Raw genomic sequence first — 72,089 nt, 5'->3', positions numbered from 1 at the left:
GGGGGCACAGGGCCGTGTCTAACGGAGGGGCCTAGCCTGCAGAATGCGCCCTGGCCTGGAGATAGCCACAGCCCTCCTCCCCCACCCAGACACCTTCACTGCGCGCAAAGATAGCAGAATGTGCTGATACTCACCCCCTTGTGTCTGCTGTGATGTCCTCACGCGCCCATCCAAATCGGGGTAGGCCACCGCCAGGATCCGGGACATCAGGGGGGTCAATTGGCGGCTGGCACCCCTCCTACATTGAGAGGCCATCCCCAGCAGAGACTCAGCGGTCTTTCTGGTCCCGCGGCGGATGTCCTCCCACCTCTTTCGGCAGTGGGTGCCCCGTCTGTTGTGGACCCCCAGGGCCCGGACGTCATTGGCGATGGCACGCCAAATGTCGATCTTCTGATGGGTTCTGACCTATGTGACATGTACAGGGTGGTAAAGGAAATCGCATCAGTTTTCTGGCTGGACAATGTGAGTGCCCCCCAACCTTGCCATGTGGCACATGCTCTCATCTTTCATGCGTTGCACTCCTCATTCGCTCCCCTCCCCACCATCTTACATACACCCCACTCAACACAGGCATAGCCCATTCAACGTGCACCCTGTGTACTAACCTGTTGGTCTGGAGGACCGTAGAGTAGCGCATGCTAGTGGAGGACCCCATCAACAAGTCTCTCCAATTCTTCGGAAGTGAAGGCAGGGGCCCTTTCCCCAGTCGCAGCAGCCATTGTATCTCCCAGACTGAGGTCACAGCAGCACTTGCAGTATAGGTCCTCTCCTGTGGATGATCAGGTCTCGAGTGATTAATCAGATAGAAAATGGCGGGCACACCCGCGGCGGTGCGTACCGCGGCGTGCGTACCGCGACCGCCGGCGCACATCGTCATTGGCTCCTGAGACCCATAGGGTTCAATGTTAACCAATGCTGCTTTGTGCCGCGGTCTTCGACCGCCTACTGCCATGGTGTGCCACGCCAGCGCAGTGACCTCACATCCCACTGTCACACTTCACAGGTCAGGCAGCCGCCATTTCAAGGGCCCACATGGCATAATTTCTACTGCGTCACACAGGCCTAGGCCTTGCATTGCCACTCATACAAGCCATTCAATGCATAGCGATTCGTGTACTGTGCAAGCTGTGTGAACGAACCTGTGGGTTGCTTGACTCTGTGCTCCATGTTGTCCTTCCTAGGCACCGTCCGCTGGGACTTGCGAGGAGAAGGATGAATCCTCCTGTGTACCGACCGCTGGTGGACCTGTCGACAATGGAAGAACGACATATCATACTTATATACAGGCTTGACCGAGCAACTATACATGAACTATGTGCCCAGCTGGAGCCAGACCTGATGTCCCCCATCCGCCAACCCACAGGGATTCCCCCTCTGGTGCAGGTTCTGTCAGTACTCCATTTTTTGGCAAGTGGGTCTTTTCAGACAACAGTGGCCATATCATCTGGGATGTCTCAGCCTATGTTTTCTAAGGTTTTGTCCAGAGTGTTGTCTGCCCTGATGAAATACATGCGGAGCTACATTATTTTCCCTGAGGTGGGCGAATTGGCTACAGTGAAGGGTGATTTCTATGCCCTTGGACATATCCCCAACATCATTGGTGCCATTGATGGGACCCATGTGGCTTTGGTTCCCCCCAAAGAAAGTGAGCAGGTGTACAGAAACAGAAAAAGTTATCATTCGATGAATGTCCAGGTGGTCTGTTTGGCTGACCAGTACATCTCCCATGTAAATGCCAAGTTCCCTGGGTCAGTGCATGACGCGTATGTCATGCGAAATAGCAGCATCCCTTGTGTGATGGAACAGCTACAGAGACACCGTGTGTGGCTAATTGGTGACTCTGGTTACCCCAACCTGTCGTGGCTACTGACCCCAGTGAGGAATCCCCGGACCAGGGCAGAGGAACGGTACAATGAGGCCCATGGGCGAACTAGGAGGATCATAGAAAGGACCTTCGGGGTCCTGAAGGCCAGGTTTAGGTGCCTGCATATGACAGGGGGATCCCTAATGTACTCACCAAAGAAGGTGTGCCAGATCATCGTGGCCTGCTGTATGCTTCACAATCTTGCTTTGCGACGCCAGGTGCCTTTTCTGCAGGAGGATGGTCCAGATGGTGGTGTTGTAGCAGCTGTGGAGCCTGTGGAGAGTGAAGAGGAGGAAGACGACGGGGACGACACGGACAACAGGGATACAGTCATACAACAATATTTTCAGTAGCACACAGGTAAGAATCAGCCACGCCATTTTACATTTACTTAATGCCTCATGCGTCTCCACTGTCTGTGTTTCCCCCCAGTTCCTGTTAACTGATTTGTGACTTTCCCTTCCCTTTTCAGAGCTGTATGACCCACTGCCTGACTTCAGCTTTGTTTGCCCATGGACTAAAGCTTATTGAAATTGGTATGTTGTCATCACAAAGTAACTGGACATTATTGCACCGTTATGTGTAATACATTTGTTAAGAATACAAGCAGACTCCTGTTATTTTAAGTGCAATAAGTGATTTATTTTAAGTGCTACATATAGGTACATGATTGGGAAACGGTGATGGGTGGGGGTGGAGTAATGTCCATGGCAGAGTCCAGTTCTCAGTCGCACAGGTGCATTGTCCATATGCCTGTGGAAGGATGGAGCAGGGGCAGTTCAAGGTTGGACAGGGTGACAATGTGGGACAGTGGGATGACATCAGGGGGTATCTTAGGCTGGCGGGGGTCTTGCAATCCTACTCTGTCTTCTTGTGAGATCTCAGGTTCCGCTTGCGGGTAGGTTCTTCTTCTGCAGGAGGTGGGGTTCTGGTGGCATGTCGTTATGTGGGGGCCTCCTGTCCACTAGCGCCGGCGGAGGTGGTAGGCTGTTCCTAGCCTGGGCTAGTGACAGGGGCCCTTTGGGGTGCCTTATGGTCCCGCAATGTGGTGACGATCTGGGTAAGGGCCACGACGATGGTCCCCATTGCGGAACCGATGTTCCTCAGTTCCTCCCTGAACCCCATGTACCGTTCCTCCTGCAGTTCCTGGATCTCCTGGAACCGGGCCAGTACCGTCACCATCGTCTCCTGGGAGCGGTGGTATGCTCCCATGATGGAGGAGAGGGCCTCTTGGAGAGTCGGTTCCCCGGGCCTGTCCCCCCCCGGTCGCACAGAAGCCCTCCCAGTTCCCCTGTGTTCCTGGGCCTCTGTCCCCTGGACGGTGTGCCCACTACCACTGCCCCCAGGTCCCTGTTGTTGTTGGGGTGGTGGGTCAATCTGGGTGCCCTGTAGTGGTGGACACACCGCTGATTTACGTGTCCTGGAGACAGAGGCATGGGCCCTCTGGGTGGGAGCTGTGCTGGTGTTCCCAGAGGGGGTTGGGTCTGGTGTAGCCTGTGGCTGTCTGTGGGGAACCGACTGTCCAGAGGTCCCCGATGGGCCGGGCTGGTCATCTGGCTCCAGGGAGACAGAGCTGCTGTCATCGCTGGGGGCGTCTTCTGGGGGTGGGATGGACATCTCTGGACCCTCTGTGGCGGTGTGGTGGCGTTCGGGTCCTGCAGGGGTATAAAGGTATGGTTATTGCTTCTGTGTGTGGCATTTCGTGTGATGGGTGGGTGTCCGTGTACCCAAGTGCAGGCATTTCCTTGTGGGGGCTTTTGTGAGGGTGGCTTGTGGGGGTGATGTGTGTGTGCAGTGGGCATGCTTTGGTGATGGGTGTCCATGCTTTGTGGTCGCATGCAGGGCTTGGTGTTGGGATGGGTGGGTTGTGATGGTGAGCCTTTTGCTAGGCGTTGGTGTGATGGGGGTGGGGGTATGATTTGGCATGCAGGTGGGGTGGGGGTGGGAAGCAGTAGTGAAGATTTGACTTACCAGAGTCCATTCCTCCGCCTACTCCTGCGAGGCCCTCAGGATGCAGGATGTGCAAGACTTCCTCCTCCCATGCGGTAAATTCAGGGGGAGTAGGTGGGGGTCCGCCGCCAGTCTTCTGCACCGCAATGTTGTGCCTTGATACCATGGAACGCACCTTCCCCCGTAGGTCGTTCCATCTCTTCCTGATGTCCTCCCGATTGCGTGGATGCTGTCCCACCGCGTTAACCCTGTCCACTATCCTTTGCCATAGCTCCATCTTCCTGGCAATTGTGGTGTGCTGCACCTGTGCCCCGAAGAGCTGGGGCTCTACACGGACTATTTCCTCCACCATGACCCTGAGTTCGACATCACTGAACCTGGGGTGTCTTTGGGGTGCCATGGGGTGGTGTGGTTGAGGTGTTGGGTGGCGTTTGTGGTGATGAGTGTGGTGCGTGGGGTGGTGTGTGGTGTTTGGTGAGTGGATTCTGTGTGGGTGATGGTGTTGTGTGCCTCTGTGTTGTGGGATTGTCTATTCTGTGCTCTCTCTCTAGCCTTCGTCAATAATTTCGGGTCGTAGGGGCTTGTGGGTGATGTGGGTGTGTGTTTTATATTGTGTTGGGTGTGTGGGAGTGGTGTTAGTATGTGTATCAGGTGTGTGGATTTCAAACTGACCAATGTGGCTGAGTTTTCTATGTGTGTGTGTATTTTGACCGCGGCGGGGTGTACCGCCAATGGAATACCGCGTTTGAAAGACCACCGTGTGGATTTGTGGGTCGGAATGGTATGGGCGTATTTCTGTTGGCGTGACGGTGGAGGTTTGTTCATCGCCATTTTTTCGCTGACCTTTGGTGTGGCGGACTTTTGTGGATGTCGGGTTTTTGGCGGCTTGCCAGTTGTGGGTCAGAATGACCGTGGCGGTTTACCGCGGCCGCGGCGGTGTTATGGCGGTCTTCTGACTGGCGGTAAGCGCCTTATACCGCCGAGGTCAGAATGACCCCCCTAGTCTCTCCAACTGGAAACCACTCTCCACGAGGGTACCATCTCCATCAAGTCCTCCATACACTCCAGATTCCCCTTGGGCCCATTCCCCCACCACATCAACTTCGGAAGTGCGGTCATCGGAATTCCCCTAACAGAAATCATCAACACCCCCATCTCCACTGCTCAACTCCTGGAAGCACACGGAGGTCAAACCCCTCCTTAAGAAACTCTCAGCCAACCTCTACAAATTCAATAATTACCACCCCATCTTGCTCCTCCCCTTTCCTGCAAAGGTACTGGAAAAAGCCATGACCTGCCAACTCACAGACTTTCTTCAACACAGCAACCTGCTAGATGCCTCCCAATCCGTATTCAGACCCAATCATAGCACTGAGTCCACCCTCATCGCAGCCACAGATGACATCAGACACCTCATCAACAAGGAGGTTCCGCCACCCTCATCCTCCTAAACTTCTTTACAGTCTTCAACACCGTCTCTCACCCCAACCTCATAGCCAGAATACACCACATATCCTCCTTCCCATCTGGCTGAAAACAAAGAATCCTTCTATCGTCTTTTGTCTCAGAGCACAAGTCATCATCTGCAGCGTCCCCCAGGCTCCTCCCTCAGCCCCACCCTTTTCAACACCCACATGACAGCCCTTGTACACATCACACACACCCACAGACTCAACATCATCTCCTACGCCATTGACACCCAGCTAGTCCTATCCCTCTCAGACGATAACACAAAGCCTAACTTTCACAACATCATGACCGACATCATCACATGGGTGAAGACCAACTGCTTCAAGCTGAACTCAGACAAAATGGAGGTACTCATCTTTGGGAACAGGCCTTCCCTCTGGGACGATTCATGGTGGCCATCTACCCTCTGCCCCCTCCAACCTCTTCAAACTACATAAACAACCTAGGAATCATCCTTGACACCCAACTGACCATGAAGCAACAGATAAACACTGTCTCAGCATCTTGCTTCAACATACGGAGCATCCTCTGAAAGATTATCTGCTGGATCCCTCTACCAGCCAGAAAAACGATCACCCAAGCCCTCATCACCAGCCGACTCAATTACTGCAACTCCCTCTATGCTGGACCCACAAAAAAACTCCTAGACTGCCTCCAGAACATTCAGAACGCAGCCACCAGACTTAACCTCAACCTTCTCAGAAGAGCTAGCATAACCTCTCACCATGGAATGGTTCCCCATTCAGCAGAGATGCCTCTTCAAGCTCCACACCCACACCTACAAGGCCCTCCACAACTCACTAACCACCTTCACTTCCACCAACCAGCGAGAGAATGCCATTCATTCTCCAGCATCCTAGCCCTTGTCCCCCTGCATCCAATGCAAGAGTGCCATCGGCCAATCTTTCTCATACATCGCACCCAAAACCTGGAACAACCTACCCCTCCACTTGTGAACCTGCCTTTCTCTACAAGAGTTCAGGAAGCATCACAAGACCTGGCTGTTTGACCAACATCCCATGGCAGCTGCTTGCTGAGCACCTACAGTGCCTGGAGACCACGCGGGGTGACAAGCCATGCTCTACATCACCTGATTGATTTATCCTTGGGTTCACTTTTTGTAGGTTTGGGATCAGTCCAAACTTTGCTAGCCCAAAGTGCATCAGGTGTTGTCCTTCAGATGCTGCAGCCCTCTGTGTGGGTTCCAGGGTAGCTGAGCAGTACTTCTTTGTTCCTCTCTCCAATTCCCAATTAATCTGAGGGTCAGTGTGCCAGGGATGCCATGTTTATCCCAGGAAAGTGCCTTGAGGGTGTCAAATAGTCATTAACCAATGGGCTACCGGGTGCCCTCCTACCTAGTGATGACGTTTCTGTGCTGTGTGGGTCTGGCTATCCCAGAGTACCATACACTTGCCCGTTTAAGATGGCACAATCCTTCCTCAGTAGTCAGGGGAGACATATATATATTTAAGAGATAGGGTTGCTCTGCCATTGGTGTGAAGGGCAAAGTTGAACTGTCAGTGTAATCCTGCCGTTCCAGTCTGCGGTGGCAGGCTGGAAGCAATTTTGTCCTTTGTCGCAGACAGGGTGGCACAAACAGTGTTGCAGCCCTGAGTGGACACTTAGCCTTACACATCTTGGGTACCTTATACTAAGAACTTATAAGCAAGTAATTTCTTGCCAATTGGGCGTATCCAATTCAACATGCAATTTGTATAGAGTCAAAGCACTGGCACTGAGAATGGGTTAGCAGACCTCAGTGCACTCTCAGAGTAAAAAAATCAGCAGCATCAGTCCAAAAATGTGGGGGTGAACATGCAAAAAGAGGCATCTCCTTACAGTCACAATTTGTGCATTAATTTTTTGCAACCAGTATCTGATTCCCAAAATCATCATATGAAGGGGGGTCACAAAATACCCTGCCCAATTAATGTTGATTTGGGCAGATCTCAATATAGAACGCCCTGCGATTGGATCCAAAGAAAGGGATAGTGACATGCAAGGGACAACAGACCACCAACCCTGTGTTTTAATTTCTAAATGGAAACGTTTTATAAAGAAGCATGTGCTACTTAAAGGAACCGGTGCTTCTTTAATAAATATCCAAGCGAGCAGCCAATGGTCCCCTGATCCACTGGTTATGACCCCCGAGGCTGCTACCACCAATTACAAGTATCCAGTGGTACTAAGAGGACCACTTTCTGTTTAAGAATCAGTTACCATCTCCTTTGTACAATGGTTTATGACTTGAATTGCAATTGCAAACTATTCATGCTTTGCATACTGAATCGCAATTTGGAAGGAAAGCCCCTTTTATGCCCCTTCCAAATTGCAATTATGTATGGGTTGCAAAACAAAAGTTCTGACTCGTAAAATGGGTGTTGTACATTACAAAACTTTAAATGTGCTGCCAAAAATCCTATGATTTTGCAAATCCCATGGTTTGTGATCATAACATCCTTGAGTGCATTTGACCCTAAATTATTGCATTTCTAGTTCTGTTGGGACAATATGGTGAGTGCAGATCATGATTTAGTAATAGAGCACGTAAAAGAATGTCAAGTATAATGCAGAGCGAAATATGACAAAGAATGAGGTGAAAGAACGATAAATAAAAGTTTCTTACTGAAAGGATGTATCCATCTGGAATGCTATAAGTAGTGGGAAGAGGAAGTCCGCAGAGGAGAAAGCCTAGTCATAAATTGTTTAATATGCTTACCAGGATAATTAATTTTGCAGAGTTGCCAACAGTCAGTCAAAGATGTGGTGATGTGGTGATGTCATAACAAAAGGCCCAGATAAGAGGCAACCACTCCAGCCTGTATTTCTATGCTCTCTGTGGCCTGCTGGAAGGTGCCGCTGTGATCATATACTATCTTCAGGCACAATGCATCCATCACTAGGGCTGTGCATGAGGGGGAAATGATCACCACTGCATCACCCTTAAAGAGGAATTACCAATTGCTGTGTCTAGTCATGAACTGTAATCGTCCTTCCTCCATCATGACTATAAGTGCAGCCATGGCTGCAATGCCAAGCAACAGGTGGAAGTTTAGTGTTTGCAAAGGAGATGTAAAGATTAGTAAGTAAAGCAGTGTTCCCTCCAAAATTTATAAAGGGCGAACTGTGGTATAATAGGTTCCTCTTTTATGTCTATATATCTAAAAATAGGATAAGTATTCCAAGTCAGGATGTTGGCCAGTGTTCTACGTGTAATGAAAAGATGGAATGATTAAGATGTTGATGGTATTTTGTCTGGTATCTTAAATAAACGTTTCTTCTTTCTACTGGCTGACTCATCTTGCCATGTTATATTAACAGTTAGTCACTGCATAGTAATCTTGATGAGACATGGCAATATGATAATTTAAAAGCAGTAAATAACAACAAGTGTCTTTCCCGTGGACAACTGTCTTCTTTTCAGTGCTCTTTCTACTAAAAGTCTAATAAGAAGCTTTAAGAGCATTGTTAGAAATGGGGCCTCTGGTTGGCAGTCAGTTGCACTCTGTCAAGCAAGGACCCTCACTCAAGTAAGGGTAAGGGAGATACACACCTAGGATAACCCCTACTCACCCCCTTGGTATATTGGCACAAGTAGTCAGGCTTATTTCAGAGGCAATGTGTGACGTATTTGTACCAACATACACAGTAATACAGTGAAAACACAACAAAAGTGACACAACACCAGTTTAGAAAAAATAGCCAATATTTCTCTAAATCAAACCAGACCAAAATGACAGAAATCCAACATACAAGCAAGGTTATGAATTTTTAAAGTAAAAGAGCTTAATCCATAGAAATCAATGAATGTGTTGTTTTTACACGAGGTACCTGGTTTGCATCACAAATAAAGCCGCACGGGCCAGCAGGTGTCGGAAAAGTCAGCGATGTATTGATTCCTTACTCGAATTTTGAGGTTGTGAGTAATTTTCTTCTCCGGTCGGGTAGGTGATGCATTGCTTTTCACTCCTGTAGAACGATGTGTCGATTTCTGGACAGGCAACCTCTGGTCCATACAGGTTCACAATGATTTTGACACCCAACGGCGATGCATGTGAAATTCTGGTGCATGCTGATGGAGAGCCACGCTGCATGGGTGATGGCTCGATTTTGGCAGCCACACACAGGTGTTGCATCGATTTTCCTGCCACAATGCAGTAGTGTGTCGATTTTTCAGCCACAAAGCAGGTGCTGCCACACGGCTCCTGTGCATGGATTTCAGTCTTGGTTCCACCAGCTTCTCCTTTCAAGGGCCCAGGGACTGGATTGGACACCACTTGGCAGGGGAGGAGTCTCAGCAAGAGAGTCCAGGTGCTGCCAAAGGAAATCTTTGATGGCCCTGAAACTTCAGAACAGGGGGAAAGCTGAGTCCAATTCCTTGGAGACACTTCAAAAGCAGAGAAACACAGCAACTTCTATCTGTGTCCTCTCAAAGGCAGAAGCAGCAACTGCAGGCCAACCCAGCAATGCACACTCAGAGCAAAGGGCAGTACTCCTTCTCCAGCTCTTCAGCTCTTCTCCTTGGCAAAGGTTCCTCTTGATTCAGAAGTAATCTAAAAGTCTAGGAGTTTGGGTCTACTACTTCTACCCCTTTCTGCCTTTGAAGTAGGCAACCTTCAAAGCAAAGTCTCTATTCACAAGATCCTGCCTTGCTCAGCTCTGGCCCCAGACGCACCCTAAGGTGTTGGAGACTACATTGTGTGAGGGCAGGCACAGCCCTTTCAGGTGTACGTGTCAACTCCTCCCTCCCCACTCTAGGTCAGAAGACTTATCAGGTTCTGCAGGATACACCCCAGCTCCCTTTGTGTCACTGTCTAGAGGGAATTCATAACAGCCTAAATGTCAGTCTGATCCAGACATGGAATACACACGCAGGCAGAGGCACAGAATGATTATGCAAGAAAAAACAACTTCACCAAAATATGAATTTTAAAATATTGAGTTCAGAGATCCCAAGCTCCTTATCTCTATCTGGGCCTAATGGGAAACTGCACTTAGTAGATATTAAAAGGCAGTGCCCATGTTATCCTATGGGAGGGATATGCCTTGCAACAGTGAAATCCGAATTTGGCAGTATTTTACTATCAAGACATGTACAACACATCAGTACATGTCCTACCTTTAATATAACCTGCACCCTGCCCATGGGGCTACCCAGGGCCTACCTTAAGGGTGCCTTACGTGTAACACAAGGGAAGGTTTGGGCCTGGCAAGTGGGTACACTTGTCAGGTCGAACTGGTAGTTTAAAACTGCACACTCAGACACTGCAGTGACAGGTCTGAGCCATGTTTACTCAGGTGGGTGGCACAATCAGTGCAGCACACCCATTAATAGCATTTGATTTACAGGCCCTGGGCACCTATAGTGCACTTTACTAGGGACTTACTAGTAAATCAAATCTGCCAATCATGGAAAAGCCAATTACACATACAGTTTGCACAAAGAGCACTTTCACGTTAGCACTGGTCAACAGTGGTAAAGTGCCCAGAGTACCAAAAACCACCAAAAACAAAGTCCAGCACACAGTCACAACATTGGAGCCAGAGGCAAAAAGACAGGGGAGACTATGCCAAGGATGCCAGGTCTAACACGCATTAACTGAGAAGCAAAACCCCTATTTATAATGACTGGATTTTTAATGTTGCGCTAGTAAGCATGCATTCTTTGACACAGAAAATAGTAATATCTAAAATTCTGCTCTTTATACGCAGATGTCAAACTGTCTCCCACCAGTGTCTACTGATTAAGGTGTACCTGTCATTCTACTTCTGTGCATATGAGACAGAGCCCCCCATCAGCAGAGTAAGAAAGAAGGTAGATTACAGAAGAATACGTTGCTTTACTACCACTGCTGAGTGAGAAAGCACAACAATTAACTGGCCCTGGGGACCCTGGGCCATACATATTTTGGGGTACTCCTGTTCAGAACATCTTAAACTTTATTATCTGATTTAAGCTCTTTCATACCTTCTTAGGCTTGTTTACTAGCAATGAATTCACAAGAGCCCTTGGCCCAAACAAAAATTGTGCACTTATTTTTCGAAACTTTGGACCCAGATTTAAATTCAGGCTTACTAAGTAGTACAAATTTCACACCTCCAAGGTGCAATTCCCCATTTGAATTGCTGGCTAAGGAAGAAGAGCTAAAAGTTCCAAGAACATATTGAATTGTAAGAACTATAACCAGAATTTGTTAAAAATAGGAGACAGATGTGAACACCAGTGAACTTAAAAAGTAGGCTTTTTCAGGGTCATTTTCTTCTATCTGTAGGCATGTTCTAAACATTTGACTGCTCAACATAGTTCTGTTAGCATCTGCACAGATGTCACAGAGCCTGACTTTAGAAAACTAAAATCAGATTATGTTGCTTTGATGCATTGTCTCAACTGGAGAGAGCAGAATCGCACCATATCTGTAAAGAAATGGTACAGTTATGCTTTCTCCATGTGGTGGCACTCTTTGTGCAGCCATGCACTAATGAAGGTACCCTTTCACTATAATGCTAATGTGTCTGTCCAGTGGTCAATATAGTTTTTGCTGCCAGAAGGCGTCCCAGTGGAAGCCCCCCTGAGAAACAAACAGTCACAGTAGAGACATTAGGAGAGCTAACAAACATCCTTTGGATGTCGCTTGTAGCAGTAGTATAAAGGACACTCACAAAAATAATAGGCAGCATGATTATGAGTTTCCTGCAGGCCCCTCTAGTGAAAGCTTATGTCAGAGACAGAATTGACCAAGCAAAGGTAGGATAATGTTTGCAGGATCCCTTCCTATCAACAGACTTATGAAGACTTTCTTTTCTAGCCGAAAAACGTGTTAAAAAAATGAATGTGGGCAGCAGCACATGTACATGTCTCAGAAAAAAGAACGTTGCCCCTCAGTTTAGGCATCCCTCATGCAGAACAGGCAGAAACTGGTGCAGATCCTACTTTCACAGGTACAGTATGAGAAGAAGAACTGGAAACTGCGTTCTCTCTCTATTCCCCCGACACACACACAGACGCACACCCACACACACACACACGCTGGCCGTAAGGAAACATGGTGGTAACACTGAAGAAAACACTAGCATTAATTCAGCAATGCAAAATACAAAGATTAACTGAGCTATACATTTTTGACAACAACAGTACACACAGGGGGTCAAAAGACCGTCGCGGGTATTCTGGGTTTCCCGCTGGGCTGGCGGGCGACCGCCAGAAGGCCGCCCGCCAGCCCAGCGGGAAACACCCTTCCATGAGGATGCCGGCTCCGAATGGAGCCGGCGGAGTGGAAGGGGTGCGACGGGTGCAGTTGCACCCATTCAGGCACTGAAAATCTTTGTGGGGCCCTGTTACGGGGGCCCCTGCAGTGCCCATGCCATTGGCATGGGCACTGCAGGGGCCCCCAGGGGCCCCACGACACCCCTTACTGCCATCCTGTTCCTGGCGGCCAAAACCACCAGGAACAGGATGGCGGTATGGGGGTCGGAATCCCCATGGCGGCCCAGCAAGCTGCGCCGCCATGGAGGATTCCCCAGGGCAGGCGGAAACCGGCGGTACACCGCCGGTTTTCCATTTCTGACCGCGGCTGTACCGCCGCGGTCAGATTGCCCATGGGAGCACCGCCAGCCTGTTGGCGGTGCTCCCGCGGTCGTTGGCCCTGGCGGATTTTACCGCCAGGGTCAGAATGACCCCCACAGTCTGCTATGCTATCAAATACTACCACACAACATATACAGTGTTTGCCAAAATAGCCAGCACTTTTAATTGAATCCAATGCCATCCCTGCCCTGAATGAAATTTTACAAACACATGCCACTGAAATATTTATTTAATGCACCAATGACTACTATTACTGGGCCTACTGACTAGATGGCGCTTTGGAAATCTAGGCCACATAGTAAAATAATATTGCAAATGTTAAAAACATGTAGAAAGGGATGGGTACTACTGAGCTGTGCAACAATGTTTCTTTACATAGGATGAACAATCAGTGAAATGCTAAATAAATAATAACTAGGCCTATACTTAAACTCCAGGACACCCACCACTATAATTTTTTTTAAATCAAATTAAAGTAGAAAGAAAAGCAAATGTGCAACAATACATAACATATTGAGCATCGCTGGCCTTGGGATGTATTTAGTTCTCTGGTGAAGGATCGTTTCTTAGTTCTGACAGTTTGAGACAAACGTTTACAGTTCAGTTTGCAGTTCTTAATCCTGTTTGGATTATTGATGTGGTAGCTGAAATGGTGATGGTCCACTGTAAAGGCGGTGCACTTGGAGGCTCAACTGTTGGAAAAGAACTAGGCTTTAGTGTAGAAAACAGTGCATCCTTGCATGTGTCATTGCCAATAATTTCTTAGGGGTTACTGTGCTTTTCTTTGGGGGGGTGTTTTTTCCACACTTCATTTGTGCAGTTTTAGTGAGACCCTGGAAGATGGCCCCACTTGGGGTATCTATTTTATTGATCATGGACGTATTAATTTGTTAGGGTTGTTGAGCCTCCCCCCTCTCCATGATTAGCTAGGTGTACGCAGTTAATCCATATTTAATTGGGTGATCTTATGAGCATTTGGGTGATTTCAGTTGTTAACTACTGCTCTGTGGGCATTGCCAGCACTCTAGTGTCCTATCCCTCCTAGTGTGTCCATGGGGGTATTATCAGTGCAGGTGGTGTCATTCAACCTACATGTGCGCGGGCGATGTATAAAGAGTAGGCATGTCACAACTGAACATTATTTGCCAATTACAAGGTTCCCTGAGTTTATATGTATACATCTCTAGGCCCGGCACATGGCATGAAACGTGATGCTCTCTAGTGGCTCATGGTGTCTTGACTACACCCTTTGACTGGAAGTTTCTTTTGGGCTAGCTTTGGGCTTCTTTTTTATTGGCCTTTAGTGCTTCCCTAGATCTTTTTGAACTCCCTTTCCAACAGCACCTCCTTCTTCCCTGGACCACATCCTTCCAAGGATATTTGGAGCTGTGGTCCCTGGCTGTGGCCAAGGTCTTCAATCTGGCAGCATGCTTCTTTTATTGTTTTGGAGAGGCATGACTCAGCAAGCGGGCTTAGGTTACTTGGAAAACTTTGAGGGAAAGTAAGAGGCAAAATATTGCTGCATGGACAGTCCAGTGCAAGCTCAAGAACTCATTAAAATGTGCCCATATGATGGCAATGGACTGGGATGGCGGGTTATTCTGGTGAACGCCCCCTACTGACTCGGCACAATGTGGTACCTTGCAATCTGTCAAACTCCATGTGTTTCCTGTGGAGGTTATGTAGTCTTTACATTTCCAATGTATGGGAAACCTTGCTCCCTACACTGGAGGACAGCTTCATTTTGGAACTAAAGGGGGCCTACATTTTGCAAGAGGCCATTATCTTTCTAGGGGCACTGATGGGACCACACACCATGAAAGAATGTTGGTCCCAGGCTGGGAACCCAGGATGGAACTTTCAGCTCTGGTAATCAGAATCCATCCCAATTGATTTGTGGGTGCGGGGACCTGGGTGCCTGCTTTTAAGCAGTGGTTGGGGAGCTGCCCTGCCCCCTGACTGACTCCCAAAGGGGGCGGCCAGCCAACACTGCCCTGGGGGATCAGCAGAGTGGGGCATAGGCTCCCGCTGGCACCCTGAATGGCAGACTCTCTGGTTTCTGCTGTTGCAGTTGGGATGAAACCCTCTAGGGCAGAGGTCTCCAAACTTTTTAATGCTGCGCCCCCCCAGTTGAAAAATAAAAATCATTGGGCCCCCCCTCAGAATTTTTCACAATTATTTTATAAAAATGGCGATGTTTAAATATATCTAAACCTATTTAAACATTGCAGTTAATTCCTGTTACCTTTTTAAAACTGCAATAACATGCTTCTGCTTAAAACAAAGGCCTGTTATCTGTATAATATTTATTTTGGGCAGAGTCTGGGGCCCCCCCTGGGATCACTTCAGGCCCCCCTAGGGGGGCCCGCCCCCCAGTTTGAAGACCTCTGCTCTAGGGTTTTGCAGTGGAGCTCCATTCAGAACTGGACCCATTTGCATGATCAAGGCCAATGAGGCTCCCTCGAGGGTGGTCTTTTTCAATTGTGCTGGATCAAGTTAGCTGTGTCTCTCTGGGCTTGCTCCTGTCTTTCCCTGTCCTTTTCTTGTTTCCTTTTCTGATAGTATAATATGTAAGCTTGTATCTCCTGCCAGGGTTTGGTGTCCATCCTCATTACGCAGTTACACCCACTTTGTATTTCGGTGGGCAGCCCATTTTTGAGAACATTGTAAGAGACTGCGACCTGGGTGCCCGTAACAGTCTATTACTGTCCTGTCTCTTGTCCACATTGTTCCCTCATCCTATCCTGAAAATCAGTTATGGTATCCCCAGATTTCATAGTTTCTACCATGAAATCTACATCTGTGCAGTCAGGGAAAATTTCCTTCAGGGTCGTCCATATTTGGTGTCTGTTGATGTCATGCCGCGGCGCTCGCCGCAGCCGCGGGCTCAGGTTGCCGCGGCGCGGCACGTTAATTCTGCCGCGCCGGCGCCCGGGTCGCGGTAGATGCCGCGGCGGACGCCCAGGTCGCGGGGGTTGCCGTGGCTCCGACGAGAGCCATGAAGGCTCCAGGGAGCCGGTCTGGGGGCCGCGGCGCTCGCCGCTTCCCTTCTTTCAAATTCTGCCATAAAGGCAGACGCGGCAGAGCCTGAAACCCCGATGGGGTTTCAGGCATGGCCGAACACAGCGCATCATGCGCTTAACATTTACTTTTCCTGCATGTCATTCCTGCCCACCACTTACCTATGTTCCTAGGACAAACCGAACCCTTACACTTGGGGTTCTTTATACTCACCTTTTTCTCTTCCCAGCATGCTTACCACTTCCTCTCTGCCCAGCATGCATTGTTAAACACACATACCTAATTCCTTATTGTTTTCTTTTTCCCAATCCAAGATGGTGGTGTTCTACTTCCTGTTTTCTATTTCCTGTCCAGGGGTATATAAGGGGATTCCAACTGCTTGTCCATTGCGTTGCAACACTTCTTGGTGGTAGTCACGCTCCTATTTGATTTCCTTCTGCGAATCCTGTCTGTTCCTGATCTGTCTTGTTTCCCTGCCTTCCTGATCTACGGTCCTAATACCCTGGTGTCCTCCTTTTCGTTTCAGGGAGTTCCTGTGGAGGTTTTTTACCCTACTGGGGTTTTTCCTCTGGGACTCCTTCTGGAGGGCACGGACTGTAGTGGTTCGCTCATACCAAACAGCACCGTGGCTACCGGAAGGGGTCGCCCCTACCTCGGCCAGAGCAGAACCCGTCGGAACAAGGACCGTTCCCCTACACCTCTCAGCTGCGATGGTAAGACCATTGAAAACCGCGACAGATTGCAACGCCCAAAATTCCAGTTGCAGTCCGGAACTATGGATAACCCAGTGGCAAACACGGAACCTACTAACCTGGACCTACTGGCGACAATACAACAACAGGCTCAAGAACTCCAGCAATTACGTACTGAGAATACTGTTTATCGACAAGCCTTTGCCTCCAGGACCACAGATGTCCCTGCAGTAGCCGCCTCTACACCTCGATTTTCCGGGGATCCCACCACATTAAAAGAATTCCTGGATGCCTTGACGGTGTACTTTGCCTTTCGCCCCTCGCAATTTGTACAAGATAAGACCAAGGTGGGGTATTTGATTAGTGCCTTATCAGGACCAGCCTTGGCCTGGGCCACACCGCTAGTAACCAGAAACGATCCCTGTCTATCTAATTATTCCACCTTTATCACTACTTTTAAACAGATGTTTGAACGCCCTGGACTCGAGGCGTCAGCAGAAGAGGCTCTTTGCGAAGTCCAACAAGGGAGTCAAGATGTATTACAATACATCACCCGTTTCAGACAATTAGCTGCAGAAACAACCTGGGTGGAACGTACCTTAGTGACACTCTTCCGTAGAGGTCTCAGAGAGGACATCAAAGATGAACTAGTACATTCTGCCAGGATAGAAAACCTCAAAGGATTGATGGACCAGGCACTAACGATAGAATATCGGTTAAATGAACGAAGAATGGAGAAAAAGAAGAGTCGTTTGCCTTCTCACTCAGTACCATCTCGTCCCTTCGCCCATCGTACCGAGGAAGTCCGTCCTGAATCCAAAGGGAATACCGAGGAAGAGCCCATGCAGATTGACACAGCTCGCGGGCCTCTATCCGCCAGTGAAAGGGAACATAGACGAAGGAAGGGGCTTTGCCTATATTGTGGTGCAGCTGGCCACCTAATTCGTGCCTGCCCCATTCGTCCAACCAAGCCCTTGGGAAACGCCAACTCTCGTCCCCAGTAAGAAGGGTGAGGACGGGATATCGTGATATACCTTCTATTTGCTCTTCCAGGGAGGAAGGAACTGCTCTTTTTCTCTTACCAGTTACCCTCCATTTAACTGATGGCCAAGGAGCAAGAACTTTGGCCTTATTGGACTGCGGAGCCAGTGGCCTCTATTTAGATGAAACCTTGGCCAAAGAACGACAGATAACACAAATACCCAAAGAAGTACCAGAACAGGTACATACCGTTGATGGGTCACTCTTGGCCTCTGGACCTGTACAATACACCACCCCTACCTTCTGTTTACAGTTTGGTAAACATCAGGAAATTCTCTCGTTTGACTTAATCTCATCACCACACCATGTCATGATCCTGGGAATTCCATGGCTTACACGGCACAATCCTTACATCAACTGGGAAACAAAAACCATTTCGTTATCCTCCCATTTTTGTCAACACCACTGCTATCCGGCCGGGGATTACTGGTCCCCAAAAAGTCTCTCCACAGCACCTTCTCAGGTGGGAGGATCCATTAATGTCCTACAGGGAGTTCCCAGACATTATCAGGACTATATCGATGTATTTCAGAAGCCAGAAAAACCTGAACTGCCACCCCACAGAGAATACGACTGTGCCATTCCTTTAGAACCAGACACCGTAGTTCCTTTTGGGTGGATGTACTCCCTCACAGAACCAGAGAAACAAGTTTTAAAGGAGTACCTAGATGAGAATCTACAAAGTGGGTTGATAACTCCCTCCTCTTCACCCGCCGGGGCTCCTCTTTTCTTTGTACCAAAGAAAACCAAAGATCTGCGTCCCTGTATCGATTTCAGAGGGTTAAACAGGATCACTATCAAAGACCGGTATCCGTTACCCCTCATCAAGGACATCTTAGAAGCAGTCAGAGGAGCCAAGAGATTCACCAAACTGGATCTCCGAGGAGCCTATCATCTACTAAGAGTCAGAGAAGGTGATGAGTGGAAGACCGCCTTTAGAACACCTTTTGGTCACTACGAATATAGAGTAATGCCCTTCGGACTCACTAATGCCCCGTCCATCTTTCAAAGATTCATGGATTCTATCTTTTCTGATCTTTTGCAACAAACAGTGGTAGTGTATCTTGACGATATCCTAATTTATTCGGTTCATCCAGAGGAACATTCCAAGCACGTTCGCCAAGTCTTAGAGAGACTCCGACAACATCATTTGTTCTGTAAGCCTGAAAAATGCGAGTTTGATCAGATAGAAGTAAAATACTTGGGATACTGTATAGACCAAACCGGAGTTGCCATGGACTCAGACAAAGTACAGGCTATATTGAATTGGCCATCTCCTTCTTCCATCAAGGAGACTCAATGTTTTCTGGGACTAGCCAACTTCTACCGACAGTTCATAGCAGACTTTGCCCAGAGAACCAGCTTCATTACTCAAACCCTCAAAAAGGAACATCTAAAGAAGGGTTTTTGTTGGACACCAGGCGCTGAGTCAGCTTTTCAGGACTTAAAGAAAGCCTTTATTCAAGCCCCTATTCTTCGACACCCAGACACCAGCAGACAATTCATTGTTGTCACAGACGCCTCAGAAAGAGCCATTGGGGCAGCCTTGTTACAAAAACAAGACGATGATGACCTAGAACACCCTGTATTTTATCTATCACACATTCTATCTGATTCTGAGCGAAACTATTCCGTGCTAGAACGCGAATTACTCGCCTTAAAGGTCACGTGCACCGAATGGAGACACTTTTTGATGGGATCAAAGGAGCCCTTTGAAGCCCGGACCGATCACAGAAATCTACAGTGCTTAAGAAATTTCCAGTGCCAAAATAGCCGGCAGGGTCGATGGGCCTTCTTCTTCAGCCAATATGATTTCTATATCACCTACATCCCTGGTTCTCAGAACATCCTGGCGGATGCCCTGTCCCGACGTTATCCTGGGTGCGGTGATTCCGCGGTTCAAAATTTATTTGACAACAATAAAATCATAGGGGTAGCACAGACTTTTTTAGATCAAGTCAAGTCCGAATATGCCCGTCTACACGAAACAGAGCTAAAAAAGTTACGTCCACAGCTGCACATAGATCATGACTACTATTATCATGATAAGGCCCTGTTTTTACCCACTAAAACAGTGCAAATCGAAGCTTTACGCATGTGCCATGATTCCCCTATTGCAGGTCATCGAGGAATGAAAGCGACTCAAGATCTTTTGCTTCGCTCTTTCTGGTGGCCAACTCTCAAAGCTGACACTGAGGCATATGTGTAATCCTGTCCTACATGTGCTCAAGCCAAGACACCCCGAACCAGACCTGTGGGGTTACTCCGCCCATTACCTGTTCCCCCAGGCCCATGGCATACCATATCCACCGATTTTATGTGCGCATTACCTTCCTCAATGGGAAACCACGTCATAATGGTAACTGTGGACTCCTTCACCAAAATGGCCCACTTCACCGCCTTGAGAAAGTTACCTACGGCAAAGGAGTTAAGTCAGATCTTTACTCAAGAAATCTTCAAGCTACATGAGTTACCCCAAAGTTATTATATCGGACAGGGGTCCTCAATATGTCTCCCGTTTCTGGAATCAATTCTGCAAGACCTTGGGGATCCAGGTGGCCTTATCATCCGGGCTCCACCCTCAAACCCACCCTCAAACCAATGGACAAACGGAACGACTCAATCAGGGTCTCGAACAGTACTTACGTAGCTTCTGTAACGCTACACAAAGTAATTGGGCTTCCTACTTACCGCTTGCAGAATTTTCCTATAATAACTCTCTACACAGTGCCTCTAAAGTCTCTCCTTTCTATGGCTCTTATGGTTTCCATCCCAGGGCCTTCCCAACTCCCCTGAGAGACAACTCCAATCTTCCCGCCATCTCCTCCTTCGTTTGACAACTACGGGGTATACAACGAATTATCCATTCCAACCTTGTGTCCACCAAGTCCCGCATGAAGAAGATGGCAGATAGGAGACGCTGTGCGGCTCCTCTATATCAGGTCCATGATAAGGTCTGGCTCTCCTCTAGATTCCTACCTCTCCGACTCACCCAAAACAAATTCAAACCCCGCTTTTATGGTCCCTTTCTCATTCTCAAGAAAATCAACCCAGTGTCTATGCGTCTTCGCCTACCCCGGACATGGAAGATCCACCCAGTATTCCATGTCTCACAACTGAAACCTTACCGTCCTGATCTTTTTCATAGGCAGTTGCCCTGTCCCCCTCCTCTGTTGGTTGACAATGTGCCTGAGTACGAAGTGCAGGAAGTCTGTGATTCTCGGTTTTTCCATGGTCACCTCCAATACCTTATTCATTGGAAGGGATACCCTTTGAGTGAGTGTTCCTGGGAGGATGCCTCTTCAGTCCATGCCCCCCTTTTGATCCGCCGCTTTTTTCGGCTCTTCCCTCACAAACCCGGGGCCTCGGGGGGGGGCATACTGTCATGCCGCGGCTCCGACGAGAGCCATGGAGGCTCCAGGGAGCCGGTCTGGGGGCCGCGGCGCTCGCCGCTTCCCTTCTTTCAAATTCTGCCATAAAGGCAGACGCGGCAGAGCCTGAAACCCCGAGGGGGTTTCAGGCATGGCCGCACACAGCGCATCATGCGCTTAACATTTACTTTTCCTGCATGTCATTCCTGTCCACCACTTACCTATGTTCCTAGGACAAACCGAACCCTTACACTTGGGGTTCTTTATACTCACCTTTTTCTCTTCCCAGCATGCTTACCACTTCCTCTCTGCCCAGCATGCATTGTTAAACACACATACCTAATTCCTTATTGTTTTCTTTTTCCCAATCCAAGATGGTGGTGTTCTACTTCCTGTTTTCTTTTTCCTGTCCAGGGGTATATAAGGGGATTCCAACTGCTTGTCCATTGCGTTGCAACACTTCTTGGTGGTAGTCACGCTCCTATTTGATTTCCTTCTGCGAATCCTGTCTGTTCCTGATCTGCCTTGTTTCCCTGCCTTCCTGATCTACTGTCCTAATACCCTGGTGTCCTCCTTTTCGTTTCAGGGAGTTCCTGTGGAGGTTTTTTACCCTACTATGGTTTTTCCTCTGGGACTCCTTCTGGAGGGCACGGACTGTAGTGGTTCGCTCATACCAAACAGCACTGTGGCTACCGGAAGGGGTCGCCCCTACCTCGGCAAGAGCAGAACCCGTCGGAACAAGGACCGTTCCCCTACACCTCTCAGCTGCGACGGTAAGACCATTGAAAACCGCGACAGTTGAATGTGACCCGTCATGCTCAGTGTTTGTCAGCATGATTGCTGGAATTTGTGCAGTGTTCTTCTCAAAACATGAGATTCATTACCCTGTCCCATCCAACAATGGTGACAATTTGGGCTTTAGCCCTTCTTTATCTAGCTGAGCCCATGACACATAGATGGTCCTTGACATGCCCTTCTGCAGTAGTGGGCATAATTTGGCTTTGGGTAGCTCTACTGGTTTCTCCCTAACATAGCGTTCCATACTCTTAGAAAGTCCTGCATGTCCCCTGGTTCAAAGGATCCCTCTTCCAGCCAGGGTCCATCATACTGGTCTGTTCCCATGATCCAGCAGGTTAACAGGTGGCAAAATGGCCACGCAAAGGTCTCACCTTCCTCTCAGGCAACTGTCTCTCTTGGGGTCAGTTTGTCTGCCCTGCATGTTCAGGAGGAGCAGTGGACATCTTTGTCGCAGCTCCTTTCATGCACATGCAAAGGTGCCATCTTGGTTTTCCTGCATCTAAGTTGAGTTTGCACCAGGCTCCCTTGGCTTCTTATATCCTGGTCATCCCGCTCCTACGCTGATGATCTAGTGAGGCTCAGATCCCAGCCAAAAACCTCTCCTCTATTTCATTGTCCTCAGGTAGAGCGCTCTCTGCTCTACTTTCTCATTCTGCTTCCAGAGTGCGAGCTCCCTCTCTCTCCCTCCTTAGTTTGTGCCTTTCCTCTAAATCCCACCTAGGTTGCTTCCTTCTTTCTCAGTTATGTGCTGTTCTTTTTGGTCAGGACTTGCCCTCAAACCCGCTTTCTGCAATTTTTTTGGCTACTTGAGCAAACCCCTTGGCTCCCGTCTTGTCATCGCATCCCAGAGGACTGGGACCCCTTTTCTCACTCTCCCTAGTTGTGTCACTTTCCAGAACCACTATGAATCTCCCCATCACTTGAGTGTGTTCACTGGAATCAGTGGGAGTGCATGTTCTCCGTGCTGTTGGAGTTTGCTGGGCTGAAGACGACAGACTGGGGTCGAACTTGGAGGAGTTATAGAGCTGGACTGGGGTGGTGCTGAGATTGCTTGGCCTGTTGTCCTGTTAGACTCTCATGCCTGGACCTAACAGTTTGTTGTTTGATATGGGACCTCCGTCTCTCTTGACTGGCAGATTGGTATAACCTAATGTGGGTATCGCAGACAGTGGGGAGAGCACCTGCATTCCTGTATATGGCAGAAGAGGTGCAGATGCCTTGCTTGCTGACTGTGAGGTAGGGTTATGAGTCTGGGCCTCCTCGAGGTTGGCCCATAATTCTAATAGTGCTTCTCGCCTGTCCTTATTTTCGCTAAGTATTTGGTCTGTATGCGTGTCCTCATGTGTCCAATTATGTTAGTGTCAAAGGTTTCCTCCTTAGGTCAGGGACACAAATGTGCCTAAGTGTGTGTGTGCTATTTGTGGCAAAACTTGTTAAGCTTTTTAGCCTGTATGGGGAACCTAGTTTGCAAATGTTTTAGTGGGAACTCCATGATAAATTGGGCATATTTTAGGTCAGTAATACACCTCTAGCATAACCTTAAGTTTTACTCTGGTCATGGGGAAATATATACACAAGAATTGCTAGTTCTAACTACTTTACTATGAGCTCAGTATTATTTATAACTGCATTATTTCACAAACACAAATATCAATGCAAATGAAGCTCACAACTTAGAATAAAGTGCAATTGTAAATCATGAAATTTGGCATCAGACAGCAAACTTTACTTTGGTATTACATAGAGACTGTGAGAAAAAGCAAAACTTTCATATAGCACACTGAGTCAATGACAAAACACAATACTCAAGACAAAATACAGTTGCATTAACTTACCAGCACTACAAAATCAGAAATACATCACTTTTCAACAGTCATAAAGTAAAATCTGACAGAGGAAAAAAGTGATAAATACCTTAGCTAGCACCTAGCGCATGCTATCCTGTGACCAACGGAAGCTCTGCGTAATACACAGGACTAAGTGAGCCTGAAAGTTTGTCAATATCGGCTCAAGGGACAAAGCTAATAATAATTAATGCAAAGATAAGGAATAACTCGACAACCACAGGCCTTCTTGACTAAACACAAGCTACACCTAACATGCCAGATCCAAATCATTTTCACTAACACCTACTAAAATAGAAGATAGAGATGCCGGCCCAATATCACACCCAGGGCCCATGCGTATGACCTGTATTATGCCCAGTGGTCCAAGCGACAAATAACATTCACCTTTCCTGGTGTGCTTACTTAAAAAGTGACCTCTGCAGGAACATCTCCTATGCCAACTGTGGCTACTCAGTTCGGACACATAAAATAGCTAACATGCCAGATTTCTGTCAGTGGCAGGGTGCTCAGATTACATTTCTATGCTTCTTCCTAGTTTGCCATATGCCAAATGCTGGAACTAAGACTCTGATGTAGTTTTTTACGGTAGCTTCAGGATTGACCTCCGCCCTGCAGATTCAGCAGAACTTTCAATCAATTGTGGTATCTGCTCACCTTCCTTGTTGTGCAAATGTGAATCCATTGGTATGGGGTCCCCTTCCTTCGGCTACGGGTCTGAGGTACTAATCAGATCCTGGTTGGTTCCCAAAATGTTGCTTAAATGTGAATATCCCTTGAAGAAACAAAAGACTAGAGGCGTTTGGCAAAACAGGCCCAGATTTAAGACAAGTGGTGCTTCATGTCACAATGCCACACTTTTCTTGTGGCCCATTGCGCCACCCTAACCCCACCAGGTTTGCACCACCATTAATATACAGTGCACCATGGGGCAGGTTAGATACAATAGCATTATAACTTTTGACGTTAATGTGGGCGCTAATCCTTCAAAGTACATAGAGGACCATTAAAAATAATGGTGTCCCTCCTTTTAATGCCTGCTCTGTGAATGGCATTAAAATGTCACTAAAAATGGTGGAGTGGAATCTCATAAATTCCAATGCGCCCTACTGGGGGAATGCCCCCCCTCTATACATATTGGGCCTGATTACAACTTTGGAGGAGGTGTTAATCCATCCCAAAAGTGACGGTTAAGTGACGGATATACCACCAGCCGTATTACGAGTCCATTATATCCTATGGAACTCGTAATACGGCTGGTGGTATATCTGTCCCTTTACCGTCCCTTTTGGGACGGATTAACACCTCCTCCAAAGTTGTAATCAGGCCCTATGTCTGGTGCAGGTATAATGTGGCACATGGGTTTACAAAGTGGTGCAAAAAATGACGCTAATGTGCCAATAGTTGGCACTAGGCGGGGAGAACAGTTACAGAAATGGGGTCTGAGGACTGTCTCAAAGTACAATCGATCTGAGCGGTGTTTTAGACATTTTCTCTGGGTATCATAAACCAATTTCAGCATTCCTTTTTAGGTGAAGAATGTTGGCCATTGTCATGGAGCCTTAAATAAGGCCCCTGATAACAAATGCAGGTGGGCTTTGACCTTGCATGGACACAATGAGGGCCAGTGGGTAATGTCTCAAGATATCTGGAATGAGGGGCATGTATTACTGTGTATGCTGTGTTCAGATTGGCTGAGTGTTTCTAACTTCATGTGACATCTGACTTTATGGTGTTTTGGGAACGCGCTCACCCCTCCAACCATCTGGGTTTATTGAGGCCAATCTCCTTGGAACACTGTGGTTTCACTGCAACTATTTGTGGGATTGATCTGAGTTTCCTGTTCGTGTTTGTCACCACACCTATGACCTGTAAGTCAGTAACCGCATCCCTAAGTCTCAGAGCCTGTCTGACCATGTATTTCTGAGTTGGGGTTGATGGAGAGTTCATGATGGGAGAATTTGATAATGGTGATGCAATTTAATTTTTATATAAGAATGTATCTTTGTGCACATTGACATCCATTTTTTCAATATTAATATTTAGATATGAAAGGTTTAGAGGGAAAGTAATGTAACTTACATAACAAATACCCACCTCCAATCTCTCATTCTGGCATATAGTTATACAGCCCACAATGTGGGAACACGTATGAATTATGAGTTCTCCCAGCTGCCTCTGTGATCAGGCAGTCTGAATTACATAGCATCTATACGCTAAGTGAATGCTGACCTTTTCGATTACTATACAGTTATTCTTTGTATGATGGTTGACATTTTATTACATACATTCCAGCAACACCAAAGGCAACTTTTAGAAATTGTTCAACGCAGTAAAATGTAATCATTGTGGCCTTCAATTCCTATTGTTAATTTGGAATTGCAATGTACTTTTATTCTGGGTAATTGTGCATTAAGAAATATGAAATTGCACTGCATTTCTGGCATGGTAACTACATGACCCCAGAAAATGTAAGAAGCACATTACAAACATGTGAGCAGGTATTCCCTAAATATGCTTTAACAAAAAACAGGCTTCAATTTATAAAATAACATCCATAACACCGGACTACTAAATCTATACTTATATATATTTCCTAATCACCTTGATCAAAAAGTGCAACATGCTGCCTTTAAGCTCTTTACTTGTTCCTCATTCTTCTTTGTTGAGCTCCCAAAACGTGCATTCTCTTCAACATAGTTTTTTGTAGAGGACCGCCATTGTGAAAACGTGTACTGCATTATTTTACACTTTGCAACTGGTTGCCACCTGATTCCACCTGATGGTAATTTACGTGTACACAACCAAATTCTTCAAATATTTTTAGCTCATTGTGAATACTTTATACACATCATTTGTGAATCAGTAGTTGGAAATCAAAATTAGCGATTCTCATTTTCAGTAACGAATCAATAAGGGTTTCATACACTACGTTAAATTAACGGGAGCATGAGTTCCAACAACAAGAAGGAGTGCTAGAGAGAGCGACAAAGTATTGGAGGCTAGGTAGAAAAAGGGGTGAGGTAGAGAGAGGAAAAGTAGACAAATGGAGATAAGATGAGGAGTAAGTCAGAGTGATGTAGACAGAGAGACAGATAAAAAAGTAAAGAAAGTGAGAACAGGTAGAGAGGGAGATAGATGATAGATTGAGAGACCACTGATGAAAGAAAGATGGGTAAATAGAACGGCAGAGAATGATAAAATATAGAAAGGTATATAGATTCAGAGGCAGATAAACAGAGAGTCAGAGAAACGGATTGCAGTTGAGACAGAGAAAGAGACAAATGGGAGAAAGATAGAGAGACTACTTTATCAGAGGGCCCCGTGAAATGGGGTGTTCCCAGGTGATTGCCCACTTTGCTATGCATTAAAACATCTATGCCACTCATAGCAAATAACACCTAGGGTAAACATTTTCAAATTGTCTGCTATGTTGGGACACTAATATTGATTGTTTACAGAGTAATTAGTGGCTAATGTAAAAACATTCAGGGCCAGATTTATTCTGGCCTTCCGCCATTCCAATGCCACATTAGCATCATTCTTTTACGCTAATGTGGTGTTTGAAGGGGAAAAAAAACTGCACCATATTTACAAAGTGGCACAATGCATGCTTGCACCACTTTGTAACCCCTTGCACCACATTATGCCTGTGCCAGGCATAATTTATGCAAGAGGGGCGTTATGTCACTCAGGGGGCTATAACAATGCCACAAAAGAATCTATGAGATTACTTTGTGCCTTTTGTATCACCATTTGTTAACACCTGCTAAGTGCAGGTGTTAAAAAGAGGCTCCCATTGATTACAATGGGCTTCTGGGTGCTTTGCAGGATAGGGGGCATACTTATACTCCGTCTGCGCTGAATGTGCGTCCAAAGTTTTGACGCACATTGGGCGCAAACCTTGCCCCATATTTAAACTTCGACGCCTGTGGACATCAAAATCCTGCAGTGTGCATTATTTTCTGGATGCAGGAAATCGCCTTGCACTAGAGATATGCAAGGTAGGCGTTCCTGTCCAAAAAATGACGCAAACACCCATGCATCATATTTATGCTACCGCACAAAAATCCCGCACGGCCAGGAGGAGGAGTTGGAAAATGACGCACAGCCCGATTTGCATCAAAAATTAACACCTGGGTCAGGGCAGGCGTTAAAATGGGGCAAACACACCTGTATTTTTTCAAAACACATAGAAGCAACAGCAGAGCAGCAAAAGGAAGACATGGAGGTGCTTCTCATCCAGCGCGCATGCAGATGCAGAGCACAGCAACAACAACAGCAGCTTCCACAACACCAGCAGGGACCCCAAAGGCAACGCAGAAGGCAGGAGAGGATATTCCGCACCAGGACAACCCTTCATGGCCTCAGGGAACATGACATCATCCAGAGGTACAGGTTGAATTGGCAAGCCATTCAGAAGCTGCTGTGCAACATTGAGCCACAGTTGGCACCCAGCTTGCAGACACCCCGCACCATTCCAACAGAAACCATGGCATCCAGTACCTTGGGCAGGAAGGCGTAGAATGGTTGCTGTGATATCCCAGCAACCAGGGCTGTTAGGAAGCAAGAGTTCCACAACATACTGAATACGTTTGGATTATGTAAGTTAGTGCCGCCTTTGTGTCAAACAGCAACACAAATCAGGAGCCAATTATGTATAGATATAGGCCACAGTTGCCTGTGAGGTATAGAAATGTCCAAATATTTACCATCATTTGTTGACGCAACAGCTAGACCGACTTTTGAAACACTACTTGAGGCTGAAAATGAGTGCAGGCTTCACATCAATTGATGATAGCAATGTGACCTGAACATATGTCTCGTGTGTGTGGTGAATGTGTAAGGAAACCGATAATGGAAATTCCAAAAATCTTAGGGATTATTGTGTCCCTCCTTCATTTCAGATACATGTCTGATCTGGATTGAACAGATAGGGAACAAGTTCTAGCTGCGCTCAGCTAACATCTTGACTATATGGAGTTAGTTGTGCCACATTTCGATTAGGGATGGCTGGCCAAAGGTATGCACATGGGTTCATATCTCTATGGCTGGTGCAACTCACCATAGCTGTGCCACATCAAATGAAGAAACTGTAACAACATGAGGGCTAACAACTGTCCCTGCCCCTCTGTGCATTCTACCTGTGTGTCATAAATTTTTCATGGTCACAATGGCCTGTTGACTGGTAATGCAGTCCTCACGGAAAGTGGCTTTGGATGTCTCGCTTGGATACACATGATGAGATGAATACACTCCATTATTATGTCTGCTCACTAATGAAGGGGCATGTTTCCCACCACATGATAGTTAGGGCCACTGCATGTGTGCAGATATGTGTGTGACACTCACTGGAGACCCATGGTATGTACGTTAGCCGTGCAGTATCATCATGTCTGAGAGGCTTTACTTTGTAATCTTACACATAGAATTTGTCTTTGGAATTGTTGTACAGTGCACAGACATTGAGTACATTTCTCCCTTCCATGCCTTACAGGTGGACCTGCACCCTACACTGTTGGCGAGGTGGCTCGATTCGAGGACCCAGACAACTCCAGTAAGTGCTGATGTGTGTGTTATGTGTTGTGTTTGCTGGTGATGTGTGATGGACTCCTGTGTGTTGGACATATAGAAAGGTGTGATGCGCTGGCCAATCATTTGTTTTGTTCCATGAGTGGAATATCATTTTATCACCATCTTTGAGTTGGCCAATCCTTATCCTATTGTCTTATTTAGGTATTCTAGGTCAGTCCTGTAGGCACCACAATGTGAATAGGGATGAGTCATGTGGATAAAACTTGAATCAGAAAGAGTCACACTGGACCAAATTAGTGATTTAGTCAGCCAGTCAGACCCATATTCTCCCAGAATGGGGCTGCCAAATGCTTACCCACAGACTTCTGCTTCCCAATTCACTAATGTACTTATTAAACTGTAGGTTAAACTTCCTAGCAGCATGTAGCTCCACATGTAGTGCTACAAGTATGTGGCACTTGAGTGCAATGGCCTAGGTGTGCATGCAACTCATGGCCAGGGGTGTTCTTGCATCTCTGTGTTTGTTGTAAGTCATGGCTTACTGGTAGTAAATGATGTGGACAAAAGTCTGCATTTCCAAACATGAGTGGCGATGGGATTGGTCAAGGGTTTGCTGTCTCCTATTTGGAGATCCTCCTTACCTGTGGTGTGTGTGCTGGGCCAAACACATGTCCAGCTTTCCTAAGCTTCCTGGGTGTCCATGTTGATTGAAATCATTAGTTGTTAGTCCAGCCCCCCACCCTCAAACACATGCATAGGTTTGTGAATAGTGTACCTAGGACTGATGATACAAGTTTGGTAAACAGACATGTAAATCAGTGAATCACTTGTCTGAACCTAGTATAAACACTCATGTATCGCACATGAGTACTATACTGGCAAGTCCATTTACAACTTGCAGATCATGTGGCCCTAGATTTCCATCCCGTACAATGACATTTGTAGCCCTGGAAGTGGTGGAGGATGTGCAGCATGATTGTTAGCTGACAACTGGCAGAACATAGATGCCTAAATCATGGCTGTTGTTATCCATCTTGTAGGGTTTGGATGTGCTATGTGTGATAGGACCTTTGTTGGCTGGCTTGCCATGTACTTACTCAGGGACAATAAATGATCTGTATGATGATATGAGCTGTTTCAAGTACAATAGTTGTATTGTCTGATTTTCTTCTTGTGCCATTTCACACAATGCAGTACCTAATGTTAGATTTTCTATTTGTCTTAATAGCTGCAAATATGACACCCATCCAGGTCAGGGAGTTTCAACGGCGGGCTATGAGGTACCAACACATACTTCAAGTCGAGTCTGGGTACCAAAGAATGGCCCGCAGATATCGGCATGAACGAGCCTCCGGAGCCTGGAGGGCATTTCCACAAGGCGGACCTTCTTTGCTCCCCAACAACCAACACCAGCACCACCACCACTACCACCCAGGTGGCACCACCAGCAGCTGGGACCGTTGCAGGAACATCCTCAGCAAGAGCTCCAGGCCCAAGCACAGCAACACCTGCAGGGCAGCCCACAGCCATGGACACTACACGGCCCCATACTTCCTCGGCTGGCACCCAGACCACCACAGCTGCAGCCATTGACCGTGCTGCTTTTGGACAAATGCAGCGAAAATTGGACGTGTCCTTCGGAAGATGAGTCAACTGCGGCAGGAGGTGCGACAGGTCAGCCGGCGGGTGCGTTCAATCAAGAGGACCCTCCAGAGGGCCAACCTGTAGCTGAATAGAAAGACATGATTCCCTCCCCTCCCTCCTCTTTCCTGGTTCTTATACTTTGTGGGTTTAGGGGGCTTAGTGTTAGGTTAGTATAGGATGTTAGTTTAGTTAGTGTTAGTGGGTGGGGGTCCTGAATATTTCTACTGTTTATTTTTAAGTGTGTTGGGAAATGTTGGGGTTCTTGTGTGTTTACAAAAAATAAATTAAAAAATAAATAAATAAATTAAAACCAAAAAATCCCCAAAAATATATATTTGTTTAGTATAGGATAGTATGTGTTTAGGTTAGTATCTGTTGTCCTCCATGTGTCCTGCCTCATAAGGGGGGTTGATGTTTAGAACGTTTGTTAAATGTTATAAGTAAGTTTAGCTTAGGTTAGTTAGGGACAGTTGTGGGTAATGATTAGTTAGAGTAGATTAGGGTAGGTAAGGCTTTTCCCCGAGTTTTCACTTCTGTTTTTACTGTTTAATAAATATGTAGGTAACCCTTTACAGTATGTGTGACATGCTTGTAGATCAGGGCCTTGGCATGAGTGTACAGTGTTTCTTTTGTATTACGTTTTGTGTCCTATGCTGCTGAGCTGTAACATTGGCAGCTACCCCAAAGCCACGTTGCAAAGATTTGGCCATTCATTTCTCTTTTCCTCAGATATTACCCTCCGGAAGGGCAGAGTATGGTAGAATCCATAGTTCCATAGTTTTCAGCCCACATTATTTCAGGACAGTTGTATTGACAATCTATGATATTTGACAGGAGGCAAAATTCAGTGATCTACTGCACGGTTGATGTGTCGCATTACACAGAGACAAAGTGGTTGTGTAAGTGCTATTTATTGAGAAGTGCTGTAGTGCTATATGTACATTGTCCATGATTGTAAGTCCATTATAGTGACATCTTCCATTGTGATCCTACACAAGTGCAAAAGGACATGTAATGTAAGGGCATGTAAGGGCAGGTAGTGGTCTGCCTGCCCTGAAAAAGTATTTTTTTTGCCAAACACAAAGGAGAAGGGGTCTCATGGGGAACCCTTCCCATTTGCGCCTGGGTTACCATCCACTTCAAGTGGATGGTATCTGCGCTTTCATTTGCAAATGAAAATGCATACCATTGCGAGTCGCAAATAGGAAGGGAACACCCCTTCCTATTTGCGAGTCGGAAATGCATTTTGCGAGTCGGTTCCGACTCGCAAAATGCATTTCTACATAGCAAAGTGGCTTTAGCGACTCGCAAACGGCGATTTTCGCCGTTTGCGACTCGCTAAAGCTTTGCTACATCTGGCCCTAAGTGTCATAATTTTTTACACTAATCCTGCAAAGCGTCAGACTAACATAAAAAATTATGGCGCTAGTCACCCTAGCTACTGTCATGGTGCGCCATATTTTAAACATGACGCTGTCATGGTGGTGTTAGGGGTCGCTAAGGGGCACAAGAAAAGCGGCGCTGCATTAGGTGCAGCTATTCTTATCATAAATCTGCCCCTCAGTGTCTCCATTTTGTGTGGTACTGCTGGAGGAGTCAGCAAGTTCATTCTGTCTAAAATCTAGCAGTTTTAATGATTTAAAGAAAGACACTTAAGGAGATGAAGCCATTTGAGAAGGAATATCGTGAACATGTGCTCCGGGATACAACATAGCTGTGCACTTGTTTTAAGATGTTGCACTGTATAATGTAGAGAATGTCAAACTAATGCCTCATAGAACGACTGGTATCAGCAGCATATAAATGGTGTGTAATATTATAGTATTTGATGTGAAATAAAAGAGGGTAAATGTAAACATTTAAGAGAGTCAGGGACAGTAGGGACCACTGATCGGCTTGTCTGTCCAAGTGTGAAAACGTTTAATGGAATTTTCCTCCATTCACAATTGTAGTTTGAGGGCTAAGGGATCACTGATAATGGTTTCAGCTGGTTATATGGGTGTGATGGTAAAAATCATGATAGCACATGCCAATGGGTGAAGACACTGTGCACTAGGACACTGCTCTTTAGAGCCACTGTGTGTGTGATCAGTCCCTAAAGTGTAACGTTAAATTGGTTAGACCAAATTGGTTATTTAACTTTCCAGAGAATGCCCCAGTGGTATTGAAGTTAAAAGTCATATGTGAGCTGCCATCTATATGAACACTGCCCAAATATGTGACTAATTTGTAGGGCTCCAGAGAGCATCATTTTGCTCTGTTAGGCCTATAGCTTGCAAGTACACTATGGGCATTTTGGGTCTTGGTTTAGTGTTTGGCAGATAGGTACACCACAGATGTGACAGATATTCCACTATTCACCTTATTATAAGTGACTTGTATCTTATGTCCCTTGTACTACAGCTGATGGAATATCCACCACGTTTGTGACAGAGTAACCATCTTCAAACTCTAAATCAGGATGTTAACTCATTCACCCCTAAAAGGTGCCTTGTGATCCCACAGGGCACAGTGCTTGATATATAAAAGTATAACACAATAGATATTACAGAAGGGTATGTCCTTAGAGTGGACAATTGCAAAAAAACCTTTGTCACTGTGTAGATAAAAAGCTAAAATATCCATGTGCATGTCTAGTTATGATTAAAGGCCCAGTTTGTGTAACTTCTATTAACCGTAAGTTTCATTCAAACATTTTGCACTTGTTATTAAAAAAAAGAAATGGTGAAAGCAGATCTTAACAAAAGCGGCTCCTCCATTATGATGGAGGAGCATCTCCCCAATAATAAAAATGCCCCCAGAAAAGCCCCACAGATGAAAAATAAAATGGTAATGAAATTAATTTATTATCATTCTATTTCTCACTAACCCATCCTGAAAGGTGTGTCAGGACAGGGCAGTGCCATTACTACAGCAGGGAGGAGTGGTGGGCTGTGCAATTAGTTTTAAAGTGTGCACGTCTATTTGGCAGGCTGTCTTGGGATGGCCAGTCAGACATGCACATTTTAAACCTCTATAGCTGGGTCAGAGAAAGCACAAGCCTCCTGTGCCCTTGAGAGTGCTGAGTGAGACCGCTCCCTCCAATCATGGTGCTTCTCTCATGCTGGTTACCAGTATGAAAACAGGACCAGGATTGGTTAAAGGAGTTGGCTGCAGCCCGTACTGGAGCCTAGAGGATTCAGAGAAGAACATGAATGCGAGCTAGGAGGATGTCGGATGCGTCGTGCAGCAAGCAAGGTAAATGACTAGTTTTTTATTTATAGTCGCCACTCGCCTTACATGCATGCGCGGAACGACCACCCATTTTCCTGCCCCACCACTCTTCATAGTTACCAGCTGCCACTGGATTTTGCTATGTTAAGTAGAAAAACAACTTTTACAACAGCACCTTGGTCTCCCTGAAAACAAAGTGATTTGTGCAGTGGTCCTGTTCCAGAGACATGAATACACTTTCCAGACAGACTGTTAATGACTATTCTCTTGGAGGACAAAGAGATTGCCTCTGTGAGAAAGAAAGCTGGAGTAATGACAACAGTGACCATTTAGCAGGGATTAACAATCAACAAAGTAGGCAGCCCTTAACATCATTCATTTTGAAGCGTAAATCCCTAATGCGGCTCTCAGAAACTGAAACAATTTTAGCCCAAGCTCTCCCAGCCTTTCTGTCCATGCTCCCAGCAGGGGTGAAAATCAATTACAGCTCTGGCAGGATGGAGGACACATCATCTCCATGTGGCAGTGTCTTGAAGGAGAGACAATGTTCTTGCAGATGAAGGAAAACTATGGGCATCTTGGATAAGGGAATCTGAAAAGATTTGCAGTAAGCTGAGAAAGGAAGTGAGGATGGATTTAGCCTTTTTTGGATGTGGGACGTTTGACAGCCACTTGCTTGTGAAGAGGATAACACTGATACCTCAGCTCAACTTTTCAAGATTTGTGAAAAAAACATCAAAAAGGAAGAAACTTCTGACCCACTCATGTAAAAAGAAGAACCGATGAGCCCTGACTTTTGCGGGCAGCTGGGGACTAGCAGTGCTCTTCATTGATCAAAGTGGTTGGTTTCCTATTGTTGTTATAAAGACACAAATAGGCAGAACGGTTCTCTGATTTAAGGAAGAGGCAGTTTGGACTAGACCATGAGAAAGTCCTTGCCGGATAGAGCCTAGTGCACACAAATCTGTCCTGAGTACCTGAGTTAATTTGAAATGACTGGAATACATTCCCAACATTAGGACCTTTGAAGGAGGTATTCATGTGTTCACCTGCAAAGCAGTGGGACAAGGCACTGATTCTTTCCCAGGGAGGGCAGACCATTAGCGGCCGTGGTATCAGAAGTCATCCTGCTCAAAGGCTTTGCTGTGGAGAAAAAGGCTTCAGTGAAACTCTACGTGAAGGTAACTGGCCTCATGGAGACCTTTCTAGCTATAGCATGTAGCCTTGCCTCGCTGCAAGACTTTGAGAAACAAAAGCATGACTGAGAACAAACGTAGAACATGAGTTAGGGATAGAGGCAAATCTATCCCAGTGCTGAAGTGACCTAAGCTCCTATCAAATCATGTTTGTCCTCTCAGAGCTGTTGTTGCCTAATCAGAAGGCTCAAGCAAGAGTTCAACATTATGTATGTTTTTTAGGGACCTTTTCCAACTTCAGCATCCTGCCTTGCCTAGCTGGAGGAAACTGAGAGCCTTCATTGTTTTAAGATAAAACCAGGGTAATCTGCTTGGCCTACCTGTGCCTGTTCTAGCTTGTCCGAAATAGTACCAAGGTTGCAAGCCATCATAAACTGTAACTTGTGCTCTATTTGCACTTTTTGCCTAAACATTTTTATAAATCAATCTGCCTGCTTCCCTTTAGGTATTTTTTAATGTTCATGTGTCATTTTGCTCAATTTATTTCTCAATTAGTTTGGGAATTATTTTGTGTTGTTTGATATGTAGGGCCAGATGTATCAAGGTTTTTTGCATTCGCAAACGGTGGGAATGCCCATTTGCGAATGCAAAAAGCCAGTTCAGAATGTATGAAAGACATTCTGAATGCAATTTTAAGGAATCTCAAAAATAGCGATTCCTTAAAATTGCGACCCTGTTTAGAGAGTCGCAAATTGCGACTCTCTAAATAAGAAATCGCAAATAAGGATTCCTTATTTGCGATTTCTTAGCACATGTATGAAGACATTCCTAAATGTGATTTGGGCATTTAGGAATCGCTATTTGCCACAAGGTTTAACCTGGTGGTAACCATGTGCAAAATTTAAAAATGCATTTAAAATGCATTTTTAAAATGTACATGTAAAGCACACATGCCCTTTTGGCATGTGTGCACCTTACATGTCCCCAAAAATGTTTTTGGGGTGCAGCAGAAAGGGCCTTAGGACCCCAGCTCCCTGGGGTTTTGCATTTCCAAAATTGGGATTCCTGGTTAAGAAATCGCAATTTTGGAAATGCAAATAATTTGCAGATATGGGCCAACAGGCCCATAGGTGCGAATGGGGTCAGATTCTCTATTTGCGATTCGGTAATAGCATTTGCTATTTTTAAGAAATCGATATTACCGAATCGCAAAATTCATACATACCTTTTTGCATTTCTGAAATAGCGATTTCTTAAAAATTAAAAATCGCTATTTGAGAATCGCAAATCGGTTGTATGATACATCTGGCCGGTAGTTTGGTACTGCCTAAACTTATTTTTAGGGGGAAGTGCCTGCTGCTCTAGTTGACGTTCTCCTCAAATCTTTTTAACATGTGCCCCCCATGGATGCCCCCCAGATCCGTCACTTTAGGCTACTTTTTCCTGAGTTTCCAGGTAAGCTACTGCCTTAGGGTTACGTACTAACCTTATCCAGTACTGTACTGGCCTTAGGGCTGCTAATTCTGATATTGGCACCAGCGTGAGTTCTACAAAGAGGGCCTTTATGGGGAGGTTTCTATTCCCAGCCTCAATAAGGTTCTTAGGATGGTATTCTCGGCTACTTGCTTTGCACTGGAATTCGTATCCTGCCAGAGCTCTGCCCCATAAAGCACTGCAGGCACTGCGTTTGGGGGATATAGTTGGACTAATGTTCCTGGCACTGGCCTTATACCTAAACGTCAGAATAGCCCCGGCTGCTTGCTTGAAGACTGTGGCCACCGTTGGTATGTGCTCATCTCAGTTTAAATTATCTGAGCGCCGTACACCCAGATAGTCAAAGTGCTTAGTAGTATCTGTAGGTTCACTCCCAGTCACTAGTTTTTGCTTAAAGCTAGGGGATAGCCACAAGGCCATACTCACAGTCTTGCTGCAGTTAATAATCAATGATTTTTGCTCACAGTATTTTGCAAACGACCTCAGTAGCCTGTGAGTTAAGTTTTCTGTGGTTGCCATAAGCACTGTGTCTTCTGCAAATAATAATATTGGAACCCTCCTGCCAGCTTTAGTGGGAACTTCCAGCTGCTCCTGTAGGAGATAATCAACTATGTCATTCAAGAAAAGAATGAATAGTAGCAGCACCAGCACCAGTACGCAAGCTTGCCAGACACCCTTCTGAGCTAAAAAGGATCTGTGCACTCTCCACCCAGCCCACATCTCACTCTGGCCGTATTGCCGGAGTGTAATGCCCCTATAGTATTAACTAAGGCAGCATCATCCCCTAGACCTAGCAGTGACCTTCATAATTCACCCCTCTCGACTGAGTCAAAGCTGCTTTCAGGTCTATAAAGAGCAAATACAGCGAGGACTTCCTGGTTACAGTAAATTTGTGCAAGATCATATAGAGGTGGATGACCTATTCAATAGTTCCTACAGGGAACCGTAAGCCAGCTTGCACTTCTCTCATAACATTCTAGGCATCCACCCAACACTGCAAGTGGTTCACCAGGACCTTCCCGGCTCCGTCATGAAGGGCAATCAGCTCATAACTGTCAGGACAGCCTCGGTCAAACTTCTTGTAGATCTGGACAATGGTTGCAGAACTCCAGGATAGAGGGACTGCATTTCCCCCAAAGGCTGCATTAAACACTTTGGTGGGTAAATTGGCTCAATAATGGGGCACCTCTTGATACAAATCCACAGGCACCAAGTCAGGGCCAGTGGCCTTGTGCTTCTTCATAGCACCCAGTGCTCTGATCACTTCCGGTATTAGTATCTTGGAAGGGGGGCAGATCATCTCACACTGGAATGGGATCTATGGGCCCCACAGTGGTAGCACTATATAAAGTAGTAAAATGATAAACCCAGACAGACGGACCAGTTCAGGTTTCTACAACGGTAACTGTCCCCTTCTCTGTCCTAGCAACCAATTCCCAGAATTTCATGGAATTATTTTCATCTGCAGCCTCCCTCAATTCCACCGATAGGGCCTTCTGTTACAGCATTTTCTAAATGACTAACAATCACTTATAATCTCTTCTACATGCTCTAAACATCTCTTCACTGGCACGGCTATTATGATGCCTCACTAAAGCATAGGAAACAGCTCTCGTCATCCTCACATACTCCTCATCCTACGAGCCCTTCCATCCTGGCCGCTTCTCTTTATTAGTATCAGCTGCCCTGGGCACTGCGGGCCTAGACTACGACGCCATCAGCTCATTTACCATCTTATTGTATGCAGCTAGAATCAAGCCGTATCACTAGTCGCACCGCCTATAATAGGTGCTCCGTATTTAGACACTATGGTGGTCATTACAACCCTGGCGGACGGTGTTAAAGGTGGGGTAATACCGCAAACAGGCCGGCGAAAAAAAAAAGGGAATTACGACCCTTGCGGTAACCACCAACAAAGACAGCCACTTTAACACTTCGCCCGCCACGGCGGTACAGACAAACAGCGTGGCGGTCACCGCCAACAGACAGGCGGGAGACAAAGTACCGCCCACACTATTACAACACACCAATCCGCCACCTTTTCCGGGGCGGATTCACCGTGGATAAAAACACGGCGGAAACAGCCCTTGCTATGGGAAAACGCTCACCTCAACACACTCCACGAGGAACGACAACTCCATGGAGCCGGAACTCCAAATACTACCTGCCCTTGTCTTCCTGCTCCTGTACGAACAACAGCGACGTAGGCGCAGAACATACCGTGAGTACTGCATCTACGACACGTGGGAGGGGGAGGCAAAAGTTAGGGGAACACCCACCAAACACCCCCACCCTCGCATATTACAACATACACACCAATGCAGTCAAAAATATCACATTAACAACCCACAATCCCCCCGAAAGAATGCAAAGACAAAGCGAGATCCGTTCAAATATTGTAATGTGCCAATATACATGTCATATAAAAATATACTGAATCATATCTTGAATACTGTCATATTTATATATACAATACAAGAAGTAGTGCAGATATGTACACAACAATGTCCATGCACCAACAGTCCAAAAATGCATGGGCGAGGCCCACAATAGATACCTGACCAAAATCCGAGAGAACACTGCCGGGGCATCAGATTGAAACACTACAGGCACCTCAGGGGGAAGGGAAGGGGGGGCACCTCAGCCACATGACTGCAAAGCCAGATCCACGACGGGGCTCCATGCCCATTGATGTATCCTTGGGAGTGCAAAGCCACAGTCTCTCAAGTCTCTCCAGTGGGTGGGTTGCCCACTGGACCATCCTGGGGAGTGCAAAGCCACAGTCTCTCAAGTCTCTACAGTGGGTGGTTTGCCCACTGTGCCATCCTGGGGAGTGCAAAGCCACAGTCTCTCAAGTCTTTACAGTGGGTGGGTTGCCCACTGGACCATCCTGGGGAGTGCAAAGCCACAGTCTCTCAAGTCTCTACAGTGGGTGGCTTGCCCACTGTGCCATCCTGGGGAGTGCAAAGCCACAGTCTCTCAAGTCTTTACAGTGGGTGGCTTGCCCACTGGACCATCCTGGGGAGTGCAAAGCCACAGTCTCTCAAGTCTCTACAGTGGGTGGCTTGCCCACTGTGCCATCCTGGGGAGTGCAAAGCCACAGTCTCTCAAGTCTTTACAGTGGGTGGGTTGCCCACTGGACCATCCTGGGGAGTGCAAAGCCACATTGACGCAAGTAGATGCAGTTCTCAACTGGTACTGGTGGCCAGACTGGATGAGTCTCCCCGTGAAAGTTCCTGTCCTGTCACTGTCCCAGCTGCACATGGGAGAAGGATGCCTGATGTGGCGGCCTATTCATACCCACACGGTGTTTGCCCTGATCAGCGGTCTTCACCATGGCGGTCTTGGCCTTGTTCAGCGGTGCTTTGCCATGGCTGGCCATGGACTGTTCAGAGGTCTTCACCATGGCGGTCTTGCCCTTGTTCAGCGGTGCTTTGCGATGGCTGGCTATAGACTGTTCAGCGGTAGCGTGAGATGGCGGTTCAGATACTGACATTGGTGTGTGGCATGACGAACTCCACACTGGACATTGGGGTGTGGCATGACGAACTCCACACTGGACATTGGTGTGTGGCATGACGAACTCCACACTGGACATTGGGGTGTGGCATGACGAACTCCACACTGGACATTGGGGTGTGGCATGACGTTCCATCATCGCCCAGCGGGGCTGTGGGATCCTGGTCCCTCCTGGGCACTGACTCCGGCGGTGGTCTCCTGACCAGTGACGATACTCGGGCCCTCCTGGGCACTGACTCTGGCAGTGGTCTCCTGACCAGTAACGATACTCGGGCCCTCCTGGGCACTGACTCTGGCGGTGGTCTCCTGACCAGTAACGATACTCGGGCCCTCCTGGGCACTGACTCTGGCGGTGGTCTCCTGACCAGTAACGATACTTGGGCCCTCCTGGGCAATGACTCTGGCGGTGGTCTCTGGACCAGTAACAACGGTGCTGGCGGTTGTGTCTGGACCGCCGGAAATGATGGCGCACTTCTCCGCCGTGACACTCACAACAGGCTGGGCAGACTTCCTCGGAACCTTCCCCACCTTCTTTGGAGTTACAGCTGACTCACCAATCGCCTTTGATCCCATTTCATTTGTTGTCCCACCAGGAGTCTTGACACGGTCCCGTCGTCCACTCTCCAATTTCGGTGCCTTTATAGGGGGTGGGCTGACAGTGCCTTGGCTCCGGGTCCTACTGCCTGCCCTGGTGGACGGTGCACTCTAAAAACCTGGAACACGCACCACTGGTACTGGAGGCTTTTTGGCTGAGGCACTACGACGGGACTGATGAACTGGAGGGGGGTGTGGGGGCAAACAGGTAAATTTTGACAGAGGGACAGTTTCTGATGGACACTGGGATGGGTAGTTGGAGGGGGTCTGGGAGTGGAGGTAGAGGAGGTGGTTGTAGGAGGTGTCACTTTAGGTGTTTTGGGTGCAGGTGCAGGTACTGGAGGCTGTCGTGAGGTGGATGGATGTTGGGTGAGTGACTGCTGCATTTGTGTACTTTGGGAGGGGGCGTCACAGACACACTGGGAGAGGACACAGGGGACGTGTAAATGGCAGTGGAGGTGGTGAGTGCAGGTGAGCGGCTTGTGGTGCTGGGTGTTCTGGTGCGAGTCCTAGTGCCTGTAGATGTGGTGCATGCAGGTGTGTGTGTAGACGAGACTGGGAGAGAGGAGGGAGAAGAGGAGGAGGGGGACACAGTGGAGACAGTGGATGTTGCTGTGTCTGTATGGGTGTGATGCTTGTGTGAGTGCCTGTGGTGTGTGTGGTGCCTATGTTTGCTTGAGCTACTTTTGGGTGTTGACTTGTGTGCCTGCTGGTCTGTAGGTGTGCTTGGGATGGGCTGGGGTACAGGGGATTGGGTCTGGGTGGAGGAGGTTGGAGGAGGGAGGCTGGACACAGGGACAATGGCTGCCATCAGTGAGGAAGCCAGAGATTGCAGGGTTCGCTGAAGGACAGCCTGACCAGAATGAATGCCTTCCAGGAATGCATCACCGTGTTTCAACTCTCATTCTACACCCTGGATGGCATTCACAATGGTAGACTGCCCAACAGTGAGTGACCTGAGGAGGTCAATGGCCTCCTCACTGAGGGCAGCAGGGGTGACTGGGGCAGGGCCTGAGGTGCCTGGGGCGAAGGTGATGCCCACCCTCCTGGGTGAGCGGGCACGGGACACACGCTGAGGGGCTGCTGGGAGGGCGGTGCTGGTAGGGGAGGTGGCGGCTGTACCTGTAGAAGTGGGGCGCACAGATGGTGCCGCCACCACAAGGGAGCTCCCATCGGCGGACGAGTCCGTGTCGCTGGTTGGTGATCTGGTGGCCGACGTGAAGCTCCCCGCGCCCTCCGTCCCACTGGTGAATTCAGAGTCTGTGGTGTGGCCCTCCATGGCCATGTGGGATGCAGCCCCCTCGTGCTCCGGTGCCACTGTACCTCCGCCTGTTGATGCTGATGTACAAAAGGACAGGGAGAGCAGGAAAAGGGGGGAGACAGAAGAAAGAGAGTTTTAGTGCATGGCATACCGCTACCGTTGGCGGACAAGACAGACGCAGCAGCCCCATGCATTACGCCGTGCTCCTGACCTCTGCACATGCTATTTCTGGGATATGGCCTACATGGCAATGGTAATAATCTGCCCACATGGATGGCAAAGGGGCAACTATACATCAACTTCCCTCTGTTTTGAGCTGGGGTAGAGTGCCACATGGCCTACATAACGGAGGGGCCTTGCCTACCTAACTCGCCCTGGCCTAGGGACACCCACAACCCACCACCCCCACCCAGACACCTCCACTGCACGCAAAGTCCATATGATGAGGTAGTACTCACCCCCTTGTGTCTGCTGTGATGTCCTTAAGCGCCCATCCAACTCCGGGTAGGCCACCGCCAGGATCCGGAACATCAGGGTGGTCATGGTGCGACGGGCAGCCCTCCCACGTTGGGAGGCCATCCCCAGCAGAGCCTCTGCCGTCTTCTTCTTGCTGCAGCGGCGAATGTCCTCCCATCTCTTACAGAAGTGGGTGCCCAGTCTCTGGTGGGCCCCCAGTGTCCGGACTTCCTTGGCGATGGCACGCCAAATGTCCCTCTTCTGGTGGGCGCTGACCTACATGACATGCACAAGGAAAGAGGACAGTCATTACCTACTGCCCGTCGTTGTGATTGGCCCCATCCCAACTCTATCCCTGTGGCCCATTCCTCCCCATGCATAACTGTTCTATGTACTCTGCCCCCTTCCCTCATCCACCCAGCCCTCCCCACCCAAGCCTAGCCCATACAACGTGCTCCCTGTGTACTAATCTGTTGGTCTGGAGGACCGTAGAGTAGCGTGTACTGGGGGAGTTCTCCAACTCCTGTGCAGTGAAGGCAGGGGCCCTTTCCCCAGACGCAGCAGCCATCGTCGCTTCCAGACCGAGGTCACAGCAGCACTAGCAGTGTAGGTCCTCTCCTGTCAAAGGTCAGGTATCTAGTGATTGAAGAGATAGAAAATGGTGGTGACGTCTGCGGCGGTGACGTCTGCGGCGGTGCGCATCATCACCGGCGGTGCACCTGTTCATTGGCTCCTGGGACCCATAGGGTCCAATGTTAACCAATGCAGCATTGCGCCGCGCTCTATGACCGCCTACCGCGACGGTGTCCAACGCCAGCGCAGTTACTCCACAATCCCATTGTCCCAGTTTAGAGGTCAGGCAGCCGCCATTTCAGGGGCCCACATGGCTTCAATTACTACTGCGTCACACATACCGAAGCCTACACTCAAAACCTTTCCCGGATGGGTTAATTGTCTGTTGTAGTCTTGTGTGTGACTGTGGGTACATACCTGGAGGAATGCTGACAGTTTCTTCGCTGTTGTCCTTCTTAGGCACCGTCAGTTGGGACATATTGGAAGATGGCGGAATCCGCTGGTGTACCGACCGCTGGTGGACCTGTTGACAATGGAAGAGCGACATGTCATCGTGACCTACCGGTTTGACCGTGCCACAATCGAGGAACTATGTACCCAGTTGGAGCCAGACCTGATGTCACCAATCCGCCATCCGACTGGAATCCCCCCTGACGTGCAGGTGCTGTCAGTGCTGCATTTCCTTGCAAGTGGGTCTTTTCAGACAACAGTGGCCATGGCATCAGGGATGTCCCAGCCTATGTTTTCCAACGTCTTGTCCAGATTGTTGTCTGCACTGCTGAAACACGTAAGGAGATACATCATTTTCCCTGAGGTGGAGGATTTGCCTACAGTGAAAGGTGATTTCTATGCCCTTGGACATATCCCCAGCGTCATAGGTGCCATTGATGGGACCCATGTAGCTCTGGTCCCCCCTGCAGGAATGAACAGGTGTACAGGAAGAGGAAGAGTTATCATTCCATGAATGTCCAGATGGTCTGTTTGGCAGACCAGTACATATCGCAGGTAAATGCTATGTTCCCTGGCTCTGTGCATGACGCCTACTTCCTGCGCAATAGCAGCATCCCTGATATGATGGGTCAACTCCAGAGGCAACGTGTATGGCTATTGGGGGACTCTGGTTACCCCAACCTGTCATGGCTATTGACCCCAGTGAGGAATCCCAGGACCAGGGCAGAGGAACGGTACAATGAGGCCCATGGGCGAACTAGAAGGGGGATCGAGCGGACCTTCGGCCTCCTGAAGGCCAGGTTCAGGTGCCTTCATATGACTGGTGGATCCCTATTCTACTCACCGAAGAAGGTGTGCGACATCATCATCGCCTGCTCCATGCTCCATAACTTGGCATTGCGACTCCAGGTGCCTTTTCTGCAGGAGGATGATCCAGATGACGGTGTTGTTGCAGCGGGGGAGCCTGTGGAGCCTGTGGACAGTGATGAGGAGGAAGCTGATGAAGATGAAAACGACAACAGGGAGTCAGTCATACATCAATATTTTCAGTGAGACACAGGTGAGCACATTTTCATGTTTCACATATTTTTAACTTTCACACGTCTACCTCTATCCTGTACCTACATTTCACACCCTATTTGTTAACTGAGTTGTCCCCTTCCTTTTCAGTTTCACTATTGTGGTAACCTACGTGTCGACAGCTTGCACCTTTGAAAGGCTTGTGATGTGTGACATTGGTATGTTGGCCTTCCAATGGGTAACCTTTTTTAACACTGTAATTGACTGACTCCAGTTTTATTAGTGTTTCAAGGGTGTTTATTTAAGTGCATAACAATGAAGGGGGGTTGTGAAATGGGGATGGGTGATGGTGGAGGAATGTCCATGGCAGAGTCCAGTCTATTAGTCTCACAGCTACATTGCACATCTGGCCATTGGAAGTGGAGCGGGGGCAGTTCCGATTTGGACAGGGTAACAAAGTGGGACAGTGGGAGGACGATCAGGGTGGTCTTATTTCCTGGCGGGGTCTTGCCATCTTGCTCTGTCCTGTTCCTGGATCTCAGGGCCCGCTTGGGTGGTGGTGGTCCGTCTGCAGGGGATGGGGTGCTGGTGTGTTGGTCCTGTGGCGGTGGCTCCTGTGCACTAGCGCCGGCGGAGGTGGAGGGCATTTCATTGTCATGGTTAGTGTCAGGGGCCCCTTGGAGTGCCACGGTGTCCCTCAAGGTCTTTTGAATGTCCGTCAGCACCCCTACAATGGTACCCAGGGCGGAGCCGATGGTCCTGAGCTCCTCCCTGAACCCCAAATACTGTTCCTCCTGCAGACGCAGGGTCTCCTGCAACTTGGCCAGTACCGTTGCCATCGTCTCCTGGGAGTGGTGGTATGCTCCCATGATGGAGGAGAGGGCCTCGTTGAGAGTAGGTTCCCTTGGCCTGTCCTCCCTCTGTCGCACAGCAGCCCTCCCAGTTCCCCTGTGTTCCTGTGCCTCAGTCCCCTGGACCGTGTGCCTGTTAGGGTTTGTACACAGCAAAGAGCATGTCCCCTCTCACTGCACTAGTGGGTTCTGTAATAGCTCCCTTTTAAACTTACTATTAAAAGCCTTTCTTGTTATTTCACCTTCCCCCCCCCTAGGCTTCTGTGTATGTTGTTTAATGTGCTGTTTTGTTTACACATTGGGCCTTGCTTTTACCAAGGCTTCTTTAAAACACTCCTCCCTAGGCCATGTGTTAATCCAACTCATTTGCATAATAACTGAAACTCTGCACACCTTTCCAGACCATGTGCAGCATGTGAGGACCACACCCAGCTCTTCAAACCACACCCAGCTCTGCACACCTTCCAAGAACATGTGCAGCATGTGAGGACCACACCCAGCCCTTCAAACCACACCCAGCTCTTTGAGCCACACCCAGCCCTGTCTATAAAAGGCATCCCCCGAGCCTCACCCAGTGCTTGTGCTCGTCTACCTCCAGCTTACCTGAGAACAGATCCCTCGGCGCTGGCACTCCTGCTCTTTACAGACTTTCTTTGACTTCAATGGGCGCAGCTGCTGGCTCTTCCTTCTTCCGGTTTCCGGTTCCTCCTTGCCTCAGCCTCTCTCCTACGAGTAACCTGCAAAAGAGAAAGAAGACAAGGTTAGACTGATCAGTATCTCTTGCCAGCAACAAGTAAGTGCAAAACTTTTTATTACCTGAGGAAGCTTTGACAGCAATTTCTGGATTCGTGTATAGACAGTTTGAGGCGAAGTGCCTTCCACGAGCATTGTGATTCAGGCTCTTTGTTGCAGGAGTATTTTGCGGAACTTTGTGAAGCGGACATTGTTTTTTTTTTTTTCATGGAACTTTTGGGAATCGAACAGTGAAAACCATTGACAGCAAGGCAAACAGTAAATCAAGGACTTGCACAAATTACATGCTGTATTTTGATGTACAAGTACAGTATTTGTTTTATAAAAGATTCTGGAAACATGGGAAAAGTGAGTCTACTATTGGGAATTTAGGCTTTAGTTATATTATGATGAATGTTTGATATTGGTAATTCTGATAACGGTATTTGTTTAATGTTTTAGAAGCTTTACAGTAATAGAAAACACATCCCAGAGCAGTAACACATTCCAAACCTGGAAACTAGAGACCAGGATCCAAGAGGTACTTTTAGAAGAGAATTTCTAATAAATAAAGGGATAGTCAGGAACCCATTTAGGAATAGGTTGCACTTATCTGTTCTTTGTTTATGTTTCATTAGGCACCAGTTTCTACAGAAGTCAGAAAGGGCCGCAGATTTGTGCAGCACTTCAACAGTGGAAACGCAAGAACGGTGTTGTCTTTTTATTTTTTATTGTATCCACTTCCCCCCTTCCCTTGAGCTTCTGTTCTTAGTGCACTGTTTTAAAAACTAGTGTGCTGGAACAAGCAGTTTCAGGGTGGGGTCGGATTGTCTTCAACCTCCATCAGAACTGAACAAGAACTCAGGTGAGCTGGGCTTTGACAGAAGCACAAGCCTTAAAAAATTTCAGTTCTGGTGGATGATGAATACCGGGGAAGAAATAGAGGGCATTGACGTCACGGATATGGCGCTGGCCCTAAATGAGGACTTGGCTCATAATGAATCAGTGTCTGGCATCTTGCAACATATGCAAGAGGAAATAGAGAGATTAAAGATGGAGAATACCTCTTTAAAACAGGATTTAAGCAGGTATAAATTTAGGGGATCTCAGTGGAACACAGCTTCTACGCCTTTGTTTAAAACCTCCTCAGAGACAGGGGCGCCATCAAAACATACAACTTTGCCTTCCCCAGTTGAGGTTACTGTTAATGTTCCTAATGTTGTGCCCTTAGCAGCACCTGAACGTTTTCATGGAGATAGTAACAAATTCCATGTTTTTATCAATCAATGTCAATTACACTTCATTTGTAAGCCACAACAGTTCCCTACTGATGATACGAAAGTGGCATTCGTCTTGTCTTATTTGGGTGGCACAGCAGCCAATTGGTCAATTCCTTTCGTGGATAGAGATGATCCCATCCTCCATAATTGGAATCAATTTAAACGTACCATGACCAGCCTTTTTGCAAAACACACTTTCATGCAGGCAAGTGATAATGAGCTTTTAAATCTTAAACAAGGTAACAAGGATTTATTGACCTATCTCACTAGTTTTAATCGTTTACTCACCGAGACACAGTGGCCAGAAGAAAAGCGTGTCTCCCTTTTTTATAAAGGTTTGAGAGACGAGTTAAAAGACGCGCTGGCTCATATCGTTGATTTGCCAAAAGACTATTCGGACTTTGTAGATTTAGTTGTGAAATTAGAACATAGACTAGGAGAAAGAAAGAGAGATAAATACAAACTGGAATCACGGTTAACTTTTATTAGACACGAGAAGAAAGACACAGATAATAAACTCCCTGAACCAGAGCCTATGCAAATAGGGACACTCAGAGGTCCACTCACATCAGAGGAAAAAGAAAGAAGGAGAAAATTTCAATTATGTTTATATTGTGGCAGGGCAGGTCACTTTGCCAGAGAATGTCCAGTAAAGTCTAAAACTCCACGAAAGGGTGCTGTTTCCTCCACCTCCTCAACTGAATCGGGAAACGATTAAGCTCGACAAGGGGAGAGGTTACTTGTTCGAGAAAACATCTTAATCAAACCTCTAATGCTGCACCCTTCAGGGTACCGCACATACCTAGACATTTCATAATTCAGGTTGTTTTAATTGTTACTACCCAAGTGAGGCATTCTCTCCCTGTCCTACTGGACTCAGGCGCAACAGGAAATTTTGTGGATAATAAGTTAGCTGAAATCTTAGGACTTCCTATGTGCCTAAAGCCTTGTCCAGAAGCAGTATGTGCAGTGGATGGGTCAGAATTGACCTCTGGATTAATCACAAAACAAACAAGTCCACTTGTTATGGTCTGTCAGAACGGGCACACAGAGGTGATTAGCTTTGATCTAATAGATACTCCTAATATTGGTTTGATTCTCGGGGTACCCTGGTTAACAACTCATAACCCAAAAATTGATTGGGTGAATAGAACTGTTACTTTGGATTCCTCTTTCTGTAGAACCAATTGCTATCAAGAAGCAGGTACAGAACAGAGCACAGTATTACACTGTGCTAGTGTTACACAAGATGAACCAAGTCTCCCTCCTGAATATTCTGACTTTAAAGACGTCTTTGATCCAGTAAAGGCTAGTGTGCTGCCCCCACATCGGTCTTATGACTGCCGTATAGATCTTATCCCAGGGGCCCCTTTACCTAATAACAGAGTATATGCTTTGACTGACGAAGAAACCAAATACTTAAGAACCTACCTAGATGACCTACTACAGTCTGGGTTCATCCGTCATTCCACATCTCCGGTGTCATCTCCACTCTTTTTTATCCCGAAGCCGGATAAATCCCTGCGCGCGTGTATCGATTATAGAGGACTAAATAAGGCTACAATAAAGAATAAATATCCTCTTCCTCTAATACCTGTGTTGTTGGATCAATTAAGACATTCTACTGTATACACTAAACTAGATCTGCGGGGAGCTTACCACCTGGTCCGAGTAAAAGAGGGGGATGAGTGGAAGACAGCTTTCAAGACAAAGTTTGGTTTATTTGAGTACACAGTAATGCCCTTTGGGTTATGTAATGCCCCTGCGGCCTTTCAGTTCTTTATAAATGAGGTCCTACACGAATTCCTGGACGTTTGTGTCATAGTATACATAGACGACATTCTCATTTACTCTAAGAACTCAGAAGAACATACCCAACATGTTCGTGCAGTATTATCAAAGTTAAAAGAAAATCATCTTTTTGCTAAGTTAGAAAAGTGTACTTTTAATGTCAGCAAGGTGGACTTTTTAGGATACTGCCTGTCACCTCAAGGAATAACTATGGATGTAAAGAAAATCAGTGCTATTGCTGATTGGCCAGAACCATCCTCTGTAAAAGATATTCAGAAATTTCTGGGTTTCGCCAATTTTTATAGGAGGTTTATTGCACATTTTGCAGACATTGCGGCCCCAATAACTACCTTGTTGCGGAAAGGGCAACGATTTCTTTGGACTGATGAGGCGGCACACGCCTTTCAACTCCTAAAACAAAAGTTCACTTCAGCCCCAATTCTGAAACATCCTGATCCTGACTTGCCCTTTTTTGTTGAAGCGGATGCTTCACAAGTAGCTTTAGGAGGAGTTCTCTCTCAACGAGATGCAGTAGATGGCCAGTTACATCCTATAGCCTTCTATTCCAAAAAGTTATTGCCAGCTGAACAAAATTACACTGTGGCTGAAAGGGAACTACTAGCTATCAAAGTAGCCTTTTCAGAATGGAGGCACCATTTAATGGGAGCCAAGTACCCAGTTACAATCTTTTCTGACCATAAGAACCTACAGTTTTTTGGATCACTTAAAGCACTAACACCACGTCAGATGCGCTGGTTAAATTTTTTTAGCACATTTGACTTTGTTATAACCTATAGACCAGGTGCACAACAAATTCAATCTGATGTGTTATCTAGATACGGACATACCTCAGACATGAAACAAGATAAAATAGGAGAACCCATTATTCCTCCCCAAAAGTTGTTGGCACCAGTACAACAGAAGGATTTCATCACAGATCTATATAATGCACACATGCAAATAGCACCTCAGGATTGGTTAAAGGATTCCCATAACACAATACAACGAGGTTTATTGTATCACGACAACATGCTGTTAGTGCCCACCTCTGAATTACAAACACAGGTGATAATTTGGCATCACGCCTCACCGTTGGCAGGTCATCCTGGTTGGGTAAAAACCCTGGAAAATGTGCAAAAACACTTTTGGTGGGACACTATAAGAAAGGACATTAAGCAATTTGTCACTACCTGTCCAATTTGTGCAAGACATAAATCTTCTCATAAGGCTCCTGACGGCTTGTTAATACCAATGCCAACACCCAAACAACCTTGGCACACTGTGAGCGTAGACTTTATTGTAGGTTTACCACCTGTAAAATCCTTCACAACAGTGTTGGTTATAGTGGATTTTTTATCTAAAATGGCACATTTTGTACCATTACGGAAATTACCCACGGCGGCAGAATTTGCCGATATTTTTATAAGGGAAATTGTGCGTTTACATGGTTTGCCAAGCAAAGTGGTGTCAGACCGAGGGAGCCAGTTCAACTCCAGATTTTGGAAAAAATTATGTGAAAAACTGAAAATAGATGTGGCCTTATCCACTGCTTTCCACCCAGAGACAGATGGACAGACTGAACGACTGAACCAAACCTTACTTCAAACACTACGTTGTTTATTGACTGATTATTCTAGTGAATGGTTGGAAGCTCTTCCTGTAGCAGAGTTTGTTTATAATAATACTGAGCATTCAGCTCTACTTTGCTCACCATTCTATTTCTTGCAGGGGTATCATCCAAGAGCTATACCCATTTTGTTAGAAGATTCCCTGTTGCCTACAGTAACGGATAGACTAACGAGGTTAGGTGACATACAAGACAAAGCCAGGAAACATTTATTAAAGTACAAGGAAAGCATGAAAAGACAAGCAGACAAACACAGGTCTGAGGCCCCAATGTATAAAATTGGTGACAAGGTATGGCTCTCCACAAAAAACCTAAACATAGAGGGATCCCGAAAGCTGCAACCACGTTTCATTGGACCCTTTAGTATAACTGCCATAGTAAACCCGGTAACAGTAAAATTAGATTTACCAAAAGAATATCCAGTACATACTACATTCCATGTGTCCTTGCTTAAGCCGTACAACTCAAAAACCCGACCTGAACCACCACCTCCACCCATACCAATTAAGGGAAATCTGGAATATGAAGTGAAAAGCATAAAAGACTCAAAAAGAATTAGTGGACGTCTGTTTTATTTAGTAGAATGGAAAGGATATGATGAATCTGAGAATTCATGGGAACCAGCATCATATGTACATGCCCCACAGCTGATTAGACGGTTTTATTTAAAAAATCCAGGAAAACCCCGTCCTGTAGGAGGGCCTTTGAGGGGGGAAACTGTTAGGGTTTGTACACAGCAAAGAGCATGTCCCCTCTCACTGCACTAGTGGGTTCTGTAATAGCTCCCTTTTAAACTTACTATTAAAAGCCTTTCTTGTTATTTCACCTTCCCCCCCCCTAGGCTTCTGTGTATGTTGTTTAATGTGCTGTTTTGTTTACACATTGGGCCTTGCTTTTACCAAGGCTTCTTTAAAACACTCCTCCCTAGGCCATGTGTTAATCCAACTCATTTGCATAATAACTGAAACTCTGCACACCTTTCAAGACCATGTGCAGCATGTGAGGACCACACCCAGCTCTTCAAACCACACCCAGCTCTGCACACCTTCCAAGAACATGTGCAGCATGTGAGGACCACACCCAGCCCTTCAAACCACACCCAGCTCTTTGAGCCACACCCAGCCCTGTCTATAAAAGGCATCCCCCGAGCCTCACCCAGTGCTTGTGCTCGTCTACCTCCAGCTTACCTGAGAACAGATCCCTCGGCGCTGGCACTCCTGCTCTTTACAGACTTTCTTTGACTTCAATGGGCGCAGCTGCTGGCTCTTCCTTCTTCCGGTTTCCGGTTCCTCCTTGCCTCAGCCTCTCTCCTACGAGTAACCTGCAAAAGAGAAAGAAGACAAGGTTAGACTGATCAGTATCTCTTGCCAGCAACAAGTAAGTGCAAAACTTTTTATTACCTGAGGAAGCTTTGACAGCAATTTCTGGATTCGTGTATAGACAGTTTGAGGCGAAGTGCCTTCCACGAGCATTGTGATTCAGGCTCTTTGTTGCAGGAGTATTTTGCGGAACTTTGTGAAGCGGACATTGTTTTTTTTTTTTTCATGGAACTTTTGGGAATCGAACAGTGAAAACCATTGACAGCAAGGCAAACAGTAAATCAAGGACTTGCACAAATTACATGCTGTATTTTGATGTACAAGTACAGTATTTGTTTTATAAAAGATTCTGGAAACATGGGAAAAGTGAGTCTACTATTGGGAATTTAGGCTTTAGTTATATTATGATGAATGTTTGATATTGGTAATTCTGATAACGGTATTTGTTTAATGTTTTAGAAGCTTTACAGTAATAGAAAACACATCCCAGAGCAGTAACACATTCCAAACCTGGAAACTAGAGACCAGGATCCAAGAGGTACTTTTAGAAGAGAATTTCTAATAAATAAAGGGATAGTCAGGAACCCATTTAGGAATAGGTTGAACTTATCTGTTCTTTGTTTATGTTTCATTAGGCACCAGTTTCTACAGAAGTCAGAAAGGGCCGCAGATTTGTGCAGCACTTCAACAGTGGAAACGCAAGAACGGTGTTGTCTTTTTATTTTTTATTGTATCCACTTCCCCCCTTCCCTTGAGCTTCTGTTCTTAGTGCACTGTTTTAAAAACTAGTGTGCTGGAACAAGCAGTTTCAGGGTGGGGTCGGATTGTCTTCAACCTCCATCAGAACTGAACAAGAACTCAGGTGAGCTGGGCTTTGACAGTGCCCACTACCACTGCCCCCAGGTCCCTGTTGTTGTTGGGGTGGTGGGTTCGCCTGGGTGCCCTGTAGTGGTGGACACACCGCTGATTGACCTGTCCTGGGTAGGGAGGTTTGGGCCCGCTGGGTGGGTGCTGTGCTGGTATTCCCAGAGGGTGGCAGTTCAGTGTTGGGCTGTGGCTGGGCAAGGGGAACCGACTGTCCTGAGGCCCATGATGGTCCGGGCTGGTCATCAAGATCCAGTGGGGCACAGCTGCTGTCGTCACTGTGGGCCTCTTCTGGTGGTGGAGTGGTGTTGTCTGGACCCTCTGGTGTGGTGACGTTCCTTCGGGTTCCTGCGGGGGTATGAGTACATGATTATTGCATGTGTGTGTTTCATGATGTGCAATGTTTGGGTGTGCGTGTACCCCAGTGCAGGCATTCCTGTGTGGGGGCTTGTGTGGTGATAGTTGGGGGGTGTTGTGGGTCTGTGCAGTGGGCATGCTTTAGTGATGGGTATCCATGCTTAGTTAGGTCATGCAGGTTTTGGGGTTGGGATGGGTGGTTGGTGTCATGGGTAGAGAGGTGAGGATTTGGAGTGATAGGGGAGGGTGTGAGGGTGGGGGTGTGTGATAGCATGCAGGTAGGGTGGGGGATATGATAGTTGAAATTTGACTTACCAGTGTCCGTTCCTCCAACGACTCCTGCGAGGCCCTCAGGATGCAAGATGGACAAGACTTGCTCCTCCCATGTTGTTAGTTGTGGGGGAGGAGGTGGCGGTCCGCCGCCAGTCCGCTGTACCGCGATGTTGTGCCTGGATACCGTGGAACGCACCTTCCCCCGTAGGTCATTCCACCTCTTCCTGATGTCCTCCCTATTTCTTGGGTGCTGTCCCACAGCGTTGACCCTGTCGACTATTCTTTACCATAGCTCCATCTTCCTGGCTATTGATGTTTGCTGTACCTGTGATCCAAATAACTGTGTCTCTACCCGTAGGATTTCCTCGACCATGACCCTGAGCTCCTCCTCAGAGAAGCGGGGGTGTCTTTGGCGTGCCATGGGGTGGTGTGTGTGATGTGTGGGGTGGTGTATGTGTTGATGAGTGTGGTGAGTGTAGTGGTATGTGGTGTTTTGTGCGTGGGTGTTGTGTGGGTGATGGTGTAGTGTGCCTCTGTGTGATGGGGTTCTCTATTCTGTGCTGTCTCTCTCTGGCCTTCTCTCAGAAATTGTGGTCGTAGGGGTTTGTGTGTGATGTGGGTGTGTGTTTTATATTGTATTGGGGGTGTGGGAGTGGTGTGTGTATGTGTATCAGGTGTGTGTATTTCGAAATGTCCAATGTGGCAGTGTTTTGGAGCTGTGTGTGTCTTTTGAGCGCGGCGGTGTGTACCGCCAATGGAATACCGCGGTTGAAAGACCGCTGCGTGGATTCGTGGGGTCGTAATAGCATAGGCATGTTTCTGTTGGCGTGGAGGTGGAGGATTTGTTTCCGCATGTTTATTGCTGACCTTTGGTGTGGCGGTGTTGTGTGGGTGTCTGAATTTCGGCGGATTCCGAGATGTGTGTCATAATAGCTGTGGCGGTCTATCGCGGCCACGGGGGTGTATTGGCGGTCTTCTGCACGGCGGTAAGTGCCTTATACCGCCAAGGTCGTAATGACCCCCTATATATTCAAGCTGCAGAAACTCTTGCAAGTACTTATCAACATCTCATCTTATTCTCCTTCTACATTTAAACCGGGCAATCCCACACCCATAGTTCCCCACAGCCAGTTTCGTAACACATTATTTCCCCACATCACACACTGTCTTACTGAAGGCATATGGGTTGTGATCACTCTCCACTCTATTAATCACAGTCATATCAACAACAGTCTCTCAAACTTCTAGTTTGATAATCAGATAGGTCCTGATTATGACCTTGGAGGAGCACATTACTCGTCCTAATCTTGATGGATATCCAGCCCACTGTTTTACAAGTTCTGTAGAATATCATGGAACTTGTAATACGGCGGACGGGATATCCATCATGTTTGGCACAGAGTAATCTCCTCCGCAAATGTTGTTATCAGGCCCATAATCATTAACTGAAGATCATTGTCGAAGGTTGCCTTGGCAGCACCATCAGACATGGTGCAACCATTAACAAAGCGGACTTGGCTTTTTAGCAAAAGATCAGTAAATGCCTTAGCCTTTCTTGCGGATGTGAAGTGACACATGGCTGACTCAGGGATTCCTAAGCAATGATTTTACATGATGGTTTCATTATTATTAATGGCATTGCAGGGTTGCGTATTAAAATCCCTGCTGATCACCATCAAATTCTTACCCTTCTTACCCTTCCTCGTTGATTCACCAACCATTACAACCTTTTTCACACTTCCAATATATTTGGAGCAATAATTCCAGAGCACCTGACCTGTAGGCACTAGCCTGGTGATATATACGTATTCAAAATATCAGCCACTCCCCCTAAAGCCCCCTGACATAAGCCACACATGCTGGATGCTAGAAGGAAGCATTGAAGACAGCAGATTTACTTGCTCTACTTTACAATTCAGCTTACTTGAAACCCATACTGAAAGACCACCAGATGGGCGCCACTTCCTCAACCGAGCAGCCGAAGTATCAACCCCTATAAATCCATTTACACATTTTTCACTGAAAGCCAAGTTTCTTGGAAGCAGCAAATGTCATATAGCCTGACAGATTAAAGCCAATTGTTATCCTCCGTTTTGCTAGAAAGGCCTGCTCTATTCCATGACAGGATTTGTATACATTTTCCATCCATATTGCTACAAACAGAAAATGTATACGCAGTATACGCAAAGGAGATGGCAGAACAGAGGAGAGAATCCTGCTTTGATCAATCAAGTCTCACTTGGTAGGAGCTCGTGAATCACTAGCCAATGCCGCTGCTATCCATGACCAGTCCTCATGGTCATTCCCATGTTTCTTCTCACTGCAGTTCAGAATCATAGATTGCCTGCTATTTCTGTTTGTGGTAATGATCAGGTTCTCACACACTGTGCTGCCAACAGTCAGAGGCCCTCTCAATTGCTCTCTCTACTATGGGTTGAGATCCATGTGTGTTGTCAATATTGAGTATACCTGTGTTGCTTCTGCACAGCCCACCCAAGGCTGTTCCCTCTTAATCAAAATCAAAGCAGGGCAACACATTGACTTCCATTATATAAAAGCAGTCCATATGGCTGAGGATTAGACTGGCTATACTGGGCAGTGAAAATTCAACTAGAGCAGAGGGGCAGGTAACGATGGGGCCATCCAAAATGACTGCAAGATTAACATGCCTCCCGCCATGGTAGAGACGTTGTTGCTTGATTCCCAACTTTACTAATTTCATGTCTCCGGAAGCAAGCACTATCAACTCTAGGACTGCGTAGAAGAGGGCTAAATATCTTGATCTATTGAAGGGTTGGTCTGAGCCGAAGTCTGGGAAAAGATCTATGAATTCCAGGCACCGCCCACCATTCCTTCTTCAAGGCAGAATGCCAACCTGACCAGCAATGGAGTCATGACATGGATAACGATCTTCTATACTGTCCCCATTTCTCGCTGCTGAAGGCACACTGAATGACGGAGCATTAGGGTTGTGGCTGAGGGGGTCCTTCATGTTCATTAACAATACACACACTTCCATACTCTGATTGGGTGGCCGCTATATGCAAAGGCAAGGTGGAGGGCTAAAGGCCTTAGCTGCCCTGCTTATACATTTCCTCACAGCTGTTTTATTCCTAGAACCTTTTTTCTTCATGAACATCCTTGCTTGTTTTACTTTTTTGTGTGCACTGGGCAAATTGGCTCTCCAGCCTAACCACCCATACTGAGACTGGCCTCACAGAAGGTGTTGAGGCAGTTTCACAGTCCCTCACATCATCCAAGTTCCTCTCGTCCTGCCTTCAAACATCAGCCAAGATTGGGCAGACTGGGTTACAAGCATCAATACTCTCCACAGTTGACCTTATGACTGATGGTTGGATTTGCCCCACTGACTGCACATCCCTTAGAGTTGGAAATCAGACATTTTAGGGAATATACTGGGAAAGGTATGTCCCCCTTCCCCTTTTTCTCCGAATTCCCCTTTTTCCTGGTGCCCACACCTGGTGCTCCCCTGTGGTACCTGAAGTTTTACCCAGTGGCCCAGAGTTTATCACCTCTGACTTGTCCATGATTCCAACCAATACCAGTTTGGATTTAGTAGTGGCAATACAATTTTCAAGGGTGCCCGTCTGGTGTTGCACATGGACTGGGTGCCATTCTCTACTATGATAGCCCCCACACCAATCAGTTTGTGTTTGACTCTCAGTTTGTATAGCAGTTTGTGTCTGAACAGTGACTCCATGTGGGGTATTAATTTTAGGCATCGGGGGTTTAATCTGGCTGCAGTCATCTCACTGGGGGTCATGACCTGCTTTCTTCCATCAAGGGCTAGGGCCTGTAATATTCTGGTTAGTAGTTCCCCAAAGAGACTTCTCCAGTAGGGTAAAAATGGATGCTAGGGCATTATTTAATGCATCCATAGCCTTGGAGAATATAAATCCTTTTGGGGACTCTGCAGATATGGGAGAACTCTTCAAGACTGACTAGCAGAAATGGTCTGAAATATGGAATCGTCCAGACAAGGCCCCTTACTTGGAGTAATGCTGGAGGTGGAACTGCCATTAATCCGATTGATGTCAGGATCAGCCTTCGGCAGGACCTCCTCAGTACCACCATCTAAAATAGGTGAACCATCAGGCGATCCACAGGGTCCAATCCTTCTTACACTTGCCTTACTTTTGAAGGCTACTGGGCCACAAAGTACGTCTGGGAGTCTACAGTCAAGTAGCATAAGAGAACTTTCACTCAGATAATCACCTTTCCCTTTTTGTCTGCCATTTCCCTGGCAGCAGCCTTTTACCATTGACTCGCTATTGGAGCAACTATGGTACAAGACCTCTGTCTCTTTCCTTCCCCGGGGCACAGAATCATTCACTTCCTTTGAGGTATCCACTGGCTTTGTTGGCTTTTAGGTGATGTAGCTCATGGCCTCCTATGAGCTTGCTTGTACATGGGTACTGATGCTGGGGGTCCGGATAGAGCAATTTCAGCATCTCCAGCAACTCTAAATTCACTAATTCCCTCTAGGCTTTCACTGGGAGACTCTTCTCCAATGTTCCCAAGGACTCACCCCTGTATCATTACTTGCTCCTCTGTCCCTGCTGACTCAGCAGTCCCCAATAGGGGGGCACCTTATGCAGCTTCGGATAAAAATTGGTTATTAGCGCAAAGGGGGTCTGGAGGTGGCCTTGCTCTCAATGATCTCATCACAGCTGGAGTTACTTGCCTGGGGGGGGGAGACAACAGGCCCTATAGGCCCAGGTGTGTAGAAGACATCAGCTACCACTGCCACAATTGTGGGCTCCTTCTGCCCGAATCCTTTTACTCTTTTTTTGGGGTATGCCATAATCAGCTTGTTGAACACTCTCAATGAGCCCCTTGGAACCATCTCTCTTGCATTATTTCCTCCCCTGTCCTTTAAAGTCATGTTTCTTCAATGTTGTATTGTGTACAGTGACCACCCCTTAGTTATTACCCAGCTACCTTAATATATTGCTGTCCAATTCTACAAATAGCTTTGTCAGTTGTGTTGGTGTCTCACCCTGGATTTACAGGAGCTGCTGCGATATTCACTGCACAAATTAGGGTGGTGGGGCAGCACAAAGAGTGGAGCAAGCTGCACTGAGGTCTACCCTGGCCGCTTCCGCACCTCTCTGTCTCTTCCCTAGGGCCCTGGTTCTACAACACAGCCATGCACACTGTTCTGCCTTCAAGTTCCACAGGACATAAATTATACAACACACTCTATATTTCCCACTAGGTTTATGGGTATATGGCTGATGTGTGGGCCAGTCGACTTGCAGACTTATGCGGGCCCTCCTAGTCAGCCGAGCTAAGCCCCCTGGTCTTTTTTCCTTTGAGTTCTTCAAGGCCTTTGAGTCCTTTAAATCCTTCAGTACTTACCCCAATTGCCAGAGTACAAGGAGCACAGGGAATGCACAGAGTGCTGGGAATGCATCATCTGCCTCTTTATAACTGCATTTTCTCCTTCCACACTGCATCCTCTGCTGCCCTGAAGTTCAGACAGAATATGAAAAAGCCGTGTTGGGCTTTGCAGGAACCTCACCCAGGACTGATCACTTCTGGAAGGGATGAGGGACTTGTAGAATTACAACTGCAAGAGCAGTCAGGAGATGGCCTATCCTAGAGAGCATCTTCCTCTGTAGAGTCTAAAGCATGCTTGCACCTTGATGTTCCCAGTGCTTAATTTTAGTTGGTGTTTGCAGATGGGGCCCACCAACTATCGTCTTTAGACTCCACTGACTTTGATCCAGAGCAAGAGAGAGAACAACACAAAAGTAGTAAAGAAGGAGGATGATACAGATGGAAAACAGTGAGAAAGGGGGGAAGCAGGGATGAAAAGAACCTGCAAGAATGAGATAAAGATTAGAGACAGGGAGTGTCAATATGTTGGATTAAAGTGGCATTATGTGCAATCAAGACTATTCAAACTTGATATTCAGCATCTGGACCTTTGATGGCAGTGGTTGTGGGCTTCTGAGCAAAACTCTGGGACTTTGAAAGTATTCTTTTCTAAATTAAGAAAATTTCCCAAACTTTGTGCCAGGTACTGTGGTAGGGAATTATGTACAAAGGGGCAGTTTACAGCTTGTGAGGTGACCTTAAAAACAAAGGAAGAAGCACTGGTGGACTATATAGTAGCAGGACTTACCTATCTGGAGTAAGAACATACTCCTGAACATAGAGGAGACACAAAGTGAACAGTATGCTCACATGAAGGCCATCCTATTGCTAAGATTTGGCCTCACTCTTGATAACTGCCTCAGAAACTTTAGGTGCTCTTAGAAACACTCAGACGTCAAGGGAGAACTGTGCTGATATAGTATTGAAGTGAATGGAGAATACATGTATAAGGCAACAGCAATAATGTGACCTGTAACCGACGCAGCCCTGTGGAGAATTATATTTGCTAATACTTCTCAGATTCAGCTGTAGAGGCCATGGGCATTATATATTTCATGTTTTCTGTCCTCAGATTTTCAATTCACTCTTCATTTCAATTAAGAATGAGTCCCTCTCTGGCACTTTTTAGGAAACTCTGACAGCCGTTGCGGGGCAGCACCTGCGACATGCCTGTGCTTGTTTATTGCAAGGCAACTCACAGTTGTGTTGTAAGCAGGATGCCTAAATTGTGCCAAGCTTTAGGCCGAGAAGATGCTTGTGAAGAGGGGTGACAGGTGATATTTTTCCTTCCTTTATGTCTTTACACAATCCTAACTACTGCTTCTCACATTGTTCTGGGATATAACATATTTTTTTTTTCCAGGGAGTGTTAATGTTAACCCACTAGCACTGATATGCTGGCATTGGCATCTGAATGACTACTTCTCTCCTCTCACACACCAGGCTGTTAACTAGTGTTTGCCTGCAAGACGAAAATGGCAGAAAGCCAGAAAATACACTTTATGTTGCTTTGTACAGCCCTGTGCTTCAGCATCGTGACATAGAAGGCCAGAATCTATTTTTTTTTTTTTTTCAACCAACAGCGTATTGCATTGGGGGTCTTGTAGTTTGGCAATTAACTGTTTCACTATAGGCTTAAAACTCCATCATAGAAAGGGCCTAATTTACGAAGCCCTAGCAGCGCACTCTGCCAAAGAGAGTTTTTTTTTTTACGCTCCGATAGCACAGAGCGCCAGCCCATGTTTACAAGGTGACCCAAAGCCACCTTGTATGGCTTTTCGTGGCCTTGTAAATATGGACCCCTTTCACACATAACATTGCATGAAAGGGGCATTCCATGGGTGTTGCTAGGGATTTTCCAATGCAACACCATTGGAACTGGAAGGAATCTGAAGCATTCCCAGACTTAGAAGTCTGGGAATGTGTCACATTCCTACGCCACCTCAGGGGTGGCATACAAATGACACAACGGGGAGAAATATCTTTATTTCTCCCTGTTTTTTCCTCTTTCTATGTGTGCTGCATTTTGCAGCACACATAAGAAGAGTAAAACACCTCTTTTGATTGTTTTTGTGCAGGAATGTTTCCCTTCTTGCATCACAACAGTCATCCCAGCACCGCAGCCAACCTTACACCATGGTGCAAAGGTGCCTGCACTGTTGCTAGGCAGCAATTTGTGCACCTTCGCAGGGGGAGAAGAAAGAAATGTGCTGCATCTTGTAGATACAATGCATTTTTTCCCTTTCCCGGTGGTGCAGAGTGCCTTGCTGCACCGCCCTTCACTACGAGCCTCGTAAATGAGGCCTAAAGTGATTTGGCTAAAATGTCATAATGGCCTGGGATTATAATACATGACATAGAGCCATTAGTTAGCTATGTTTTGCATTTTTACAAAGTCATTTACTCGATTTTCAAATGTTTGATACATAAAACATAGGGGTTCACTCTGACTGACATCATGCATTAAAATAAGCATTGGCAATGTGGATTATTTGTTCTAATGTGTACTGGAAAGTTTTTTACCTAGATTCACAGCACAATAAAAGTGAAGCATGGACACCCAACAGCGGTGCAACCTTCCCTACACAAATATTAATTTAGGGACCGGTGGCAGTAACGTAAGACATAAACATACAAGAAGTGCAAAACGCCTGAAAGAAACAGCCAACCCCCTTAAGAAATTACCATACATTCATGTTTTTATGAAGGATTCAGAATACTCACCTGCCTTATGTGATACACTCCATTAATGGGGTCTATATCTTGCAGTGGGAAGCATACTAATGTCCATTGATTGTACAAGCTCCTAGTTGTTCGTTCCTTAGTTTAGTCACTTATGTCGACATTCATACTCATTCTTTGTTAAACTGTCATACTATATTAAAACTGTATGTGGGTGAGCTAAAATGTGTTTGTACTGGTGTCTCCCTAACAAAGATTAAAAACAGGAGGGCTGAACAATGAACTCTGCTCTTCATCAAGCATATTTTGGTGCTCAAATGATGCCACTGTGGGTTCAGCATCTCCTCCAAGAATATAGGTATCTCACAAATACTATGAAACAATCCCTGCTTCAAATGGTATGTTCATCAGTCTCAGAAGGGGGGCTTGTGGAGCAATGGGGCAAATTTCCTCAGGCAAGAAGCTTTGCAAAGTACTATTGGCGAGGCTCTCAGCATGTTTCACAGGGAGAAACACTGTAGTTATAGCTTGTGCTATGAACCTATCTATGCTAACCTTGCCACGCCACACTCAAAGAGGTGTCGAAAGTGGGAGTGTATAGGCCTTAAGATGGTAAACTATGCCCCAGATTTACGACAAATTGGCACAGTGTGGTGCTGCGCCAAAAATAGCAGTTCATGTACCAATTTTGCAATGCAGGGATGTGCCATATTTACAAGAATACAGTGCACACCTATGTTTCCCCCTGTGCCGGCACTGAATTAAGTTGCCAGCACCAATGCTGTCATCCTTGCACCATAGCGCAAGAGTGTCTGCATTGAGGGGATAGATTTTATATCTGCAGGAAGGTTCCCCTTCCTGCATATAAACAAAGCGTTATCATCATTTTATTTTTCCTGGGAGCTGGGAAAGGGCAGGAGGGGGAGTGCACACTTCATTTTGGCCAGCCATGTTCCGCCAGCCAAACAGACATAAGCACTTTGCATTTTTCCACCCGCTGTATTTCACAGCCGGGTGGAGAAAGTACACAGACCTTCACTCCCTGTGTGATCATCGAAGCAGGGTGCTCACACCAATCACAACGTTGCTGTCATGCTGCTGACAGCAGGGTCATGATTGGCTGGGATCCTGTGTGCTGCCAGGAAGAGGACAGAGGAGGCGCGAACGCGCATCCAAAAGAAACAGGTAAGTGTTTTTTTGTATGTATTTATTTATTTTTTTATCCCCCCCCGCCACTCCTGTTCAGTGACAGATGTCACTGCCTTCTGACACACAAAACTGTATCAGGGGCCATATTTACAATGAGGCGTTATGCCACAAAACGTGGCTTAATGCCTATGTGTAAATTTGGTGCAGTGAAAAGGCCCCTGGAGCGTCACTGTAAGTGACGCTGCAGTGGTGCTAGGGCCTTGTAAATCTGACCCTATCTGTGCAAGATCAAAGCATCCCCTTTCTCGCTACCAGTACCAATAGGGCTGTGGTAGTGAGGCAGTGATGACCACGATCCATAATTTCCAAAACTCTGTCTGTGTTGCATCTTGTCTAGAAAAGCAGCATTGCTGAGGCTGAAGACGTCACCTCCTAGCTCAGACTGTACCGCCTGCCCTGCAACAAGTGGCTCTGACTGCCACTTTATTCATAGCTGAGGTATTAACTTTTACATAAAAAGTGTACTTTGGATTGTTTCGCTTAGCTCCTTAGATTATATCCCTGTAGCAAATGGCTTTTTTCTGAATTAGCGATCCTCACCTTTTCTGCTCTTTTGTTTCTCCTATACATGTCTTCGTTTTTTCTAGACGGGGCAACGTTATGGTGCATTAATTAATGCATAGGATAAATATTTATACAGTGTGCATCTTAATATTCCTAAACTATGATTTTTGTTGGTGCTCTCAGATGTGATGATCATGGAAATGGAGGCACAGTGAAGAAACGTAATTGGCTAAAGTCACACTGTTTGGTGAGTTTTGGAATCCAGGATTCGAATTCAAGTTTCCTGATTGCATTCAAACACCCCTCTTCATAGCACAGGTACACCTTGGACAGTAACAGTGCAAGCTTTCAAATTTCAGAGGACTGGTACAGCAGCAGCAGAGCAAGCCATACTTCCACACAGAAGCAAGACAGTATGGCAGTAGATAAGCAGACTTCCCTGTCTCATGAAAGACAATACATGTAATCTTCCATTTCCCACAGAACACATCCAGCAGGGTAGAGTAGTACAAGCTTTTATCTCTCACAGAACATGAACAGTTAAGGCATGAGTGGCGTACGTTCCATACAGAGCTGTAGCATTTGTGCTTAAGTCACTGAGACAAATGTATAGGTAGATGAGTTAGTAAATATGCAAGTTCTGAAAAACATTCTTGCTTACGTCATGTACCAAGTCGGCAAATGTAAAATTGTGCTGCTGTCACTTGGTGATCTGCCGTGTGCTTAAAATTCTTTAGTGTTCCATGAATTGAGAAGTAGAAGTCACCTAGTAGGTCAGCATCTGGAGCAGCCTCACCACAGTTGAACTAACTATGCTCTAACCAGGCAAAGAAGTACCACCCTCTTCCAAAATGTTTGCAATACCTCGCACTGGGCACTGTACACACCCAGGCTCTGCGCTGCACCAGTCCAAAATGTTGAGGGCCTCCAGTGACTATAAAGCTGTCATTTCTGCTGAACCCCTCAGTTCCTCTTTGGCCTGTTCATACATTCTGTCGTGCCTGGATATGTTTCAGGCCAATGAAAGCGTAGCACCTATAAGAAAAGGTATTTGCCTTCTAGCAGAACAAGTGACCATGTATGAGCACAGTACACAATTCATTGTGTTCATTAGCAATGGATCCAAGTATTGACCTCAGCAATGTTCGCTCAATCAGGGGAGAGAGATAATGCTTAAACTCTGACGCTGATAGTTCGCTGGAAAAATGTCTTTCCTCATTAAGAATCCATTACCTCAATCGTCTCAAGGTTACTTTAGCAAGTATGTGAGCCTTATTCAACAGGATTATTCACAAATTCAGGAAGTGGAGAAAGGGCTGCCCAGCAAACCTTCACACTGTATTGATGTGCCTCATTTAGATTGCCTCTCGGCCTAACGCATGCATTTAAACTGTAGTTTGGCGATTGGTTAATTTGTAAATATCAAGGGAACGCTGTGGCTCATTTATCAGCGAAGCAATTGTGAAATGAGTGCTCCAAGGCCACACATTTATTTCACTCCACTTCTAAAACTGCTAAGGCACACTCGATGGAAACCTTATTTTCCAGCTGTAATTCGCCGTCTTTTGCCAGACAGTAGAAGTTAACATGTGCATTTTCTTTTGTCTGCCTATCCCCCTTGTACCACACAGGAATAAAGAAAAGCAGGTCAAATTACAGCATTTTTATATTTTCTTGCAATGCTTCTTTTCACAGCTAATGCATTTCCGATTTGTAGGAATTTTGAATAAAGCAGTATAAAACCAGATTCGATGTACCCTTGGAGTTCAGGAATGTTCTGGATCAGTGGTTCCCAACCTTCTGACTTCTGTGGACCCCCATTTTATCATTACTTTAACCTGGGGAACGCCACTGAATCATTATTGGAATCCGGGGACCCCCACTGAATCATTATTGGAATCCGGGGACCACCCATTGAGTCACTATTGTACAGTTGGTAAATTTATTTATATACACTTCATTCATCTGTTAATATTAGTTAATTTTCAAAGCAGTCAGGGACCCCCTGCGGAGGGTTCACAGACTTCCAAGGGTCCCCGGACCACAGTTTGGGAATGCTAAATTCTTAGCTGCTAAGGTTTCAGATTGCTTATGTGTGACATTGTCATAATTTCAGTGTAATTATGAGTGACATTCCATGACTATTAGTGTGACACTTTCTCACGAGCAAAAGCAGGCAACGAAGGTGAGGAAAACATATAACTATCAGAAATTAAACCCATTTGAGCAACGAGAAACTCTAAGAAGATCTTAAAACTGCTGCAAAGAATCAGAAATGGATGGGCACTAACCTAGTAAGAAGCAGTAACTCACAGCTAACCCTCATAAATGTGGCTGCCATGTTTTCAGATTGTTTATGTCTGACATTTTCATGGTTTGAACGCAGTTATGATCGACATTCCAGTATCACATGTGTAACTCTTTAATGAGACATTTTGAGGTAATCAAAATCAAGCAATGACATTCATGTACAGAGAAAAATATCTAGTGCGTGCTTCTTTAAAGCAATCGCTATGCATCTCAATTTGAATTACAAATTAAGAAGCACATACCTGGTGTAAGCTAACTGGAATTGCGGCCTAGGGCAGTTATAGCACATCGGTGAATTTTTGTGCAGAATTTCAGAGAAATTGAGAGAGTGTGTGAGTCACCTGAGTAAGGTGCCAGTCCACAAGTGCCTGTTGGGGAACCGTGTCTGTCAGGCTAACCTCTTTCATTCTTATGTGACTTCTTCAAGTACTTTGGCTAGGCTGCTGGCCAGTGTGAGGCAGCAACAGTTCAAGATGCCCTTGCTGTCCAATCTCACAGCTCTCCTCTCAAAGGTCTGGAGCTATCTGGTACTGATGCAGATTTTTCCCAGCTGATGCTGTGACCAGACACAACCCCAGTGAACCCCTCCATGACAGGGGCTGGGAGCACATGTCCAGGTCTGGAGGTAAGAGGTCACTCAGCCTGGGAGTGGCAGCAGCAGTACATTTTGGGAGCCCGGCTGGGCAGGCAGGAAATTGAAATAAAAAAATCCTGCCACAGCCTGCACCAACAAGACACTTTCCCAGGCATCACGAAAGTGAGACAGAGGTCCATCATGTCCATGTGGGACCCGACAGACCTGAGAGAGCCTCAGAGGAGCCAGCAGCCTCATTCTGGCATCAGCTCAGAAGAAAGTGTGATACTTAATTGCCATCCATTCATCAAGATGATTCTGTGGCAGCAGAATCCCAAGCCACCAAAAGGAAAGGTCACACACTGACACTGATGGTGGTACCAGCCACTCTCTTCTGTTGCTGGAAATTAGCAACAGCCAGGTCACATGCCATACCTTAATTCAGTCCCTAACTAGCACAGATGTTCTGCAGACCACCTGACAGACATCAGATTGACTGAGGCAGCTGTGGCGGGGTCTCAGCTGCCAAGGTAGTCGGCTGAGCCAGGCCCCTGCAGTATGAGCCTGAGGATGACACCATGTGTGGGCAGTTTTTGCAGGCTGAAAATTAAATTACCTTAATGATTGCTAGTTCATCATGTGTCAGGCAGCCTGAGTGATCAATATTTTATTTTTTCAACACAATGCACACCTGACTCACGGCTATCAGACTCACTAAGCAACGCCCAAGTGGCAGGCTGTAAGCGCTTATGGCCTGCTCTGGGGACTGACTCCAGGGATCACACTGCTCTTGTCATTCTTTCAAGCTGCCCTGCCGACTGACCCTCATTTACCACTGGGACACCATGCTGCTGTATTTAAATGCAGCTCCAACTGTCACGGCCACCCTGCTTCACCCCTCACAGCACAGGTAATCAAGGTGCTAAAAATGGATGATTAATGTATTGTATGGCAGTGATGCAGACCACCACATTAAAATGCGTTAGTCTAACTCCTGATGCGGGGTACTTGTCAATGTTGTAAACTCACTAGTGAATCTTCAATAGAAAAATGTCTCACAAGTGAGGAAACTTACCCACCTAAAATGAAATAATTTACTGTACAAAGTTCAAGAATTTGAAACAATTTGAATTGTGACAGTTACAAAATAAAATCCTGTCAGTGTAAATGAGAGGGTTCTGGTGGAAGAAGAAGAAAGAAAATTATTCCAGTGCAGGACCTACACGGGGGTATCTTGGTCAGTAAGATTGGAGGGGTGAGAAAAACCTCAGATTTCCCAACAATCATGTTGGCATATCTTGTGAAAATACATTACACAATACATTTTTGGGGGAGTGCCCCCGAAGATATGCTTTAAGTTGTTTAATTTTGCAAATGTTAGCTTATTAATGACACTAGATCAAATGTTGACACTGTGAATGCCGGTAAAGTCTGTTCTGTACAGAATGTGGCTGCCAACACCGTGCCAACTATGCTTTAATTACAATTTAAGTGGAGTCAAAAGTATTCTCTGTCTCCTGTGTACCGTTTTTAATTTGAAAAAGGAAATATCTCAGGCTCAAAGCTTGATTATGACAAAGGGTAAGGCATGGTGTTCCTTCCTAAGTGTAAAGGTGGTCTGTTTTACCATTCAATGAACCAACATTTCATTAGTTGACCAAACATTGACCCAAACAATGTTGGAAGTATAGTAAAGAGAAGTTTTTTCAGCCCTGGTGTTGGACTTTTTTTCCTATGCAGGGTCATCCCCAATCTTTTTGCCTCCTGCCTCCTATTTTTTCTGACCTGTTGCTGTTGATTTTTGTACTCTGAGCACTTTACCGCTGCTAACCAGTGCTAAAGTGCATATGCTCTCTGTGTAAATTGTATTGTTGATTGGGTTATCCATGATTGGCATATTTGATTTACCAGTAAGTCCCCAGTAAAGTGCACTAGAGGTGCCAGGGCCTGTAAATCAAATCCTACTAGTGGGCCTGCAGCACTGGTTGTGCCACCCACATAAGTAGCTCTGTAATCGTGTCTCAGACATGCCACTGCAGTGTCTGTGTGTGAAGTGTTAATTGTAAATTTGACTTGGCAAGTGTACCCACTTGCCAGGCCTAAACCTTCCCTTTTCTTACATGTAAGACACCCCTAAGGTAGGCCCTAGGTAGCCCCAAGGGCAGGGTGCAGTGTATGGTTATGGTAGGACATATAGTAATGTGTTTTATGTGTCCTGACAGTGAAATATTGCGAAATTCGTTTTTCACTGTTGCACGGTCTGTCCCTCTCAAAGGTTAACATGGGGGCTACCTTTAAATCTGATTAAAGTGTAGATTCTCTTTGGGAGTGGATGGACATGTGGAGTTTGGGTCTCTGAGCTCACAATTTAAAAATACATATTTTTGTAGAGTTGATTTTGAGATTGTGTGTTTGAAAATGCCACTTTTACAAAGTGGGCATTTTCATGCTTATACCGTTTATGTGACTCTGCCTGTTTGTGGATTCCCTGTCTGGGTCAGTTTGACAGCTGGGCTGTTTGCACCTCACACTAGACAGTGACACAAAGGGAGCTGGGGTGTAGCCTGCAGAGCCTGATGAGCCATCTGTGCTAGGAGGGATGGGAGGAGTGGTCACTTATACCTGAAAGGGCTGTGCCTGTCCTCCCACAATGCAGTCTCCAACCACCTGGGCAAGGCAGGATTTCACATTCAAAAGAGACTTTACTTTGAAGTAGGCCTACGTCAAAGGATAAATTGGGTATAAGAAGGGCACCCAAAACCACAGACTTTAGAACACGTCTGGAAACAAGAGGAACCTCTGCCTGGAGGAGAGCTGAAGAGCTGAGGAAGAAGAGCTGTCCTGTCTGTGACTGTGCTTTGTGGAGCTATCCTGAAGTTTCTGCTTCTACCAGAGTAAGAGGGCAAAGACTGGACTTTGTGTGCCTTCCATCTTGAGAAGAAATCTCCAAGGCCGTGATTTAGAGCTTTCCTCCTGTTGTTTGAAGTCTCAGGGACAGCAAAGACTTCTCTCTGCTAGCACCTGGAGTCTCTGGAGAGACTCCTGCCCTGACAAGTGGCGTCCTATCCAAGCTGATGAAAATCCAAGGAAATCGACTTCGGATGACTCCGGACCGGCGCCGCTGCTGAATCCGGTGACGCCGCCTGCAACCGACTCCGTGATGTTCACTGGAACGCGATGACCTTCACAGGCCCGACAGCGCTGCAGCCCCGGTGAAGTCTTCGACTCGATGGAAGTCGCCGCACCACGTCGTGTCCGACGCCGCTCTAAGTGCGCGGATTCAACATTTCGCACAGATCCCCGACTTCGCGCATTAGCTTGTCTTCACAAGGTACTATACCTGGGGGTCCGCGTGACTCCGTGGCTGGCTCTGCTGGTGTTGGATTGTTGGGAACGACTCCGTCACTACGCCGTGTTAACACCTCATTGAAGCCTTTTGTGTTTCTAAGCGCTATTTTAGAATTTAGGTGGTCATTACAACCCTGGCAGACGGTGTTAAAACGGCGGTAAGACCGCCAACAGGCTGGCGTAAAAAAAAAAATGGAATTATGACCGTGGTGGAAACCGCCAACAAAGACAGGCACTTTAACACTCCGACCGCCACGGTGGTACAAACAAACAGCATGGCGGTCACCGCCAACAGACAGGCGGAGGACAATGTACCGCCCATAGTATCACAACCTACCAATCTGCCACCTTTTCTGGGGCGGATTCCCAGCGAACAAAAACACAGCGGAAACAGGACTTCGAAGGGAAAACGCTCACCTCTACACACCCCACGAGGAACCAGGACGCCATGAACCTGAGCTTTACATTTTCCCTGCCCTTATCTTCTTGCTACTCTACCAGGAGCACGAACGCTGGCGGCGAAGACCACGGTGAGTACTGCACCAATGACACAGGGGAGGGGGAGGGAAAAAACAGGGACACACACACGCAACACCCCCACCCTCACCCATGCAACACACACACTAATACGTGTTGATACATTACAGTTACACCCCCCAAACTCCCGGAAGAATGCAAAGACAAAAGGAAATGAGTGGAACCATTGTAATATATTAAAATCCAGTATGCAAAAATATATATGCACTATAAACAAATATATACACCAAGATTAGTAGTCCAGGTATTGCAACATTGAAGTCCGTGGAACACTGGGCCCACACTGCATGGGCGAGGCCCGCACTCAATACCCAAACATGACGGAGAGAACACTGCAGGGGCATCAGATAGCAATAAAACAGGCACCTCAGGGGAAAGGGAAAGGGGGGGCACCTCAGCCGGTTGAGTTCACAACGCCAAATCCACGAGGGGGCCCCATGCCCACTCTTCAATCCTGGGGAGTGCAAAGCCACAGTCTCTCAAGTCTCTACAGTGGGTGGTTTGCCCACTCTTCAATCCTGGGGAGTGCAAAGCCACAGTCTCTCAAGTCTCTACGTGGGTGGTTTGCCCACTCTTCAATCCTGGGGAGTGCAAAGCCACAGTCTCTCAAGTCTCTACACTGGGTGGTTTGCCCACTGTTCAATCCTGGGGAGTGCAAAGCCACAGTCTCTCAAGTCTCTATAGTGGGTGGTTTGCCCACTCTTAATCCTGGGGAGTGCAAAGCCACAGTCTCACAAGTGGATAACAGTATCCACTGGTTCTGGAGGGGGATTTGTGCCCAGAGTGCTTAACCATTCCAAGGACAGAGGTAGTGGAGGTATCTCTCCACTGGTTCTGGAGGGGGCATAGTGCCCAGAGTGCTTCATCCTGCCAAGGACTGTGTGAGTGGATGCCTTTCTCCACTGGTTCTGGAGGGAGCTTTGTGCCCAGAGTTATTCATCCTGCCAAGGACAGAGGTAGTGGATGTATCTCTCCACTGGTTCTGGAGGGGGCTTTGTGCCCAGAGTGCTTTATCCTGCCAAGGACAGAGGTAGTGGATATATCTCTCCACTGGTTCTGGAGGGGGCTTTGTGCCTAAAGTGCTTAATCCTGCTCGTGGTGGACTCAGTAGCGTCAGTGCCCTTGGCGCTCATGGGCCAGCGGTGCTTGTGGCGGTGGTGTCCTGTTCAGCGGTGCTTGTGGTGGTGGTGTCCTTTTCAGCGGTGCTTGTGGCCGGGGTGTCCTTGGCAGCGGTGCTTGTGGCGGCGGTGTCCTGTTCAGCGGTGCTTGTGCCAGGGGTGTCCTGTTCAGTGGTGCTTGTGGCGGGGGTGTCCTTGGCAGCGGTGCTTGTGGCAGCGCTGTCCTGTTCAGCGGTGCTTGTGGCGGCGGTGTCCTGTTCAGCGGTGCTTGGGTCGGGGGTGTCCTTGGCAGCGGTGCTTGTGGCGGCGGTGTCCTGTTCAGCGGTGCTTGTTGCGGTGGGGTCCTTGGCAGTGACTCAGCTGGTGGTTGTGCTGTGTGACCCAGCAGGCCTGGTGCTGGTGGTCCTGTCTAGCCCAGCGGGGCTGGTGCTGACGGTCCTGTCTGGCGCAGCAGGGCTGGTGCTGGCGGTCCTGTCTGGCCCAGCGGGACTGGTGCTGGCGGTCCTGTCTGGCCCAGCGAGGATGATGGCGGTGGCCTCCTGGGCAGCGGGGATAATGGCGGTGGCCTCCTGGCCAGCGGGGATGATGGCAGTGGCCTCCTGGGCAGCGAGGATGATGGCGGTGGCCTCCTGGCCAGCGGGGATGATGGCGGTGGCCTCCTGGGCAGCGGGGATGATGGCAGTCTTCTCCGCCGTGCTGCTCTTCCCTTACTTGCCGGGTTTCTTGTGCCCCTTCCCCACCTTGGAAGGTGTCGTACCTGACTCCACACTCCCACCTGT

Source organism: Pleurodeles waltl, chromosome 4_1 (genome assembly GCF_031143425.1).
Source record: "Pleurodeles waltl isolate 20211129_DDA chromosome 4_1, aPleWal1.hap1.20221129, whole genome shotgun sequence".
Lineage (NCBI taxonomy): Eukaryota > Metazoa > Chordata > Amphibia > Caudata > Salamandridae > Pleurodeles > Pleurodeles waltl.
Note: the sequence above shows the minus strand (reverse complement) of the source record.